The 72,089-nt window shown below is 37.7% G+C and overlaps 1 protein-coding gene and 1 long non-coding RNA gene across 7 annotated transcripts; one reads left to right on the top strand and one right to left on the bottom strand.

Annotated features, from left to right (window-relative positions):
* Window positions 1-27,665: 27,665 nt before the first annotated feature.
* Window positions 27,666-28,310, top strand: LOC142613517 (uncharacterized). Its single transcript, XR_012840285.1, has 2 exons — window positions 27,666-28,004; window positions 28,083-28,310. It is a non-coding gene; the product is annotated as an uncharacterized LOC142613517 (long non-coding RNA).
* Window positions 28,311-29,835: 1,525 nt separating this feature from the next.
* Window positions 29,836-66,259, bottom strand: LOC142613485 (uncharacterized). 6 transcript variants are annotated; one of them, XM_075785866.1, is made up of 7 exons: window positions 66,036-66,257; window positions 55,665-57,016; window positions 45,273-45,333; window positions 45,015-45,133; window positions 32,234-32,324; window positions 31,481-31,528; window positions 29,836-30,051 (listed from the first exon to the last, which is right to left on the bottom strand). In XM_075785866.1, the coding sequence occupies exons 2-7, from the start codon at window positions 56,867-56,869 to the stop codon at window positions 30,043-30,045; spliced, it is 1,533 nt and encodes a 510-aa protein (XP_075641981.1). In that variant the 5' UTR covers window positions 56,870-57,016; window positions 66,036-66,257; the 3' UTR covers window positions 29,836-30,042. The 6 variants fall into 6 exon arrangements, with proteins under 6 accessions (XP_075641981.1, XP_075641972.1, XP_075641965.1 ...); XM_075785857.1 differs by lacking the exon at window positions 29,836-30,051 and adding an exon at window positions 30,273-30,609 and having other exon boundaries at window positions 66,036-66,256; XM_075785850.1 differs by lacking the exon at window positions 29,836-30,051 and adding an exon at window positions 30,273-30,609 and having other exon boundaries at window positions 55,665-57,012; window positions 66,036-66,255.
* Window positions 66,260-72,089: the final 5,830 nt, after the last annotated feature.

The raw sequence follows: 72,089 nt of genomic DNA, 5'->3' as shown, positions 1-72,089 counted from the left end.
TTGTAGCAACTATGGCGAATCTCCTGTTACCAGTGGCCTAAGGAAACGACCCCACGATGTCTATCCCCCACTGGGCGAAGGGCCACAGGCTGCAGATCGGGTTTAGGTTCCCTCCCAGCTGATGGATATTCGGGGAGTGTTTTTGATACTAATCACACTGCTTCACATACTCGGCAACATCCCTTTGCATGTTTTGCCACAAGAACCCTGGTGTTATGGCTTGGTGTGCTAATGACCGTCTTCCCATATGACTTTCGCTTATTCCTCCATGCAACTCGGTTAACAGACCACCCATATCCCCAGGGTGTAGACATAACAAATATGGTCCCCTTAAATGACCATTTGGTACAACCTTTTATCGTTAGATAAACAAAACCGGGACAACGTCCTTCGTACCTTTTCTGCCTTCTTTGCTTTTCTCGGTAGAACACCATCTGTCATAAATGATACAATAGGATTAATCCAACTTGGGTCGGGCGTTGATACTTCAGTACACTTAGCTGACGCCCTATGCTCGGTTGATTCAGCACCTCTATCAAGATTATATGAAGAACATAATCGTCCATGGATGAAGCTAGAATGGCCAGAGAATTTGCATGACTGTTCTGTCCCCTTGAAATCTGGGACACCTTCACCTTATGAAAACTAGATAGTAGTGTGCCCACCAACTTCAAATACTTGGCCATCCGAGGATCTCTAGCCTCAAAACTTCCTTCCACCTAACTCACTATCAAGCATGAATCTAAAGAAATCTCTTCCACTCCTGCATCTAGCTTCTTTTCTACTTTAAGCCCTATAATCAGTGCCTCATACTTGGCTTCATTATTGGAAGCTCAGAAACCCAACCTTAGTGAATGCTTTAACTTTATGCCCTCGGGCGAATGAGTACCAGCCTATCCCAGCATCCCGAGCATTAGATGTCCCATCGACATACACTTGCCAAGGTCTGACTGAGACTTGACAAACCCTATTTTCATTACTTGCCAAAGGGGGTAAACTCTGCCAGAACATCTACCAAAACCTGCCCCTTAATAGTATTCCTTGGTTTATATCTCACATCAAATGACCCGAGCCTCATCCCCCATTTCGCTATCATTCCCATGAAATTAGACCTCCTCAATAGCAATCGTAAGCAGTGTTCGGTTAACAACTACACCATGTGAGCTTGAAAGTAATGGGGTAGTTTCCTTGTTGTGTGAACCAGGGCTAAAGCTAGCTTCTCCAACGGCAAGTATCGCATTCTCGAATCTACCAAGGTCAACTAATATAATACATCGACCTCTGATGTGAACCTCAATCGACACGCTTTGAGACCCAACAAAAATATTGGAATATTTAACCAGGAAAGCTAAAATTTAGATTTATGATAGAAACCCTGACCCAACGTTTATAATCGAAATGCAAACCAAAGGTATAAGTTGACCTTGACCCAATGATTATAAAGAATCACGAACCAAAGGTATAAAGTTTGAACGTCACAAGGAAGAATCCCTGATAAGTTCACAATTCTTGAAGAACCAAAAGAAGAGCAAAGCCTCACCTTTTCTGATTTTTATTCCATAATATAATAAAAAACGTTTACAGACTTCAGGGCCAATTTAAGGGCTCCATAAAACTTGACAGACAAGAAAATATATTCTAAAATAACTCCTAGTTGATACCTTACCATATCAGGAATTAAATTTGACCTAAAAAGCATTAAATGCACCTAAAAACAAGGAATTAAATCACCTAAACCTAAAATAACGTTTTTACATAAAAATACCAAAAATAATAAATTACAATAATCAAACAGTAAATTGTGTCCTAGATCAACCTCTGTACCCTATCATTAATTTTCAATAATACTGCACTTATCGTGTGATTGGACACTGCCAAATACATATACAGATCTTCCTCGGGCTTAGGGCTGGACAAGATGGGCAGGCTCATTAAATAACACTTCACATGGCCTACACCTGTCTGCCGATTTTGAGACAAAAAGATTTAGTGCTGCAATCATCTCGGTGAGTTTTAGTACGTCCTCAGGATTTTTCGGCGGAGTAAGCTGCTCTATCGCCCTGATTTGATTTGAGTTCACCTCAATGCCTTGATTTGTAATCATATACCTTAAGAACTTCCCAACACCTACTCCAAATGCACACTTATTGGCGTTGAGGCGTAGCTTGTGCCGCCTTAGGATCTCGAAGGTTTCATTTAAGTCCGTCATATGCCTTTCATCCCTCTTACTCTTGACCATCATGTCATTGATACAAACTTCGGCCATACTCCCAAACTTATCCCTAAACATTCTTGTCACCATCCATTGGTAGGTAACTTCTGCATTTTTTAGCCCAAAGGGCATTATAGTGTAATGACAGTTGCCCTCAAGGGTTATGAAAGATTGTCTTCTCCTGATCCTTGAGAGCCAGAGCAATTTGATAGTATTCCTAAAATGAATCTAAGAAACTCATCCTTAGGTGCCCACAAGTGGCATCAACCAACTGATCAATCTTCGGGACAGGGAAGGGGTCTTTGGGGCACGCTCGGTTTAAGTCGGTAAAATCTGCATAAACTCTCCACTTCCCGTTCTTCTTTTTCACTACCACTCTATTCGACAACCATTCTGGGAAGAACACTTCCTTAATAGCCCAGCCTGCCTTAACTTTTCTACTTTCTTCCTTCATGGCCTCTACATGTTGTTTAGTAGATCTCCTTGGCTTCTAATTTTTAGGAAGGAACAGGGGATCTACATCAACTTATAGGTGATGAAGGTTGGATCCACGTCGAGTATCTCATACGAACTCCACGCAAAAGGTCCAAATTATGTGCCAAGGATAACGGCAGGACAACGCAGTCCTTTAGCAGTAGGCTTTTTCTGACCTAGAAATATCTATCTTCGTACGAGAAGATTCTAATCTGGACCAACTCTTCAGCACTATTAGCCCCGGTATTCCCCTCAAGTTTCTGTGATTGCTATAATGATTCTGGTTCCATTTTCTCCTTCTGTTTGATCTTATGATTGATCAAGGCCACTAAGCACTGCCATGCAACTTGTTGATCCCCCCTGACCATGGCAATTCCATCTTCGGTGGGAAATTTGACCTTCATATGCAGAGTGGACAATACCGCTACCATGGCATGATCCAAGGCCAACCAAGAATTGCCGCATATGGATAAAAGGTGTTAACTACAATGAAGTTCACCATTACCTCCTTTCCTTCGGTCATAATAGGGAGGGAAATCTGCCTCTCGGGTACCACTACCATCCCATCGAATCCCACCAAAGGCGTGTCATACTTCATCAGATCTTCCGGTTTCAGACCCGTGCCCTTATAGGGATCAGGGTAGATTATCTCAGCCCTGCACCCTTGATCTATCAACACCCTTTTGACTTAAAAGCCACCAATCCTTAATGCCACAACGAGGGAATCATCATGTGGCTAGGATGATCCGTTGAAGTCATCAAAAGTGATCGGCTCTCTAGTCAGCCTCAGTCTCTTCTCTAGCCGATTTGCAGCCTCAAGGCCCTGTTAAGGGGTAGTGCATAGCCGATGGAGGTTGCATGGACAACTTCAATGATTCCCAGGGGCGAAGGAAGTGTAATCCCTCGGTTACTTGAGCTCTAGCCTACCATGCCACCTCCTTGCCCAACCACAAACTCTTTCAAATGTCGGCCTTCACTAGTTGCTGTAAATGATCCTTGAACACTCTACACTATTTGGTGGTGTAACCATTCAGGCTTTGATTCCTACTGGATGGGTCTCTCCCCATCTTACCTGGGCATCGAAAGTAAGGTTCATTTTTTATCCACTCCAAAATCTTATGAACTGGCTCCTTGAATGCTGCATTAACACCTCTTGCATAGACCTTGAACTCCGGTTGTTAGGATTGGTGCCCTTAAATCCTATTGTATGATGCTATGAATGATATTATGTATAACATTGTGTATGACTTAATGTTGTATTTAATAAAGTTGTTTTATTATTATCTAAAATAATGATAACATGAATATTAGGACATTATCATATAGTCAATGAGATGCATAGTATGTGATTTATGTGAAAAGTTACAGAAGATATAAATCACAAGTTCTTTGTAAACTCAGAATTTATAGTTCATAGTCGGTGATGAAATTGGGCATTTCATCTGCGAAGACTATAACATATCAATTAAGATGATTTGTCTTGATCATGGAAGTGGAGACTTCTAGTTGATATGTTGATATGTTTTAAGAGTTAAGACATATTGAACTAGACCGTTATGAGATTTATTATTCTCTTAATGACTGTCAAATGAATAATAAATCTCACGACTTCTATTTGCATGAACTCTTAATCCTGAAAGAATAATGGACCTGATCATGAGGTGTAGGTTGCTTTGATATATTAGGAGTGAGATCTAAAGTAACGATCAAAACCTCAGTATGTCGGACAACCACATTTAGTGTTGATGGAACATATATTCTCAAGATGGAATTTATACTCTCTTGATGGAGATATGAAATATTCCCTTGAGATAAATTTAATAGGTTCAGTTATTCAGAGAGTTAGGCCTAACCACTTTGGTAAGAAATTACTAAAGTATATATTTATGAAATTGGATTTCATAAATATATAATGAATAACTTTAAAGGATTAAACCGGGTACTCAAGGATAAGATGTAGTAATTTACAAAGTGGCAGTCTATATTTATGATTTTGTATTACTACGAATATTTTAGGAAGGGATTGCATGTAAAATAAAGTCTTGGGATATAATTTATTAATAAGGCCTAGAGTGCAATTATATTTATATAGTGGTATTAAATATAATTAATGGTAACTTTGGACTTGTCAAGAGTTGACGAAAAAGCCCAAGGCCCATTGGAGCTAGTGTCTTATTGGTCCATTTTGTTCCCACTCCAAGCCACACACTAAAGCCCAATTAGAAATGCCCAATAGGCCAGCCCAATTAGATAATCAGTTAGTTATAAAGGGAGAAACATACAAAATTATTATTAGTGAAAATAAGAAACGGTGTGTATGTGAGAGAGAGACACACTTTCATTCTCCCTTTGAAAACTGATTGAGAGACCACACATTTTGGGCGTAAAGTGGAATTTGAATGAAGATTAAAAGTGTTCCAAAGTGCTTCTAATCTTTGTTTTGAATTTCTCCACACCAAGGTACGCTATCTTGTTCTTAAATTCTAAAATTTACATAGTTCACGTTATCAATCATGAATGAAATAGATCCTTATTTGTTGCTTCCGCTGTGTGTTTTGTATGAGATACAAAACCAGATTTTTTGAACACCGATGCCCCAGCTTCCCTCCTAGGTCTTTTCTGAAAGCCCTTGATAACGCCTTAAAACGTATACTTTTTATATACTTATATGGACGTTATCTCCTTATTACTATGTTTAATTTGTATAATTAAGCCATGATTTGCATTAGTCCCTATTATTTATCTTTATATAATTTCTTGGATAAGATGTCATTAATTGTGTGTAATTTTCTACTTTCATAAATCATGTGAGAAAGATGAGTTTACAGGAATTTGTGAGAGAATGGTGGCCAAACTAGAATTAAAGTGAAGCTAAAGGAGGTGCAGTTGGAGTGCTTGGGTTTCGACCATGTTTGGAAGCTTCAAATAAGGAAAGAAATCAAAGAGGCAGAATTTGAAAATGAAAAATCAGATTTGAGCACTGATCAGTATTTTGGGCGTATCTTTCTCCTCAAAAATTCAATTAACACAAGGCTGGATCGGTTGAAACCGTGACTTAAATAGTTACAACTTTTCAGTTTTGAGTTTTCCAAAATTCTCAAGTTTTGAAGGCCAAACTTAACTCACAATTTACTACTGTAAACTTGAACGAAAATTAAAATAGTAAAAGTTTTATTTTCTTGGAACACTTGGACGCTAGGGTTTTGAAGGGAGGCTGGTGGAACAATTTTGACAGAGAAAAACTTGTATTTTCCTTTCTCTAATGGCAGCCTAAACTCTTTGCTAGGGCTAGGGGTATTGTTTCTTCTATACGGTATGAATATTCAATGTGATTCTTTCTAAGATTTTATCAACAACATATTTGATTATTCAATTAGATTTCTTTTGATGTATTAGTTCTTCCATGCTTTCAATAAGTTCAATCGTGTTTTTCTTATTGTTTAGATGAATTTCTAATAGTTTCAAATAGAAATCAGGTTTTAAACTGAATGGGTTTTTTTGAAAACTTTTCTAACCGCATTATTAATCTAGGCTATCATGCGTTCTTGAATTGTCACAGTTCAACCGAATCATAAGTATTTAATTGTATAAGAACAATCAATTATGAAATATATAATTTCTTAGATCACAAAGAATTTCATATCAATATAGGGAAACACCCCAATGCCCTGGTATTTACATTATTGATTTAAATCGGCTTTTATTTTTATTCTTGTTTAACAATCACCAAGCAAAAGTACTTTTCTTCTTCACCCAAATTGTTATTTAATTATATTGTCTTTGACTTTACCCTGCTCCTTGTGGTTTGACCTTGATACTCTGAGAATATATTGCTACAATCTCTTGCACTTGGGAGTGAGCAAGCAATTTTGGCGCTGTTGCAGGGGGATTCAGATCCTCTAGAGTTCCTAGGGTACTCTACTAAGTAGAGTTCATTAAATCCTAGCCACTCTTTAATGATTTAATGGTCTAGATTTTGCCATGTCAGCATTTCATTAACAATCATCTTAATTGTTTTGTTTACAACATTATTTTATTATTTCAAGAATATTATTAATGAAATGCTGACATGACAAAATCTAAACCATTAAATCATTAAAGAGTGGTTAGGATTTAATGAACTCTACTGGTAGAGTACCCTAAGAACTCTAGAGGATCTGAATCCGTTGCAGGGGAGTTGCTGCACATTTAGAGGCATTTTTTTTTTATTTTGGAACAAAGCATAGCTGGTGGAAATTCTTCTATTGGTAACTTCGTTCCATTTTTTTCCCTTATTTTTTTGTTTGTTTTTATTATTTATATTTATTTTATTTTATTGTGTATTCTTTGTTGCACGAGCATTTGGGTTAGAAATGAGAGAGGCAGATTAAAAAATTTTGAAACTTACTTTGGTAATCTTTTTGACACACCTTCACCTTTACCTTCACCTTCTTCATCAATCATGGGTGATGAAACACATAATAATCATGAGGAGAATATAAGAACTATGTATGAACTGTTGCATCCCACACAAAATTTTGTTCCTTCATGCATCATGTTTCCTCCTAATGCACAACATGTAGAACTGAAATAAGGTTTATTAGCAATACTTCCTGACTTTAGGGGACAAGAAAATGAAAATCCTTATGTCCATGTTAGAGCTTTTGAAGAGGTAATTAGTAGTTTCTATGCACAAAATGTTATTGAGACTACTAAGTTACGTTTCTTTCCTTTTTCTCTTAAGGACAAAGCATGAAGTTGGCTTTACACCTTGAAACCTGGGCCTATAGGTAGTTAGGGGGAGATGGCCTAAGAGTTTTTTAAGAAGCATTTTCCTCCTCACAAAGTCCAGCAAGTAAACAAAAGGATAGCTAGTTTTGTCCAAGGAGAAAATGAGACCTTATACCAAGCTTGGGAAAGGTACAAAGATCTTTTCAATTTCTGCCCAACTCATGGGTATGAAGATTGGAGGTTGGTTAGCTATTTTTATGAAGGACTTACACCTAGGGACCGACAGTTTGTTCAAATCTCATATGAAGGGGACTTTTTACAAAAAGAACTCGAAGATGCAACGGATTATCTTGATGAGATAGTTGAGAACTCTAACACACGAACTGGATATAGCCCTATAAACTCCACTGATAGGACTAGAACTAATACTACCACTTCTAGTGGAAGTTTTTTCAAGTTGAGGGAAGATGATAACATGAGTGAAAAAATCAGCATGTTAACTAAAGAAATTGAGGCACTTAAAATGAAAGGAAGCAAGAGTGTTAGTGCTACCTTTAGAAAGGACCCAATGGAGGTGTGTAAAATATATCATGAGATAAACCATGCTACAAATGAATGTGCATCACTTTCATCATTCTTAAATGTTCCAGAAGAACAAGTACATGCATTTAATCCAAATTGGCCAAATAATTCTTCATATTATATCAATTATAACCCAAATATGCAACCATGTGTATTTGAGTTATAAGAGTGACAATTTGTTGAATCCTCCTACTCCAAAGAATTTTAATTCACCACATGCATCATCATCATCTAGACCTTCCTTGGAGGATGCACTTAGTACTTTCATTCGAAGGCAAAGTGAGCAAAATCAAAAGTTTGAATCCATACTCACTAGGCTAGATGAAGAGGTAAGAGAGACCAAAAATCATATAACTAGGCTTACAAATTCATTGAGTGGGATAGAAAGAGGGAAGCTTCCTTCCCAAACTCAATCCAATCCCATCAATCAAAATCTAAAAATTGGCTCTAAGGATAAACATGAGGAAGTAAAAGCTATGACCATTTTGAGGAGTGGTAAAGAGATTGATAAAAGTTCTCCTCTAGTAACTAAGAAATCTAAGGAGACCCCAGTTGAAAAAAAGAAGGATGAAATTGAGTCACTTGGGCTTGATGACAATGAAAAATGCCTAATCCCTCCACCATTTCCACAAGCCTTAAAATTACCTAAGAAATTGGACACCACATCTGAGATATTAGAGCATTTGCATCAAGTCAAGATAAATTTGTCATTATTGTATGTTATCAAGCAAGTGCTTGCATATGCCAAGGTAATTAAGGACCTATGCACCATCAAGAGAAAGCATCATGTGAAGAAGACTGCATTCCTAACAGAACAGGTAAGTGCATTTATCCAACATAAGACCCCACCAAAGTATAAGAATCCAATTTGTCCTACGATCTCTTGTACTATTGGAGATTACATCATGGAGCATGCATTGCTATATCTTGGGGCAAGTGTTAATTTGATCCCTTTTAGTGTATATCAAAAACTTGGACTTGGTGAGTTAAAACCTACTTCAGTAACTTTAAAGTTGGTTAATTGCGCTATAAGGGAGCCGAGAGGGATTGTTGAGGATGTGCTGGTGAAAATTGAACAATTTTATTATCTTGTTGACTTTATTGTTCTAGATTACCAACCTGTTTTACATCCTAGTGTTCACACCCCTATTATTTTGGATAGACCTTTTCTTGCCACAACTATTACTTTAATTAATTGTAGGAATGGAAGAATGCAACTCACTTTTGGTTCCATGACTTTGGAGCTAAACATATTTCATGTAGCTAAACAACCACATGAGGATGATGATTGTGCTTATATGAACCTCATTGGGGTGGTGGTTCAAGAAGAGTTTAATAAGAATTTTTTTTCCTGATTCTCTTGAAACTCTTTTTAATAATTCTATTGGTTCTTATGATTTAGAATGTGATATTCATGTATCTGAAAATTTTTCTTCATTGGATTCCTCACAGGTTTTGGAAGAACAACAGATGATGGCAATTAATAAAGGATGGAAGCCTTGCTTTGAGGAGCTACTAGAAAATGAAAAAAAGCTCATGCATTCAAGTGAAGAGGCATTACAGCTAGAGCTTAAGTCGCTGCCCGATGGTCTTAAATATGCATATTTGGGCCCAAGCATGCTAAAACCTAGATGAGATGTCCTTTTCATTGTAAGGGAAGTGTTTAACCATGAAGTTGTAGTAGTTGAGTACCCTAGGGATGGTAGGATTTTAAAAGTAAATGGACAAAGGTTAAAACCATTCTTAGGGGGAGTTATACTAGAGGAGGAGACTATGTCACTAGAGATCCCTGCCTATTGGGATGCTACATGAACTCTGAAAGAGCCTTATGAAGTTGTACCATATTTGTTTTAATTTTTTTTTCTTTTTGTTTTTTTTTTCTTTTTCCTTTTGTTTTTGCCTTTTGTTTTTTGTTTAGTTATTATTTTTCTTTTGTGAGCTAACATTTACAGGTGTGAAAGAAATTTCAAAAAAAAATAATAATAATTTAAATGCTTAAGGTAACTTCTTACCTTTATACTTGAATTTATTTTGGCTTTGATATATTGAGGACAATGTAATATTTTAGTTGGGGGGAAAGGTCTACACATTTTGCTGCACCTTGCATGATTTCTTTTTCTTTCTTTTTGGTTGCAACTTTTCAATTCTAAAAAAAAAAACCTAGAATTTGAACGCAGAAGAGTTATAAGCTTTATTTTTATATCATGTGATGGAATGAATAATGCTGAGTTGGTTATACGATTTGCTATATTAAGACTATTTCATGAAGAGCACAATTGGAAACTTTTGAGCACAATATTTGGGTTAGCGAACGGTAGGATGTTGGATATACATGGATCATGAACAATCTAGACATAAGCTAAAACTCAACCCATATAGAGAGTTCTTGAGCCTTACTTTTCTTTGTGAGAGTATATCTTTGTTTGAACTCTTAAATTTCTCTCATATGCTTCAATTTTTGTAAAAGATCTCTATATTTTTTGGTTGACTACTGGAAACATTATGGGGAGATATACCATGATCCTACTTATTTTTGTCCTTAGGCATGCTGGTTTCTGTGAAATTTTAGGAGATGAGAGCCTAAGACCACCATTTTTTTGTCACCAGCTAAACAAATATTCAGCCTACCTTTACATTAACCATTGTCACCATCATTTAAGCCATGAGAAATACTTCTACAATACCACAAAACATTTTTATTTATGGGTATTCTCTTGGGGGTTCAAGTTTTGAGCTATGGAAGCATTTAGCACCATTGTCTCTCTTTTCTTCCAAAAAAATAAATCGAAAAGAAGAAGAAAGAAGAAAAAAAAGAGAAAAGAAAAAGAAAGAGAAGACATACATAATCAATCAATAAATCATTGGTGTTTTACACATCTTTCACGTATTTCAGAAGAGTTATATGGTTGAGTAAAAGTTATTTTGATTCAAGTTGGTTGTTACTAATATAAGTTAGGTTTGGCTTAAATTTTCTGCATTTGATTCATATTCCTCATATTTCAAACAGAGTAATTTGCCTTTACCTAGCCATAAGATTATACTACCACTAAGCTTAAAGTCTTACTTGATCCTAAAAGTGCATGGCTGGTATGTGTTTGGAATAAAAACTAGGGATGAGAATGGTATTAACCTCATGTTTCCAAGAATTCAACATCCTTTCCAAAAGATCTTTTCGGTTGTTTTAAAAGGCTGTTTTTCTATACACATGTGATATTCTTAAAACTTCTTCTTTCCTTTTTGTTCATATGTGATTTGAAGAAAGAGGGAGAAAAAAAAAAGTCATTACTTCTATGTGTGTTCTTTCAGAGTGTTGATGACTTAAGAGAGGTTTTGGAGTAGATGCTCTAATCTAGATTATTCTTGGTCTATGCATGTTTGGAAAAGCTGGTTTGATTGGATGGGCTATGCACACACACACACACACTCCAAAAGTGAAGCTAGTGTACTCTTTGATATGATGAATAGTATGTTAGGATTAGTGTCCTTAAATCCTATTGTATGATGCTATGTATGACTTAATGTTGTGTTTAATAAATTTGTTTTATTATTATCTAAAAATAATGGTAACATGAATATTGAGACATTATCATATAGTCCATGAGATGCATAGTATGTGATTTATGTGATTTAGTCACAGAAGATATAAATCACAAGTTCTTTGTAAACTTAGAATTTAGTTCGTAGTCGGTGATGAAATTGGGCATTTCATCTGCGAAGACTATAACATATCAACTAAGATGATTTGTCTTGATCATGGAAATAGAAATTTTTAGTTGGTATGTTGATATGTTTTAAGAGTAAAAACATATTGCACTGGACCGCTATGAGATTTATTATTCTCCTAACGACTGTCAAATGAATAATAAACTCACGACTTCTATTTGCATGAACTCTTAATCCTGAGAGAATAATGGACCTAATCATGAGGTGTAGGTTGCTTTGATATATCAAGAGTGAGATCTTAAGTAACGGTCAAAACCTAAGTATGTTGGACAATCACATTTAGTGTTGATAGAACATATATTCTCAAGATGGAATTCATAGTCTCTTAATGGAGATACAAAATATTCCCTTGAGATAAGTTTAATGGGTTTGGTTATTCAGAGAATTAGGTCTAACCACTTTAGTAAGGAGTTACTAAAGCATATATTTATGGAATTATATTTCATAAATATATGATGAATAACTTAAAGGATTAAACCAGGTACTCAAGGAATTAAGATGTAGTAATCTACAAAGTGGCAGTCTACTTTCATGACTTTGTATTACTACGAATATTTTATGAAGGGGTCGCATGTACAATAAAGTCTTAAGATATAATTTATAAATAAGGCTTAGAGTGCAACTATATTTTTATAGTGGTATTAAATATAGTTAATGGTAACTTTGGGTTTGTCAAGAGTTAACTAAAAAGCCCAAGGCCCATTGGAGCTAGTGTCTTATTGGTCCCTTTTGGTCCCACTCCAAGCCACACACTTAAGCCCAATTGGAAAGGCCCAAAAGGCCAACCCAATTAGATAATCAGTTAGATACAAAGGGAGAAACATACTGATTTTTGAAGAGTAAAAAAAAGATAGAACTATTGTGAAATGGTGTGTATGGAAGTGTTAGACACTTTGACATTCTCCCTTTGAAAACTGATTGAGAGACCACACATCTTGGGCGTTAGTGGAATTGGAGTGAAGATTGAAAGTGTTCCCAAGTGCTTCTGATCTTCGATTTTGAAATTCACCGCTCCAAGGTACACTCTCTTGTTTTCAAATTCTGAAACTTACATAGTACGTGTTAACATTTATGAATGAAGTAGATCCGTTATTTTTTTTCCGCTGCGTATGTTTTTTGTATGCGATACAAACATGTTATTTTCCATCATAGTATCCCAACTCAAAAATTGAAAATTCATTTGTATGATATAATGATAAAGCAAACTAACATTTGTTGTAGGAATTTTCAGGAAACCTTTGACTTTTGTGGGTAGAGTCACTGCAAACCCTCATGAGCGTAAACTCATCCACTAGGGGTGACTTAAGGGTTTAAAGACTTGCTGCACATGGGAAGTGCAGCTGTGTAGCCTACAAAAGTGGCTTGTATTTTAGTTTTAATTTTTCACTTTTAGTAGACATGGGTGCTTTGTGGATTGCTAGGGACTAGCAAGATTTAAGTTGGGGAGTGCGATAACGCCTTAAAACGTTTGCTTGTTATATATTTCTAAGGGTGTTATCTCCTTATTACTATGCTTAATTTGTATAATTAAGCCATGATTTGCATTAATCCCTATTATTTATCTTTACATAATTTCTTGGATAAGATGTCATTCATTGTGTGTAATTTTTTACTTTCAGGAAATCATGCGAGAAAGATGAGTTTATAGGAATTTGTGAGAGAATGGAGGTCAAACTAGAATTAAAGTGGATCTAAAGGACCATGCTTAAATGTCTAAAAGGAGGTGCAGCTGGAGTGCTTGGGTTTCTACCATGTTTGGAAGCTTCAAATAAGGAAAGAAATCAAAGAGGTAGAATCTAAAAAGGAAAAATCATATTTGAGCACTGATCAATAGTTTGGGCGTATCTCTCTCCTTAAAAATTCAATTGACACAAGAAGGGTTGGAACCGTGACTTAAATATCTACAACTTTCTAGTTTTGAGTTTTTCGAAATTCTCAAGTTTTGAAGGCCAAAATTAACTCACAATTTACTGTTGTAAACCAGGACAAAAATTAAAATAGTAAAAGTTTTATTTTCTTGGGACACTTGGACGCTAGGGTTTTGAAGGGAGGCTGGTAGAATTTTGGCGGAGAAAAACTTGTATTTTCCTTTCTCTAATTGCAGCCTAAACTCTTTGCTAGGGCTAAGGGTATTGTTTCTTCTATACGGTGTGAATATTCAATGTGATTCTTTCTAAGATTTTATCAACAACATATTTGATTGTTCAATTATATTTCTTTTGATGTATTAGTTCTTCCATGCTTTCAATAAGTTCAATCATGTTTTTCTTATTGTTTAGATGAATTTCTAATAGTTTCAAATAGAAATTATGTTTTAAATTGAATGGGTTTTTCTGAAAATTTTTCTAACCGCATTATTAATCTAGGTTATCATGTGTTCTTGAATTGTCTCAATTCAACAAAATCATAAGTATTTAATTGTATAAGAACAATCAATCATGAAATATATAATTTCTTTGATCACAAATAATTTCATATCGATATAGCGAAACACCCCAATGCCCTGGTATTTACATTATTGATTTAAATCAGCTTTTATTATTATTCTTGTTTATCAATCGCCAAGCAAAAGTACTTTTATTCTTTACCCAAATTTTTATTTAATTATATTGTCTTTGAATTTACCCTTTTTCTTGTGGTTCGACCTTGGTACTCTGAGAATATATTGTTATGATCTCCTGCACTTAAGAGTGAGCAAGCAGCCCCCGGTCCTCGAATCCCTACTATATTAAGAGGTGGAGGGAGCTTTTCCTTTGCTCTGTTGCCAATCATCTTCCAACCTTTTGTGTTCCTCAATCCTCCTCAGGAGCTGGTGCATGTTTTCGGGGGGTTGCTTAGTCAGTGAATCTCTCAATTCGAACTTCTGGGGGAGCCCTAGTCTGAACATGCTTGCTGCAACTGGCTCATTTGCCCTACCTATCTCATTGTATAGCTCCTAATACCGGTTGACATAAGACCAAAAGGTCTCCCTACTCCCTATCTTCATAGATAGCAAGACGCCAATGGGCTAGGGGACTTGACTAGAAGTGATAAAATAGGCCCCGAACGCCTGAATCAACTCTCCAAAGTTTTGTATGGATCCCCCTTCCTTAAACCATTTAACCATCTCATTGTCGTGGGCCTGAGACTGGATGGGAACACTTTGTACATCAACTTGTCATTTTGCGAGTATAAGAACATTAGCTGAATGTAATAACTGATGTGCTCTACTAGGTTGGTTTTTCCATCATAACAAATAAACGAGGGACGATTGAAATGCCTGGGCATCTCGGTACATTCTATCTCTTCAAAAAATGAAGATTGGGTGGCTCTCTGAAGTGCATGGCTCATGGCATCCAAAGCCGCACTAGGGTGCTCGTGCCTTTCCCTTTTCGGCATGTTAGAGCGACGCCTTATAGTCTCATTAGATCTGTCTCTTGATCGCCGTGAATGACTTCAGTGGGGTGACTTTCCAGCCGCCAATAAAGTCAAGATCACTAGGCGACTCCTCTCGGTCCCTTCTTCGAGGTCGGCCCCTTATTTCTAGCTCCAACTCCTTAAGTTGTTTTCGTAAGTTTTCTATTTCCTGGTCTTATTCACTACAATACGAACGCTCAGGAACATAGGAGACCGATCTTTCCCCATTGGAAGATCCCTCATCTGAATCCACCCCTGTCTCGTGCCCATCTTGCATGTGATCTTGATCCTTTTTTCATTCCCTTTCCAACCTCCATTGGCTTCTTGATGAGACCTTTGAACGATTTCCCCCATAGCCCACTAACCCCTCACCTGCATGTGGCCCTCCATCCTGGCGACAACAAACTAACCCTAGGTCTTCAGCTGAGTAGGATATTTCTCACAGAAGGTGCCAATTGTGGTGCCCGACCCAATATACTAAGTGAAATTTTAGGTTTGTCTCCTTTTGTATTTCATCCCCTCACCTTTGTCATTCTTGACAGTTTTTGACAAAGTCTTGAGCATCATTTTGTATTGTAGGCCAGTAATATCCCTGGTATAAAGCCATTTGCCATAGCTTTCTCCCACCCAGGTGTCCTACTGGCTCTCCTTCATGCAAGTATGAAAGAACGTCATTGACTTCTTTAGTGGGAATACATACCATCCACCTTCCTTGAAATCTTCTCTTGAATAACTTCCCATCCACTACCTTGAACCTTGTCACGTATTTTTTAAACTTTTTCTCTTTTTACCTGATCAACAAGTAGTACACCTTGTGAAAGGTACCTCAAGTACGGATCCTGCCAATCGTCTTCCAGCAATGCTCCATTAAGCGATTCTACTTGGTCTGGGGGGATGATGGAACAAGTCTGACAACTCCTTTGCTCTTCCTTAGCATCATTGGCCATTTCTGGTCAAAAGATCCCTAGCCTTTGTAGTCTCTATATAAGCTGACATCAAGGTCTACACCACAAATATCATAGTGCAACCTGTGCAACAGAGTCAGTCCTTCCTACCCCGAGGCACACTCCATCAGCAAACCCTCTACTCCTCTAAAAAATAAAACCCGATTGATCCTGAGGAAGTCTTTCATATTTACTGGTAATTTTGACCCAATGTACTTTCCTTAAGCCATTGCCTTAAACAAGGGTTCTCGTCAATCTTGAGGGAGATACAACTTATCTTGGACCAAACCAGGTTGTTGCTCCACTTGAAGTGTCATTTTCTCTTTCTTCAATACAGATTTGGCAACTAGGGTAGCCAACGAGTCAGCAAGCTTGTTTTCATTCCTGCTAACCACTTTGTATTCTATGAAAGTAAAGTGTTTCATAATCCTCTAACCTACAGCTTTATAAGCAGCCAAGCTTATAGATTCCTTCAACTTACTTTATCACCAACTACGAATCACCAAATATCTTCAACCTTTTTATGTCTAACCTTTTGGCAGCCTTCAGCCCCACCAACAAGGATTCATACTCTACTTCATTATTAGAGTAGGGAAAACGTAGCTTATAGGCAAACGTGTGTTCCTCCCCTGGTGACTTTAATACCACTTCTATCCTTCCCCCCTAAAATGTAGATGAGCCATCGAGATACATTAACCATTCTTGCTCCTCTGTCACTAAGACTTCCTGTTAGGGAGGAGAAAAATCACTTATCCCAGGGAAGTTAGCCAACAGATCAGCTACTGCCTGGCCTTTAATGATGGTTGGTCTTATGCATTCAATATCAAGGCACAACATCAACATGGCCCATTGTGCCATTCTCCCCGACAATTGAGGGTAAGTTACGAGGTACTTCACAATGCTCTTGGTCACCAACTGCACATGATGCCCTAAAAAGTAATGATTGAACTTTGACACAGCAAAGGCTAAAGACAAACATACCTTCTCAGCAGTTGAATATCTTAACTTTGGTCCCTTCATAAGCTTGCTAATATAATACACTGATTTTTCTACCCCTTCCTAATCCTAAACTAATAATGCTCCCAATGACTGCTTTGTGTTGGTTATGTACAACAAGAAGGGTTTACCAAGCAAAAGGCCACCATTATGTGAGTGTCCACCAATATAATCTAAATTTTCTTGAATGTTTTTTGGTATTGATCACACTATACAAAAGTCATTCCCTTCTTAGTCTACTCCATAAGAGGCTTCAAGATCTCAGCTAGACCTGGAATGAACCTTCTTAAATAAGAAACTTTTCCCACATAGCTTCTCAACTCCTTCAAAGTTGTAGGGGAACTGAAGGCAGTTATTACTTTGGCCTTTGTGGGGTCCAAATCAATCCCTCTATGATGAACAAATCAATCCCTCTATGATGAACAAGAAACCCCAAGAACTTTCCTAAAGATACCTCAAAGGCGCATTTGGAATTGTTCATCCTCAAGTTGTGTTCCCTGCATCTTTCAAAGACCTGCCTCAAATGCAGCAAATGCTCAAAGGGATTCTTTGCCTTCACCACAAGATCATCAACATAATCTTCTACCTGCTTATGAAGTATATCACCAAAGATCAAAGCCACAATCCTTTGGTAGGTAGCACCTGTATTCTTTAACCCAAAATGCATCACCTTATAAAAGTACTTCCTAAAAGGTGTCCATAAAGATCTAATTATACCCACTATAGCCATCCATAAAGGAAAAGCGTTCATTACCAGCTGCTACATCCACCAAAATATCAACATTGGGAAGTGGGAATTCATCCTTAGGACAAGCTTTATTGAGATCCCAAAAATCCACACAGATTCTTATATAACCACCTTTCTTCTTTACAGGAACTATGTTGGCTAACCAACTTGGACATTCAATCTCTTCAATGAAACTTGCCTTTAAAAGCTTATTCACTTCAGCCCTTTATCTTTTCCTCTGCATCTAAACAGTATTTTCTTGGTGGCTGCTTCACAGGCTTAGCATTAGGATCCACCTTTAACTTTTGCGTTACCAGTCTCGGACTCAAACCTGGTATTTATTGGTAACTCCAAGCAAAAACATCCTTCTATTCCCTCAACAAGGCTATCAACTTTCTTCTTTCTTCTTCAGACAAACTCTTGCTGATTTTCATTAATCGTTCGCCTTCTTCTCCATCATTCAGATCAATCTCAACAAGTTCTTCCTACACATTCTTGACTGCGTCATTCATGTACTCAGGAGCTTCTTTCATAGACTTCTCAACTACATGAACCTCTTCTAGTTGTTGCAACAGATTGAAGGAATCAGGCTCACCATCCTCTTCATCCTCTTTCTTTAACTATCAAAACTCGTATACCACCTTGCCATCAGGCCTGGTGATTCTTCTTACCTTGGAGGGCCTTTCTGGCTTTAGAACTTCTTCATCATCTTCTTCCTCTATTTGCAAAGCAATGGGATTAAAAGGAAGAATTTTGTTCTCACCCTTGGGCTCATACTCTTGACATAAAGCTGCCTCAGCAAAACGGAGCTATGCTCTATCAAAAGGCATCCTAGTGGCTTCAATAACCACTCACCTATTCCTTCAAACGGCCTTCACACATTGATGATATGTGGAAGCCATAGCTTTATATGCCTTCAGCCATGGACAACCTAAAATGATGTGATAAGATGTACTTCCCTCCATTACATGCAAGAGAGTGGGTGCTTGAATTAGCCCAACCTTAAGATCTAGAGACACATGCCCTAGGATACTTTGCTGTAAGGACCCTATCTCTACTACCTGTAGTGGCTCTGGGATGATTCTTTCTCTCGGAATACCCAAGGCATCAAATGTTGGGAGAAGCAGATTGTTGGTGGATGCGCTAGTGTCTACCAAGGCCCTTTTGATTCAAGATGCTCCCAAAAAGGCACTAAGATATAAAGGTCAGTCACCATCAACAACTCAGTTGGCTAGATCTTTACCAGAAAAGGTGACTGAATCCTTTGCTTCTTGGCATGCCACTTGCATCAAACTTCCTTCAACAACTACTACTTCATGATTCCTTTCCATCATCCTGATCAAAGCTTAGGCTGCCTCTTTCCTAGCTAATGGCCTAAGACCTATTCCTTCAAGAAAGGAATGTCTCTTATCTTCTTGCTAAATTTTCGTTACCATTTCTTCATCTAACAAAGGTGGAGGCGCTGAGCTACTACTAGCCATGTTCTCTGCTTCTTCTTTCATGAGATCCTCACGACCCATGAAGAAAGTCATCGCCACCTCTAGTCTACGCATCCTTGGGTCAGCCCTCTTCCCAACTTTGATAACCAAGTCTCCCTTGGCTACCTTATCATGGAAGGTGTTCCTCAAAGCATAGCAATCTATGGTATGGTGATCACATCTCCTATGGTACCTACAATAAAGTGGACTCCGCTTTTCTTCCTTTGTAGGTTCACGTTTGCATTCAAGCAACACCACTACACCATCTTTCAACCAAGCTTCTAGGATGCTATATAACTCCTCGGTGGACACAGTAAAAGGAGGGGGAATACCACCTCTCTCCCTTTTCTTATTCTTGACTACTTTCTTAGGCTCATCTATTACAGCAACTTCTACCTTCTTGTCTTCTCTCCTCCAAGGTTGTCCAGGAGTACTCACAACTTATGAAGTCAAACCCTTTGAAGGCTTCCTAACAAACATACTTGTTCTTCTCGAAGCCTCTGCGAGCCTTGTAAAGCTAGAAATCTACAAGTTTTCTAGATAAGGCCGATATTCATACAATATACCCGCAATATAAAGATCCACCAGTCTTTCCTCCTCCACAAGGTTATAGCACAACAAAGAAAGATCTCTGAACCTGCAAGTATACTCCAGCAACCCTTCAGAAACCCTTTTCTTTTCGTGTTGTAGATCTGACAACGTGAGCTTTTCTTCCAAAGTAAAGAACTTTTTCATGAATTGCGTTGCCAAGTCGTTCCAACTCAAAATTGACCATGGCGCAAGACTAGTGTACCAAGTAAAAGCACGGCCTTCTAACAACTTAGAGAACTCCCTGAACCTTAACTCATGGTCATGGGAGTGAGTTATTAGTGCATCTACATACCGCCTGATGTGCTCTCTAGCATTCCCTATCATGCCATCATACTTGGGAAAGATAGGAGGAGTGTAATTAACAAGATAAGGTTTTCCAGCTACCTCTTCAAGATAAGGAGGTCTGGTATCAACATAAACAGTACTCTCCAACTTCTTAGCTTCGAACAAAATAGCAGATATATCTTCCTTGGTCAAGTAAGGAGATCCCTAAAGACCTTGACCACCTTAGGGGGCTTGAGGTATAGATTTCTGCTGACACAAAAACCAAAACTTCACCCATATAGCAGCTTAAAAACACTGAAGGTCTTCAATGGCAGCCATGATATTTCGGTTCTTAGGATGACCAGCCTCGTTAGAGGACCTGTGCCTTCAGAGTGCATGGATATGTGATCTACACTTGGTTCTGACTAATTGTTTTCACCCACACCAGTTAGTATCCTCGTAAATTTCTTCCTTGGAGGCATGGAGAAAGTAACAACAAAACAGAGGTATACAACCAAACAAAAACACACTTAAAATGGAAATAACCAAAGATCCCCAACGAAGTTGCCAAAAATGTATGTGCAAGTTAGATTTGAGATTATATAAAGGAATAAAAATAATTTATCCAACAGTACATCTACATGAAAAAGCTTTTAAGTGACAAAGATGCTAGCTTTGACATGACACATGCTAGAGAAGAAGAAAATGATAGTAAGAACGTAAAAGGATATAAGATGTACGTGAAAAACCCTAAAAATGGATGAAAAACCGCGGTTTAAGCAAGAATGTAATGTTCTTACTCTGCTCAAATCTGTATTATGTGGGGAAAAGAGGTCATTCTTGTACAATAAAGGTATTCTTCCTTAAAAAGAGACCTTGTTTTCTACCTTCCTATCTTATCAACTTTCTACTCTCTTCTCCAAATATCTACTCGGGTTCTTACCCTAAAAATACAGCTTCATGTTCCTCTTATAGGTTGAGGAATATGGCTAAGTACAAAGACAGGTGTCAAGTCATCATTTCTCTATTTTGGACATTTTCACAACTATGATATTATCCACTAACTAAAGGATAGAAATTGCACCAACGTGGCACTAGGACCCATGGGTAGGTGACTTTGCCACTGCTTGGGAAACAAGTCCTGGACATTGAGAAGGACATCAAGAGTACTGTGAATGATACACGTGTCTCTGAGGTGGTCCAACATGCATTCAACTAATAAGGAGTGTCCTCATAGTTACTGACCTTAGAAAGTCACTATCTCCCTTTTTGTGAGTGCTTAAGTACCATGTCAGATGCATATCTTACTTCCTTCCCAAAGCAGTCACGCCTTTGGCACGGACCAAGAATAAGATCTTTTAGCCAACACTTCCTCTTCCTTTGCTCACAGTCATTCCATGTGTAAGGTCTAGATCCAACCACATATGCATTCTCTCATGCCTTAGTGGTGGAATGTACATACCATAGACACAAATGAGAAACATCAAACGCCACGAGAACAAAGAACAATATGACAAAACCAGGAAGCAACAGTAGAAAACACATGGAAAAAGAAAAGACAAAGAATAAAGAAGAAGACAACAATGTAATGGCTGGAGCATCACCAACTTATAACCTAGCCAATGCAAGGAAGGTGGGCCCATGGCAGAAATTTTACAAAGGGTATGGTTTGGTGGATGGGGGAAAAGAGCCTAGTTTCGGTATTCGATCAGGACCTCTTTTGGGAGATGCTTTGTTGAGAATGCATCTTAACCCAAAACGAGTAGTAGACCGGCTGGGACCACTTGATTCATGCTAGAGGGAAAGAATAGAAAGAGACCTAAGGTTTTACCATTTAGAGAGAGAGAGAGAGAGGGGGAAAGTTATACTTGGAAAAACGTGTAGAAGAGAGTTTGTCATGGAGTAAGTAGTGAAAGAGAGAGAAAGCCCTATCCACGATCAGGATGGAGTGGAGGTTGAACCCAAATGGTAATGGGCAATCCTGAAGAATGCCTACAACAAACAAAAATGATTGGTGAACAACAAGGGTAAAAATGAGAAATTACATGAGTTGGATTTGGCATATAAATAGGAACAGTACCCATAAGGGGAACAAGAATAGTGCCTAGGCAATCTGAATAGAAAATTGAAAGTGAAAGAAGAGAGAAAAGGGAAAGGTGAAATGAGACTTAGAAAAGAGAGAAGATTGATTACGACATAAATAGCATGCATCACTAAGAAAATCTGTTTCCTCCCTCACGTAACAAACCCATTCTTTGTAATCCCATTGGATAGAGTAAATATTTTGACCTATCCTCCAAAGTGAATAACTTTATGACCTAATAGGAAAATAAGGTTGTATAAGTTGGGGTTTGGGCTCTTTTTAGCCTACTTTATGCAAAGATTCCCTTTTATTTGTATATATTGCTTGTTTCCTTTTTGGAGTATCTTATATTGTGTACAAACTGGTTCTGAATAGATTCTGCAGAAAGAGAGTCAGACACCAAGCAACCCATTCCCTATTCTTTTTATTTGGAGAGTGTTCACTACTTCCTGTACCAAAATTTAGTTTTCAATAATCTATCTTTCTGGAATAAAGGCAGCTTGAAAGGTGAGATCAGTCTGTTAAGAACACTTTTCAATCTAGTGGTCAAAATTTTAGAAAATAACTTTATAAACAAAGTTACACAAACTAATAGGTCGGAATCGGTTAAAGTTATTAGCCCCACTAATTTTAAGAATGAGAACAATGGAAGTATGATTTAGTTCTTTAAGCATGTGTCCATGGATGAAAAAGACTTTGACAATGGCAATTACCTCAAGGCCTACCAACCGGCAACCACAACTCCCTTGATTTTTTATACTATATAATTTCTTGCCTCACTAACCACTCATCCAACTCTTGTTGCAAATTTTCTATAGGACAAATTCTTTTTAGATGGTTCATTCTTCTGAACTTCATCCAACTGAGTCTCTATACTATCAATTCTTACTTGCCACCATCCAAAAGTCTCTCGATTCCACTGTCTTAAGGCAATATTTGCTTGTTTAAGCTTCCTCATAAGCTTATAAATTCCTAAACCATTTGCTTGACACCCCTAAGCCTTTTCCAACACCCCAAAGCTTCTTTCATCTCTGATCTATGCTGCTTCAAATCTAAACAAGTAAGGACTGCTCTCTTAACCTCTACATTTAGACATAAAAGAAGTGGACTATGACCAAATGAGTTTGTAGGTAGGTGGCGGATCCTAGCTCAAGGTAATACTAGTCTCCATCTATTATTTGACACAGCTCTATCCAATCTGTTATTAATATTCCTCCACCCTTCTCTTCTATTACACCATGTCAACTCATTCCTAGAATAGCCCAAATCTATACCTCCCATCTCTTCCATAAAATTATTGAGTCCACCACTTTTAGTGGAAGTTTGGCAAAGATTATTTTTGCCAACTTATTTTGTTATTCAGCTTATTTTTGCTACTATTTATGGGTCCTGTTGCACTTTTTGGTATTATTCATAGGTCTAACTATACTATTTCAGCTCACTTTTACCGTTATTTACAGTACTTTTAACAAAAAGTTTTTAATCTCAGCAAAATAAGCGGATTTCAAACAGACCCTTATCCTCTAGGTACACCTTATACTGTTAAAATCCTCAATACAAAGCCAAATACCTTCAAAAAGATTCCATTAAAGCAGTAAGAAATTGCCAGGACAAAGTAGGTTGGGAATGGTAATGTGGCCCAACAGAAAGGTAAGCACACTTTGTACTTGGATCAATTTATTTATGCACTGTGTGTATGAAAGCTCTATAGGTCAGCAGCTAAATCGAGAGAAAACATCATTATTCTTCAGTAGAAATACACCACCGGAAAGAAAAGAAAGGATTCAGCAGTTGTTTGGGGTGGAAATCATTAAACAACATGAGAAGTACCTTAGGTTACCCTCACTGGTGGGAAGATCAAAGCGCAACACTTTCCAACAACTCAAAGAAAGGTTGGGAAACAAACTGGTGGGTTGGAAGGAAAAAATTTTATCCAATGCAAGTAAGAAAATACTCATTAAGGCTATAGCACAAGCTATTCTAGCACACACTATGAGTTGTTTTTTGCTACCAAAAAACTTATGTGATGAGATGACGAGCATGGTGAGAAACTTTTGGTGGGGTCAAAAGTTGGGAGAAAGGAAAATGGCATGGATGCAGTGGGATAAACTATGTGATACTAAAGGCTTGGGAGGCATGGGGTTTAGAGATTTTAGAGCGTTTAATCTTGCATTACTTGCAAAACAAGGCTGGAGGCTAGAACAAAGGAGTAACTCTCTCTTTTATAGAGTTTTTAAGAGTAAATACTTCCCTAATGTGGATTTTATACATGCTAAAAAAGGACATCACCCGTCTTTTGCTTGGAGGAGTATATGGGCTGCACAATCCTTAATCAAAGAGGGGGTTCGATGGCAAGTTGGCAATGGCAAGGATATTCACATTTGGAAGGATAGGTGGACTACCAACCCTTCTACTTTTTGTATTGTCTCACCAATGAAGTTCCTGCCTATTGATGCTAGAGTCAGTGCGCTCCTTGATGAAGAAGAAGGAGTTTGGAAAACAAGCTTAGTCCAAGAGATTTTCATGGAACATGAAGCTGATTCCATCCTCAGTATTCCGTTAAGTTCAACTCTACCAGTAGATAAAGTAGTGTGGACAGCTGCAGTTAACGGAAAAGTCAGCATAAAAAGCGCTTACCATTTAGCTAAAGAGGGAGTAAGGAAAAATGGGGGGGAGAGCTCAGATACCTCGGTAATGCAAAGGTTTTGGAGAAAGATTTGGAAGGCAGAAGTCCCAAACAAGGTCAGATGCTTTGGGTGGAGAGCTTGTCTAAATATCCTCCCAACAAAATTGAATTTATTTCATAGGAAAGTAATTGATGATCCTTCTTGTGAGGCATGTGGATTAGGACCTGAAAGCGTATTACATGTACTGGGTCAGTGCCCTAAGGCTAGAGAAGTGTAGGCTCATGGTAACCTGCAACATATAGTCGAGGGTAGTGGGGATTTTGCAGACATTATGTGGCATATTGGGATGGATCCAAATACTGAGTCAAAATTGCTGGATATTACTTTGATGGTGGCATGGGGAATATGGAAGTATAGAAATGAGGTGAGGCATGGAAAGAGAAGACAATCAACTGCTGCTTTGTATGAAACAGCCATTCGGCAAAGAGAGGAATATCTTGCAATACAGGATGCTTCAGCCACAAACAATGAAGTGCTAGTAGATCAAAGAATCCGGACTCCTCCAAAGAATTGGTATAAGGTTAACACTGATGGAGTTGTGTTTCGGGGCAAGAAGTGGTCAGGTGTGGGTGTGATTATCAAAGACGAGTGGGGAAGAGTCATTGCTGCAATGAGCAAAAGACTGCAAGTACCCTTAGAAGCCGTGGCAATTGAAGCAACGACTATGGAGAATGTTGTCACCTTTGTGCGAGATATTGGCATACAGAAAGTGATGTTTGAAAGTGATTCTTTGCTGATATGTTCTGCTATCCAAGGGAAAACAGAGGCGCCAGTGGCCATTTAATATCAGGCACGAAGGAGCATCTCCAATATTTTCACCAAGCTGAAGTCTGCCACATGCGAAGAGAAGGAAATAAGGTAGCGCATGTTTATTACATGGATGGAGGAAACCCCATCCAGTATTAACTCTGCAGTATTTTCGGATGTATTCCAGTTTTTTTAGCATTGAAATGCAATAATATCATGGTTTTCTTATAAAAAAAAAAATTATTTATGCAGTAATCAATCATTTATTTTCCTATACTATCTTCAGATTAACCCCTTCTTTTCAGAACAATGCCAAGCCAAGCTTCTACACATGAAAATCTCAATCTTTTCTTCATAAATAAATTTTTTTTTTAAATTATTCTATTACTATATCCTACCTTTATCTCTGATAACAGTATACAATCAGGCCTGTATTCTCTATTGAAATCCCGTAGGGCAATGCCCTGACTAATGCCTCTTGAAAGTTCCGCACCATGGCTAGAATTGAACTAAATTCAGGCCTCTCCAATAGAAATAGAAAAATCTTTCTACAATCTTTGAACAAAAAAAACACCAACAATAAAAAAATAAAAATAAAAATAAAAATAAATTGTAAAAAGGCGGTGAAGTCTACTATGGAAAATACTAAGAATATAGCAACTTACCAAGTTAGTTTCTACCAACCTATGCTACTAGATAGACAGATAGATAGATAGAATCAGTCGCGTGGCTTCCCTTCAACTCCTAAATTTCCCTTTATAGGAACAAACTCCGAACAAAACATATATTTTTAATTTCTTTTTAGTTTACATATGAATGATTTGTGCATCAAAGTACATGAGGTTGGTCTGTTCCAAATTCCAATTAGTTTTTTTTTTTTTTTGTCCTTTTATTTTTTTTTTATAATGTTACGAAAAACAAAATAAAGAATTGCTGAAAATTATTTCTCCAAATTATAAAGATATAGTAGATCCGCTCTTTGGCACTTTCTTAGTTTGTTCGAAATTTCTAGGACGTGTGAAAAGAAAGTCAGGAGAGATTTCTTAATTTCTACAACTAGAATTTCAAAAGCAAAATTAAAATAACTGTTGGGTCAATAAGGGGCTGTCTAGTTTAAAGAAAAAAGTGGTGTTTTCTGTATTTATTTTCAGTTTTTTGTAGGACCCACCGCAATTTGGTTTGGTTTGCAAATTTGTACTCAATTTTCATTTTCAGTATCCAAAAAAAGTATATTTAAATACAGAAAATTAAAACAATTTTTGAGCATTTTTATTTTTAGTGAAAATGGATAGATGGCATTTTTGTTAAAAACCCAACTTTGTGGGGTCCATTAACAATGAATTGGCTATTAAAAACACATTCTCTCTTTCTATCCTCAGCCTATGTTCTCTCTCTCTCTCTCTCTCTCTCTCTCTCTCTCTTTTTGTAGCAGATCGGCTATGGAAGGGGAGGATCAGCACCACCACCAATACCCTCACAGCTAAGGTTTTGAAACCCAGACCGTTAAATGAACCGTAAAAGGGAGAGGTTCAAGGTTTTTAAGGTTAGACCGAAGTCGAACCGAGGTCGAACCGTGATGACGTCATAATTAATTTAATAATTATTTAAAATATAAATAAATATATAAAATTAGTAAAAATTGAAAATTTATCTAAAAATAAAGGTAAATAATTATATACATACATATATATATATATATATATAAATTTTTTGTTAGAACTCTTAAGTCATGATAAAGCTCATTTGAGTACTCAATATTATTTTTTTTTTATGAGACCCAATAAAATGGTAAAGAGATAAATTAATGTGTGCCCATGGCTAAGCCCATTTGACAATCCAAACAAATTTTTTTTTTTTTTTTTATGCCGAAGCCCATTTGAATAGTCCACCATTTATGAATTAAAAAAAAAACTATAGGATAAATACGAAAGCTAGCCTAGAACTAAAAGTGGTTGACAGTTGTTTGTTTGACTTGTTTCAAAAAAAGAGAAGTGGTTGACAGCACATCTTGGTGGTTGACAGTAAAAGCACAGCAGTAAAGCAACAAACAAAAAAGGACTTCATTTACAAAAAACAGAAGAAGAGTTCCGGGGGACTTCATTTACCAAAAAAAAAAAAAAGACTCTAGAAAGAAAAATGAAGAAACAGCTAGCATGTCAAAAACACAAAGAGGGAGACTGGGAGTGCGAGCGAAACAAAGAAGAAGAATAGGGAGATGGCAGTGCGATCTCAAGTCTGATAGCATCTCACTGACTGTGGTTGAAGCTTCAGCCTTCAACAATGGTTGTAAGTACTCTGAATGGAGCTGTGTGATGTACTCTGAAGGGAGCAGAATTTAAAGCTTGTTTTTCTATGTTGTTGTTGTTGTTTTTTTTTTTTTTTTTTTTTAAGTTCAAATTCAAAGGAAAGTAGGGAACCGTGAGAAGCGGTCTGATCACGATTCTTAGAACCGTGCGATTGGACCGCAGTTCTAACGGTTCCCTGCTTTTTTGGCATAGGCCGGTTCTTAAGACTAAAAAAACCGTGTTTGTGAGAGGTTCACAGTTAACCTGGTCGAACCGTACGTTCCAGCCCGGGTTTAAAAACCTTGCTCACAACTACTCGCCTAGATTAACTTGGCACCCCTTGGTCTCTCTTTGATCTCACACTTTCTTGAGCAAAAATGTGAAATCTAATCAGATCCATGGTCTCTCTCTCTCTCTCTCTCTCCCTTTTTTCTATTTGATGTTGGGATTTTATGAAATTTGTTTGAATTAATAGGTTTTTGGTGGTGATCTAGATTAGGTTTTGGAGTTGTAGTTGGGTTTCAATGATCTGGAGTTGTTTGGTTCCATTGGTTTGTGTTGAACAATGGGTGTGGTGTTTCTTCTATTTTTTATCCATTGGGGTTAGAAACTTAGAATAAAGTTAGAGGAGGACTATGCAAAAACTAGAGTAAAAAATGGTGCCAAACAAAAAAGTGAGTTGGAAACAAAAAATTAGTACAAGATTTGAGTACAAAAAATTAGTACAAAAAATGAAAATAGAAAACGAATACATACCCAACAAAAACCAATCAGGGCATAAGCTTGTCCCTCAAGAAAGAAAGAACCCACCTTTTGAGCCATTGGGTTGATAAGCTTTTAAGCTTGTCCTTCAAGAATCCAATCCACAAAACTCTGGCCTATAACGCTTTCTTCAACAATTTGAATTTCCTCTCCGAATTCATCCATCTTTCTTTAAGCAATTAAGCATCCATCACAGAATTTGAAATTTCTGAGTCTTGTTGTTGCGTGTCTCAACCACAACCACAACCACAACCATGCATTCCTTGAACCCATTACCAAAAGTCTCAAATTGGAAGAACCAAGGCATACCCATGATGATGAGATTGTTTTTAAAAGATGAAGTTTCAAGAGGACCCATTATTTGTTATGTAATAAAAAGCTTATTTTAGATTTGGACTTGTACACTTTGGGTGATGCGAGAGATATATTGCTCAAAATGATCTTCGAAAGAAGACCAATATTTAATTGATTGCTACCCATCAATATCATCAACTACTTCTGATTCAATTAATATGAGTAGCCTTTCTGTGTTCCATTCCATCCCTATATGTTGGTCAAACTCAGGCCTTTTGTTACCATGTTTCTCAAAGCAGCCAGTCACATGTTTGAGATGTACATCAACACTAAAGGCCCGTTTGGATTGCTGGATTGCGGGAAAAGTGAGAGGAAGTAGAGGAGAGTATAGTAGAGTTAGCTGAAAATAAACTAATTTTGGTCCTATTTTACTCTATTCTACTTCCCCCTCCTTCATCATCAATCCAAACAGACCATACGGCATGCCTTGAGGTTTGCTCATTTGCTAGATCTCGAAGGCCACTACTTTCATTCTAGAATTATCACCAAGGATGATACACCTTCTTTTTGTCTTGATACAAAGAGCCTTTCTGGGGCTTGACCATGTTGTTCTCATTGTTGATGATAATAGTGTGGTTTGGCCATACCATCAAAGACAACTATTTTTTGGATTGGCATACTCCACAATACATACTTCTATGAGACCCACACATTGTTATTGTAATGTTCATGTAGCAAAAACACCATATACCACCTTCAAGTGGTAGACGATGAATTCATAGGTTCTCTTTACGGGTGGAGAAGTTGCATTCACCAATTAAAAAAACAGGACCCAACGAGGTTTCCAAATTTATCAACCAGGTTCAGCATATTAAATGAGAACTGGAATCATTGGATAAATAATGGTTGCATACATTAGACATAATGTAACATTCATCGCTATAACTTGATCCTCCTAGTCCCATGTAATTTACAAATTTCCAGAACATAATCCAAGAGAGATGCCAAAGGCCTCTTGGCTCCAGCTCCCCTTCAATGGGTCGACAGAGCTCAATTTCGACCCACAAGCTCCCACTTTGGGGTGAACTTACGTTTCCTATAGCCAAAAAAAGATCCAAAAGAGCTGAAAATCATATGTTCATAGCCATTTGTGCATTACGCGTTTAACACTAGTGAGATCCCAAAGTATGTTCCATCTCATTTGTTTTTCACTATTCTATCAAATGGAATGATTTATTCTAAGTTTAGCCATTACAAAAGGTAGTTTGACTAAAAACCAGCCTTGAGAAAATTAAAAGAGGGAGGGGGACGGGAGGATTTGGAATCAGCTAAATCAACAATGAATAGTAAAAGCCAATGAAGATAGCAGCAGGAGGTACAACAGCCAGGCGCTCAACATATTATACTTGGATTCGTCTGTCTAACAATTACAATGCCAGACAACTGTGATGTAAAATATCTATGGGATTTTTATAACCTGAATGTACAAGGTACAGAGATGGCAAAATGTATGGACACTTGACAAAATCATCAAGCAGTTTTCACCATATTATGGACTCTATATGTATGATGCATCAACTGTATGTTTTTGCATATCAACATTACAATCTGTGCGATCTGATTTTCGCCGTTTAGCAGCTAACTGGGGCCTCAGCTACATAAATTACAAAATGTTAAGAACCCAACAATAATCACAAACAAACAGCATTAAATAAGAGAAAAAACACACTGAACTCCAATGAAACATGCACACAAACACTGAAAGCTTAAAATAGATTTCCAAAAAATATGAACAAACACAAAAGATTTGAATCCTAAAGCAGATAGAAGTTCATGAATTAGTGATAAACGCGCAACTCATACCTAAAAGTTACCTTTAAAACTTGGCAAAAATGAAGTTAAATGTCATTTTTAAGGTTGTCTTTAAAGCTATCAATAACACTGTCCATGGCTCTCCCCACAAGCACCACAAAAATAGATAATAATTAAAACCTTCAAGCTTGAACCATGGACTTCAGTGTCACATGACTGATTCATTGTTTGCTAAGGATGTCATAGACCTTGGTGCTGGCCATACTGGGATTGAAAGTGAGAACTGTTTTGGGTTATTTCTTATGTTGTTTTATAATATATATATATATATATATATATATATATATATATATATATGGAGAGAGAGAGAGAGAGAGAGAGAGGGAGAGAGAAATCTTTTAAGGCAATCATAAAGCATTGTCTTGGTTCAACAAAGTTAGCATCTACTTTTCTGTTCCTCACACAAATGAAATGTTATTTAGTAAAAGATGTTGCTTCCCAACCACTTTGTTAGAACTAGTTGTTTGATGTTATTAGGACAATTAGTAAATGTCAACTAGTCAATGGACTCTGAAAGATGTAACTAGGGGTGTATATAATCAAAAAGAGAGTCAAGGATTAGGAAAAAATTAGCTGCAAGTAATCTAATGTACAGTCATTTTCCTTGGACCAATAAAATGAACATCAGTAATTAAAAGGGTGCTAAGACTTACCATCTGAATATACTTTAATTGCTTTAGAACCTGATCCGTTTCTAGCTCCTGAAGCAAATAAAATAAAACAAGATTTGATTAAAATAAAAATGGTGCAGAACTAACACAAAGAAGAGAATTTAAAAACAAAATGAAGTCATAATGACTGAAGAGAGCAATAGCCCATTATTTACAACAAAAATACATTTTGATCTATTACTTTGTAACCAATCTGTCAGAAACATGAACCCACAATCAAGGCTATTTGGTAACATCATGAGATAAATAATGTTTGACACCTAGTACCACATTCACTTTTAGTCTGTAACATCTATGAAAAGTCCATGCATACTTTATGACATCCATAAAAAGCACCTCCAGTGATCAGTCCATTTGGTTTTTCATGAGCAAAATCACCAGAACAGAATGATAGATTATAACTTCATCCAATGTCTGACAATTTATGTTATATTTTCAACAAGTTCCTCAATGCTTCAAGGTAGAAAAGCATGTCACATGGTTGTCATTACTCAAATTATGTAATATTCACCCCGCACATTTACTGTATCTTAGGACACTACAGTTTCCACCCAACATTCTAATGTTACAACCTTTGGACTATGAATTTCCAAGTCAAATGAGACTATCTAACAACTTTGAGTAGACTGCAATTCCTACAATAATTCTTCCCCACAAAAAGTGTTTATGATACACAGCAAAAAATCCAAACAATTGACAAGACTTGAGAAATCAGATCAATGAAGGTTATTTCACCTGAGGCACAGCACAATCAGCATGAGTTGGATCCCAAAGGAAAGAGTGAAAGCATTCCCAGTCATCAGTTTGGACTTCAGAAAGAGGAGCCCTGCAACATTAAAAACTTTAACATGCTAATCATCTTGAACATAACCAAGAAAGAATTTCTGTTTATATGAGAAAGATCTGGGAAAAATGGATGAAAAAGAAGAGAGACAGAGAGGAAGTACAAAAAGCCATGCAGGCTATAAAATTTATTCTATATTGTTGCTTAACAATAAACGAATGGATATATAAACTTACTAAGATACTTAATAGTGTCTGATAATTACAACCATTAGTAAAGTTCAATGAAAATGATTTACCCAAGTGGAATTGATTACAAGAACTGGCTTTCCACTTGCATCTTAGCCTGGCTTAATCATCTTTAATGTTTAATTACCAATTTAAGCAACCATGTAAAATATTCCTGATGGCTTTTTTGGATGTACAAAATAGTCTGGCTTAATCATCTTTATGTTTAATTACCAAATTAAGCAATCATCTAAAATATTCCTCATGGCTTTTTTGGATGTAAAAATTTTTACTGACAGTGACAACATGGCTAATTCCATCTTAAATGTCCATGTAACAGAATTATTGAAATGCGTGGCAGAAATTCATATTAGTAACATTTATTAAAAAAAATAGTAGTTCAAAATTTCATTTATTAAACCCAATTCCTAACTCACACAAATAAAATATGGGAAAGGTTTTGCTGCATACTTGTATGCAGCAAGGTTATGTGGCAGCAAAAAGAAAGGGACAAGTGTCTAAGGGACCACTTGGTCATGTGCATTGCACATGACCCTTGGACACTTGTCCCTTTCTTTTTGCTGCCATATAACCCTATATGCAGCAATTGCTGCATACTTGTATGTAGCAAAACTTTTCCCATAAACTATTTGCTTCAATATTCCAACATCCACATTGAGATTTATCAAAATTAGCTGACCTTCCTTGGTTTCACATAGCATACACTTCAGTCAAATCTGTCACTGACATAGATGGAGGCAGCTACCAGCACAATCAAAGCTACTCAAAATAACTAGGCTACTTCATCTCATTCAACAGACATATAACCATTCTGAGTGAAACCCAAAACATGCACAAGCAATCATGAAAGGGTTAGTTCCTCAATGCAACCTGAAGTCTGCCAACACCGCCAGCTGCCACTCCAACCAGCTCTCTCTCTCTCTCTCTCTCTCTCTCTGACATGCACACTCACCCACTGATATGGGGAGCAACAAAGACAGTGACCGCTCACACTGAAAAAACCCTCTTTACTCTTCACTGGTATTGCTATGCTACATATCAGTACAACGGTCAATCTCTAACATAGACATGTTCTCAACGTGGTTCAAAAGCCCAAAATTCATTGGCATTCATAAGCCTAACTGTTCACTCAACTTTCCACAGAACACCCAGCAATCTTAAGCCTCATTTCCATTGCCCAGACCCTCACTTAAAATAAAGATGATACCTAAAAACCTCAAAGCATGCGTGTTACATCACCAACACCGCCAGCTGCCACTCCAACCAGCTCTCTCTCTCAGACATGCACACTCACCCACTGATATGGGGAGCAACAAAGACAGAAGACCTCTCACACTGTACAAACCCTCTTTACTCTTCACTGCTATTGCTACTGCCACACATCAGTACAATGGTCAATCTCTAACATAAACATGTTCTCAAAGTGGTTCAAAAGCCCAAAATTCATTGGCATTCATAAGCCTAACTGTTCACTCAAAACTTTCCACTGAACACCTGGCAAGATTAAGCCTCATTTCCATTGCCCAGACCCTCACTTAACATAAAGATGATACCTAAAAACCTCCAAGCATGCGTGTTACATCACCCCACCTTCACATGCCACCACCAAACCTCAATCCAAAAATCTTCTCACAGAATGCAAAGAACAAAAGCAATATGCTGCTACAGTCCCGCCGCCCCCGCCCCCCCCCCCCCCCCCCCCCCCCCCCCCGAGCTCCAAAATCCATTGTTTATGGTTTCATACAAACTACTTCTCTCACCACCAATCCACCGTACAACTTCACCAACACCACTTATCTCATTGACAGCAACCACTGAAGCATTCAGAATAGGAAGACCATATGCATTTTTTCTAGGGTCAGCCACTAAAGTAAGACACCTCCACCTATAACTTATAAGGGGGGAAGTGCCAGCTGAGCTAGAGCTCATTAGCGTCCTTTGCAGGGTTCTTACTTGAAAATCTGCATTGGATAAGGTTAACGTCAACACATCATCGGTCTCCTTTGCACATGACCAAACCATTTTTTTTTTTTTGATAAATAACGTAAGAATATTATTAATAATAATAAAGAAAATGCCAAGACGAGTACATTGAGGATGTACTATGGGTACAAAAATCAAGAAACAAAAGAACAACGGTCAAGAAAAATAGAAAAGGAAGAACAAGAAAAATGAGAAAAAACCACACTTCATTCAAAGAGTGTGCGTAAGAAAAAAGACTTAATCTCCAACAAAGATCGTTCACAGCCCTCAAAACTTCTAGCATTCCTTTCTCGCCAAATGCACCAAATCAAGCAGTGAGGTACTAATCTCCAAACATCAATGTGACGATGTCGCGCAAACTTTCCTTGCCAAGCCTCAAACACCTCAATAACAGTACGAGGCATAACCCACTGAATGCCAAACAAACAGAAAACCAAAGACCACAACTCCCAAGCTATGTGCAATGAAGTAGAAGATGATCCACCGACTCCCCACACCTCTTACACATAGAGCACCAGTCAAGAACTATCACTCGTCTTTTACGAAGGTTGTCTGTTGTTAAGATCTTACCTAAGGAAGCAACCCAAGAAAAGAAGGCTACCCTTGGAGGCGCCTTCGATTGCCATATCATTTTCCATGGAAAGGAAACAAGATTATGAGGGTAGAAGGAACTGTAATAACTTCTAACCTCAAATCTTGTATTCCTTGCAGACTTCCAACAAACCTTATCTGGACCAAACCCTCTCACTGACGAGGAATAGACTAGCCCCATAAACCGGTCAAAGGCTTCCTCTTCCCAATCTTGTGGTGGACGACGAAATTGCACATTCCAGTGAAACCTCCCAGCAGACCAACCCATAACTTCAACCACTGAGGAGTCCTTGGACCTACTAAGACAATATAGCTCCGGAAAGGCCTCTTGGAGAGTACAATCCCCACACCACACATGCTTCCAAAATTTTACTCTAGTACCATCCCCCACATCATAAACAAGAAGTTTAGAGAAGTTCAACCAACCACTTCTAATATATCTCCACAAGCTGACCCCATAAGGACTTGTCACCTTCTTCGTACACCAACCACCCCACATGTTTCCATATTTTGCCTCTATAACCCTCCTCCATAAAGCATCAGTCTCGGTACCATACCTCCACAACCATTTACCTAATAAGGCAGAATTAAAATTACTCAAGCCGTGCTTATACCCAACCCCCCATCTGCAAAGGCCTACAAACCTTGGCCCCGATGAACTAAATGAAATTTAGGTTCACCACCAATCCCATCCCACAAAAAATCTCTCTGTAACTTCTCCATACGCTTAGCCACCTTACCCGGTAAAGGAAGAAGGGAAAGGAAGTATGTAGGTAAGGACGAGAGTGAGCTTTTAATGAATGTCACCTTACCTCCTTTAGATAAATACATTCTCTTCCAACCTGCTAATCTCCTCTCCATTCTCTCAAGAATAGGGTTCCAAACAGATAAGTCCTTGAATTTTGCACCTAAAGGAAGGCCCAAATATTTCAAGGGCGAGAGAAATCGTCCACACCCCAACAAACCCACCAAAGCCTCCAAATTTGGTACCCCTCCAACAGGTACCAACTCAGATTTCCCTAAATTAATACGAAGCCCTGACACCTCCTCAAATCTAGCAAGAATCGCCCTCAAATTAGCAATCTGAGAAGGTTCAACATCACAAAAAATCAACGTGTCATCTGCAAATAAAAGGTGAGATACCATTACTGAAGAACCAGTCATACTGCCCACAAAAAAGCCTGAGAATTGCCCAGTGGATACAGCCACATCCAACATACGACTCAATGTCTCCATCACAATATCAAACAACAATGGAGATAAGGGATCCCCTTGCCGAAGCCCCCTAGAACTTCCAAAGAAATCAGATGGGCTACCATTGATCAGAATGGAAAACTTCACAGTTGAAATGCAATACCTTATCCATTTTCTCCATTTTTCTGAGAAACCACAACGCCGCAGCATATACATTAAAAAATCCCAACTCACATGATCATACGCCTTCTCCACATCCAACTTACATAGCACCCAGGAACTCACGGCTTCAATCTACTATCAATACATTCGAAGCAATCAAGACGGAATCCAAAAATCACATGCGCCCTTCACAAAAGCATTTTGCGAATCCGAAATAAGTCCATGCGCCACCCTACGAAGCCGATTAGCCAACACCTTAGAAATAATCTTATACATCCCACCAACTAAGCTAATAGGCCGATAATCCTTGACCTCCACAGCATCCACTTTCTTAAGAATAAGGGCTAGGAATGAAGCATTAAGACTCTTCTCAAACACCGCACAGTATGGAAGTTGTGGAATACAGCCATAATTTCATTTTTCAAAACACCCCAACAAGACTGGAAGAATGCCATGGAAAAGCCATCCGGGCCAGGTGCCTTATCACCATTAAAGTCATGGATCACCTGAAACACCTCTTCTTCCTCAAAAGGCCTATCTAACCAACTTGCATCTTCCACCGAGATGCTAAAAAAATCCACATCATCTAAGACAGGTCTGTGAGCCACCTCCTCAAAATAAAGCTGCCTATAAAATTGAGAGATACGGTTTGCTATCGCAATAGGGTCCGATGACAACACCCCATCCACCATAAGCCTATCAATAGAATTAACCCTCCTGTGAGAATTAGCTATACGATGGAAAAACTTAGTATTCCTGTCTCCTTCCCTAACACAAAGAACTCTGGATTTCTGCCTCCAACAAATCTCTTCCAACAGGATAGCTTTCTCTAACTCATCACGAATTCTTCCCATTTCCACCCTTTCCTCTGCTGATAATCCCTGACTCTCCTCCCTTTTCTCTAGCACACTAAGGTCCTTCCACAATTTTCTAATCCGGACATCAACATGACCAAACACCTCCACATTCCATCTTTTCAGATCATTTTTAAGAAGCTTTAATTTATTGGCCAGAATATAACTCGGTGCACCATGAACCTGGTAGGAATCCCACCATGACCGAACCCTATCCACAAAACCTTCATCCTTCAGCCACATATTCTCAAATCTAAATGGCATACTCCCTCTCTGAAAAAATCCACCCTCAAGGACAATTGGAAAATGATCTGAGCACAATTTAGATAGCCGTCTTTGAGAAATTGTTAGGAACTTATCCTCCCAATCCGCAGAAAACAAAAATCTGTCCAACCTAGCCTTCGAAACAACTTCTCTAGAATTAGACCAAGTGAAAGTACCTCCTTGCAATGGCAGATCAATGAGACCCTGTTCTGAGATAAAATTGGAGAACTCCCTCATAGCAGTAGTGAAAGAAGTAGACCCCAATCGTTCAGAAGGGAACCTAACCACATTAAAGTCACCACCCACACACCATGGGACACTCCACCAGGTATTCAAGCCACAAAGTTCCTCCCATAATAATCTCCTATCTCGGTGTAAATTAGGACCATAAACACCCATAAACGCCCATACAAACTGATCTGACACACTTGTAAACTTACAGGAAATCGAAAATCTCCCCACTGCCTCCTCCAATTTATTCACTACCCGAGTGTCCCACATCACTAATACCCCACCAGAAGCACCACAAGAGCCTAAGTATGACCAATCAACATGTTGGCCACCCCACAAGCTACGAATCACTGCTCTATTAATCAATCCCATTTTGGTTTCTTGAAGACAAACCACATCTGGCCCCCATTTCCTAATCAAGTTTCTAACCCTGAACCTTTTATCCTGCTCATTCAACCCTCTAACGTTCCAAGAAATAATCTTCACATTCATTGATAAGACACAACCGCCCGCTCAAAACTTGCACTCCCTGCTTTATTTGTATCATACTCGACATTCAAAGATGACAGCAAATTTTTCAGCTCACCTTTCTCGAGGACTTAACCAACTTCATCTCGATCACCCACCACAAGTTTCTATCTATCTTTCTTTACGGCCTCTATGGCTAATAAGGTCACTCGCTCCTCAAAACCTTCTAGTGAAGTGCCCACAGATTTCTTGAAAGCCCTTATCCTATTTTTTACCCATTGTGAAAGTTGACAATTATCTGCATTCTCCTTACACCCAATCTCCTTCATAGGACTAGACTCCAACTCCAACGGACCTTCAGTAGCCAAAGGTACCACAACTAATGGCTCATCACCTCCCTCAGAAGACCTCAACCTTTCATCAGACTCCCAAGGCTCACTTACTAACTCGGGAACCACAGACAAGGAGTTTACTAGCCCCTCACTCTCATCTGCCCAAGTAACCCTCTGCCCTTCATTAGTACAAGGAACACTGCCTGGTACACACTCACCCTCTAAACTTGAGCAGACTGACAAACAATCTGGAGAACGATACAGTGACAATGGGAGCACTAATTGTCGGCCATCACGCATTTGTAAAATCCAGTCTTTGGAGTTACCCCAAGTCTTATCCAAATCTCCAACCAATTCCCTTATATTTGGGCCAGGTAGATGAACTCCCTCAGAGTTAGAATAATCCAATCCTTCCAAACCCACAAAGTCCTCAACCCCATCCTCCGATGCCACTGAAGACGACACAGGCACCAACTCCGACACTATCGGGTCATCAAGAGTCATTGCTTGTTCCGATATTGTGTCCGCTGACACCACCGGCCCCAACCTCGACCCAAACGGAGCACCGATCAGCAAAACCTGTTCTTGGGATACTTGGGCCACCACCACCGGTTCTGTCGGCTCAATGGGTGGCTGGACTAGACGAACCGAGCTGAGCTGACCACCCTCAAGTTCAGCCTCCGTCACTGCGAAGTCCATCGGAGCTGTCGGCAATGTCGAAGGTTGCTCCGAGGTGATGGGTGTGACCATCGGAGCTGTCGGCGATGTCACCGGGTGCTCCGATGTGATGGATGAGATCGCCGATACCTTCGACGGCATCGCTGGTTGCTCCGATGTGGTGGGTCTAACCATTGGGCACCGAAACTCCTTCGTGGCAATAAGTTTATTACCACCTAGACTTGGCAACGTGACCCCTTCCTGGAAAGAAGACTCCAGACTCGTAGATCCACTAAGTGAGCTTTCTCCAGCCTCAAAATTAGTTAGGCTTAGCAATTCCAGGCCCAACATGAGTTCTTCATTACCCAACGAGACTTGGGCCTTTGGCTTGGATGGACCCAGACCCACTGCCTTAGTAGAATCAGTATTTCGTGGAACCCATTTGCCAGCTTGTTGCCCTCCCTTAACAACATCCCATAATACCCGCCTCTTTCCAAATTCATTCACACTCACAGTCAGCCCTCTCCCCAGCCAACGTCCCTTCCTATTATCACGCAACTTTTCAAACTCAACCAATTTTGAATTCAAATTGAGTTTCAAAGGAATATTACAATTATTTCCTTCCAAGATTTTCTCATCAAATTTATTCTTGCCATTAATATCACCTGCTCCACCCTCCCCACCACCCACGGCTGCCTGATGAGAACTACCAGTCTGCGTTTCAAAAGCTACAACCTGTGTATGAGACTTTTCACTAGGAAACTCCACAATATTCTTCACAAAATCAGTCTTAACCTTATCTTTGTTAAGGGGCTGCTGAACATGCTTCAACGTTGCCTGCACTGGAGCTTTGACAGCTTCCACATAAGACCTGGGAGGATGATGTTTGGGGATCTGCTTAGACCTATACGATACAAACTGCAATCCACCCAGCGCATATTGAGCAGGTTCCAACATCCTTCGTAATTCAACCCCAAAAATTCTCCATCCGTGTTGCAATTTACCGGCAGGAATAATGATAGTACGCCGCCGCCCACCAACCTTAACCTCTCATAAGCGTGCGATCGCCCAAAGAATTGGACCCCCGTTGCAAGGTGTACGCCGTAGCACCTTCCCTGAGCGTGAAAAATTGCTTAGAACTAACCCCAATCACAAAGTGTTCCAGATTCCTCACTAACCAAAGGGCTGCACTCTTGCCCAAAAACACCGATTGCATGTAGAATTTTCCCCGTTCAAAGATCTTAAGGGAAAAAAAATTCCCTCCTTCCTCCACCACCAACTGAAATAACTTAGATTCAATAAAGAAACTTCGGAATCCCCCCATATTGATCCTAGTACATAAAAAACTAAAACAGGATTTCTGGCTAATTCGAGGTAGCCGGGCCTCCTCTCACTATTTGAGATTTAAATAAATTCAATAGCTTCCTAATTCATTATAGAACTAAGAATATCTCCTTTAAAAATGAAAAGAAAAAGGAAGAAAACATGCAACAGGTAGTTAAAATGGTAAACGGCAAAACCCCAAGCAACAAATCTACGGTCCAAACAACCCAAAGAATTTAATGTGGATACTAGAGGTTGGCAATTACTTGTAAAAATTGGAAGCCAAAGGGACCGACAGACCCCACATGACCAAACCATTTTAAATGAATCAGATCTTTTCATCAACAGGAGTCACAATTTTAGATAAATAAATAAATCTAAATAGATGAAGACAGAAGATTGAGAAAAAGAAAGATATTGCTCTTTTTCTTCCACCGCCGGGGGGGGCGGGGGGGGCGGAGGAATAGGAGGAGAGAGAGAGAGAGCTAAGAGAAACTCACCCAGATTTTTATTTAAAAAATAAAAATAAAAATAAAAAAACCCAGAAATGCACAAACAGATAGGATCATAAAAAATTCCTTGTTTGATTTAAATAGAAATGTCATGTGTAGAATACCATACCATAAGAAAGTGTCCATAGCAAATCAATGATCCATATCAATTCTTGTAAGATAGAACACTTAAAAAAGGGTAAGAATTGGCTGCAAACAAGGTTGCAGCACTCACTGCATATTGCTAAATGTGTCAAGATATTAGAAAGACAACTGTCCTGGACCAATTTAAAGAAAACTTCTGTTAAGTTCTTAACCTTAATGTTTCTCTTACACACTCTCTCTCTCTATCACAAGCACAGAAAAAATAAAAATAAAATTACAAATCCTTCTCTCTCTCTCTCTCCCTCTTCAAAACCCCACCAACACTCTCTCTCTCTCTCTTTCTCTCTCTCTCTCTCCTTCCTCCTCTGTTCTTTTCACTTCTCAGATACCCAGCCACAAAACCAAATCAAAATACAAATCCCTCAATCTTCTTAGGTTCTAATTGCAGTTATGAAAGGATTTTTTGATCACACATACTCTGTGACACCTAGATGGCATGAGAAAGAAAATCCCCTTTCGACAGATTTTGGAAATACTTTTCTTTAATCTAAAGGAATATTTTGCTTTATGATTTTGACTGAAATCCAAAAACTGTGTCTTTTGGATTGTTCAATCTAATAGTTTTGATTCTATGTAAAGCAAAATACACCAAATCCATATAATATGTACAAAACCACAAAAAAGATTTCATTTTTTAAAGATACCCAGAAATTCCTTATCTCTAAATTATATGTATACTAAGGGTTGAAGCTTTATTTCATCCTGCACTTTTATGATGCTGTGTTAATTTGGTGTTTGATGAAACAAATACATGGAAAAACACCACGTGCTTCAGATGATTTACCAATTGTGGGTACCTGATTGACTTGTCGTTTTCATCGAATAGCAAGAATGAAAGTAAACAGAAAGAGCTCGATGGATACACAGATATCCTCATCATCATCCTACAATTATAAGTACATAACCTCAAGGGATTTGTATTTTGATTAGGTTTGGTGGCTGGGTATCTGAGAAGTGAGAAGAATGGAGGAGGAAGAAGAGAGAAAGAGAGAAAAGGATTGTATTTTTTTTTTCCGTGCGTGAGAGAGAGAGAGTGTGAGAGAAACATTAAGGTTAAGAACTTAACAGAAGTTTTCTTTTAATTGGTCCGGGACAGGTGTGTTTCTAATATTTTGTCACATATAGCAACATGCAACAAGTGCTGCAACCTTGTTTGCAGCAAATCTTTGCCCTAAATTTAATGACATTTTTCAAAAATATATATATAGAAGTGCATCAAAATTTGTACTTTCCAAAAGACACAGAGCATACTTGCACGCTTCATAATATGTCTCACTTCAGAAAAGATATTCAACCCTGGAGCTTCGCTTTTTGAGCTTTAAGAGTGCCTAGGCATGCTATTAGCAACACCAAAGCAAAGTCAATATACCATATGGAAATCCTCATATTACTGGCATTTCAAGTTGGACAAATAATCATTCTCTTGACAGTGATTTCTATCTAGAGATATAGGCCACCAGATTCAGTGGAGTTGCATAAGTATGATTTTTGCCTGATCTAAGCCAGAAGATTATGGGCACCTCCAAATAACTGTACCTCGAGGCCCACTTATCGTCATAATTATACCATAATCCATCATAGTGCCTTTCTTTCATATCTGTTGGTATCAATCTATGGATTGGTTGCCTGGTTTTTTCATAGTTATCAACAGAAAGGGATGGAGCCGGTTAGGCTCCATCCCATCAACTCCCTCTGCAGCGCATAATCTCTTTCTTTTCCTAGCATTGGGCTAACCCAGGGGCACTCAACAAGGTATTCGGCTCAAACACTATTACAATTAGATGAATTCTCTCCCTTACCTCCAAAGTGGATCTTTTTAATTTTTAACTTTTAATAAATAACTGTAAGCAAGTGTAGTACATCTGCACATGTGACATGGCAGGCCCAAGAAGGGTTTTTGATTGTCTTATTTTGCAACATACAAAGATTAAGAATGAGGAAACTACTGTGAATTAGGGGGCATATTCTCTTTTATGCTTAGGAACACCTTTTACATGTGCAGGATATATTTCCTTATACACCTACATCATGTCTGTCCAACATGGGTATCTTAGTCACTAAAGGGTGCCTAGGTGGGACGGGTGTGATAGGTTGAGATGGTGATTGCATGGGAATGGAAAGTTTGACGTCTGTTCTTATTACAAGGCTATCTGTGGTACTATGCTATTCCATTCCCTTGGAAGCGTATATGGCGTGTCAAGGTCCCATAAAGGGTGTCCTTTGTTTGGAAAGCAGCTTGGGGTAAGATTCTTACTTATGACAACCTTATCAAGAGGGTGTGAAAGGTTGAGATGGTGATTGTAGGGGAGTGGAAAGTTTGACGTCAGTTCTTATTACAAGGCTATCAGTGGTACTATGATATTCCATTCCCTTGGAAGCATATATGGTGTGTCAAGGCCCCAAAAAGGGTGTCCTTTGTTTGGACAGCAGCTTGGGGTAAGATTCTTACTTTTGACAACCTTATCAAGAGGGTGTGAAAGGTTGAGATGGTGATTGTAGGGGAGTGGAAAGTTTAACGTCTGTTCTTATTACAAGGCTATCTGTGGTACTATGCTATTTCATTCCCTATGAAGAGAATATGGTGTGTCAAGGGCCCAAAATAGGTGTCCTTTGTTTGGACAGAAGCTTGGGGTAAGATTCTTATTTATGACAACCTTATCAAGAGGGGCTTTTCTTTAGTTGGCTGGTGTTGTATGTGTTGTGGGAAATGGTGGACTGTTGTTGCTCCATTGTGATGTTGCATATGTCTTGTGGAGTGTAATTTTTAAGATGTTTGGGACTCATTGGGTGTTGCCATCAACAGTAGCATATTTGTTTTGGGTAAGGAATTGATTTGGAAGCACTCTTTGGATGGTTGGAATCTTACTCCATTATGTTTGATGTGGATAGCTTGTAAGGAACATCATAGCCGCACTTTTGAGGATAGTCACTGAAATCCTTGCTGCTGAACCTTGCTTGATTGGTCTTACGCATGGGGTTTTACTCATTGTACTTATATTGTTGTGTTTCAAGACTCACTTGATTTTTCTGTATGATTCTTAGTAATTTTTAAAGATATATTGTGTGTTTATCATCGCAAACACGAATTAATTTTCTCCTTTAATATATATTTTTACTTATCAAAAAAAGAAAGTATTGTGTGCTTAGTTAACAGAAAAAGCAAGTATTATGTGCCAGACATATCAGAAATAAAGCATCAAACTTCCTGCTTACCACACAAACTGTATGTAAGGTCATTTCATATATTCCTCAATAATCCTCAAGGGAGTTGAATCATTTCACATGTACGTTTATATATCAAATTAACTATTTGTTTAATAAGTGATGTACTGATAGATTTGAAGTAGTTGTCCAAAAGGTCCTGCCTTGGTGAGGTTCCACATCATCAAAAAAACTGAGATTTGAAGTAGTCATGCATTACTCCCCATGCCCAAAATAAAAAAACTTGAGATTTTTCCAATTTTAAAAAAGAAAAGTTACACAGAAGGTGTTATTCATGAGTAACTTCTTGAACTAACTTGTGAGCATTATAGACCAATTTCATGGGCAAAACAGAGACAAAATCTCACATTCATCCGTGTTTGTGTTCAAATCCATAAAACTAATTTTGATACTATTTAATTATTGGTAGATTTCCCTACAAAAACCTTCGAACTAAAAGATAATGTATTAAAATCACAAATTCCAGACGCTCATCAAATACTATTAACACAAAAAAAATGACACTATCAATGGAGTCACTCTGAAAGAAGTTTGTTATTTGGTTTACCTGCGCCACTTTCCACATATAGTTCCATTGACACCTTCTCCTATGCCGTCTATAACTTCTCGACACTGAAGCCAATTACCTATGGAGTTAAGTGTATAAGGCTTGCAGAAGTTCCACAACTACAAAAGGGGAAAAAGCCCAAGTAAAAATAACAATAATAATAATAATAATAAGGGGGAAAAAAAGGAAATACGTTTCACTTCATTTGAGAACCAGAAGGAAATACTATATATATGGTAACTGAGCAATTGACTTTACATGAGAAGTAACACACTCCGAAGGATCCAATTCCACTGGTTCGCTGATGGCATTGACGTCACTGCATCACATCAAAATTACAAGAAGATATGAATAAAAAAGAAAAAGAAATAGAAATACAGATCAACAAGACAAAGACAGATGACAACAGTTTCTTCCCTGTTTATACTTTCAAATATTTTAAATTGAGCGTGAGGAAAAGGAAAAAAAATTTATTTAGATCCAATTTTTGAACGGAATTGAGGGAAGGCATCCTCAACCAAGCAAAAAAAATTGCAAATGCTATACAACAAAGAGAAACAGAAAACTAAAAAGCACTGCTGAACCCCAGCAGAAGTTACTCCCCTTCTATTAGCTACTCAGGTTTACTAGTTCATCCACCTCAGCATTGACCACTACTTAAATTACCCAAGCTTGAATAATATGTTCTCCTAAAATCAAAGCCATTTTGTTAGTCAAGAGCAAACCCAACAGTCATTATCTACAAAGAATTGGTCAAAACTTAAAACCCAGTTTTAGTCACCTCCTCAATTCCCCAATTAATAGCAAGGATATTACACTTTTCCCAATCTGCTTCAGATTGTCCAGGTAGGGCATATACATTACAAGCTTGAATGAATTGGAGAAGCTCCCAATTAAAGCAAAGCTCTCATTGCATATAAGGGAGAAGGAAAGAAGTAAAAAAGGTTACACTCAATTTCCAAAAGAGGAAAAACCAGAAAACGTCAGATCCATTTTGCTAAGAATTTTACTCAATTTCAGAATATGGTAGAGATGGACACTTTTTGAGAAAGGTGATAGAGACGAAATATGGTAGCAGTTGGGGATGGTGTTTAGATATTAATCAATCAGACATGGTGTGAATTTATGGAAGAGCATAAGAAGAGGTTGGGAACCTGGGGTACATTAACATTTTGTAGGTAAATTGGATTTTAAGTGGGGTGAGGATATCTGGATCAAGTTTTAGCATCACTTGTGGTGTAGAGAGCAAGTCATAAAGTAGCCTCTTCTGGAACTATATCAAATAGCTCAACATAAAGAGGCTTCTTGGAAAATCATACGCGTTGCTCTAATGGTAATTACCTTGGGATATCAATTTCATTAGAGATGTGTAAAATCGGGTTGGAATCCATTCTCTCTTTTATAAATGCTCACTACTCTGCAAATGTGGGGACGATTCCACCAAAGAGCCAAGTGTTTGAGGTTAAAACTTTTTACAAAGCTTACTCTTTTCAAGTAATTTTGGGTAATGCCCAAGGACATTTTAAAGCTTCTTGCTAGCTTTCCAGGAAAGTTTAGGAAACATAGAAATGGGAAGATTTGGAATATGGTCCCTCATTGTCTGATGTGGGATATCTGGAGGGAGAGGAATGCGCGGATCTTTGAATGCTGAGAGGTTGATTCAAGACTTGAAGATGTCTTTTTTCCAGACACTGTCTTGGTAGACAACTGCTTTGGGGGACTCTCTGTTTTATTCTTTGTCTGATTTTCTTAATAGATGTAGTCTTTATAATTCTTAGTTCTTTTGTTCTCATGCACCCTCAGTACACTTCCTGTGTGCTCTGGCCTCTTGTATATTTTTCTTTCAATGGAGTTTATTAATTATCAAAAAAAAAAAACTCAAACAAAATTTCTTTTTTCCCACGGAAGCGCATTTATAAAGCCTCAGGTTCCAGTGCAAGTGCAATTTTTGTATGGACTTAGTATTTGGGAAAATTCTAACAATGGATTTGAGGAAACACAATATTGCTACGTTGACTAGTGTTGTATGTGTAGGAAGAATTGGAAAATTACCAATCATTTGCATCTACAAAAGTGGGGACAAGTCATCAACAATCTGACCGTTTAAGGTTAAAAAATTTTTTACAAACCTTTAACCTCAAACAGAAAACCTTTTCCCTCAGAAAAAATTTGGAAGCCTGAGGTTCCAGTGCAAGTGGGATTTTTTGTATGAATTGAGCATTAGGGAAAGTTCTAACAATGGAGAATTTAAGGAAACACAATATTGCTATGTTGACTGGTGTTCTATGTGTAGGAAGAGTTGAAAAACTACTGATCATTTGCATCTTCAATGTGATGTTGCCAGAGAGATGTGAGTTATGGTCTAGTCGGGGTCCAGTGGGTCCTGCCTAGATGTGTTGTTGATATATTGGCTTATTTTTTTGGTAAGTTTGGTTGGAATTTGGATATAGAGATTCCGAAAGCCATTCCTCTTTTGTCTTAAGTGGTATACATGGAAAAAAGAAATGATCAAAACTTTGAAGGATGTGAGAGACCACTGTTGGAGCTAAAGCTTTTGTTTTTAAGATCATTATCTGCATGAATAGCTGCCACCACCACAAAGTTTTCATTTACGAACTTTTTTTTTTTTTTTTTTGGATAGGTAACGAAAAATTTTATTAAGAAAAAAATAGCCAACCTGATTACATTATGGATTGACTGAGGGGCACAAATCAAGAAACAAAATTATAATGATCAAGTAAAACATAAAGGGAAAAACAAGAAAAATGCGACAGAGCCACACTCCATACAAAGAGAGAATGTAAGAAAAATGACTTAATCTCTAGCAAGGACTGCTCACATCACTCAAAGAATCTAGCATTTCTTTCACTCCAAATACACCACATCAAGCAATGCAGCACAAGTCTCCAAAAATCTATATTGCGATGCCTCCCAAATTTACCTTGCCAAGACTCAAACAACTCAATTACCTTATGTGGCATAACCCAATGAAGCCCAAACAAACAAAACACCAAAGACCACAACTCAAATGCTATAGGGCAATGAAGCAGAAGATGATCCATTGACTCTCCACACCTCTTACACATGTAACACCAATCAAGAACAATAATACGCCTTTTACGAAAGTTATCAATTGTAAGAATTTTACCTAAAGAAGCTGACCATGAAAAGAAGCAACCCTTGGGCCTACCTTCAATTGCCACACCAACCTCCAAGGGAAAGAAAGAGTAGAAGGGTAGGAAGAGAGACAAAAACCTTTAACCTCAAAACCTCTACTCCTTGCTGGCTTCCAACAAACCTTATCAACGCCAACCCCTTGCACTTTCGAAGAGTAAACAATGCCCATAAACAGATCAAAAGAGTCTTCCTCCCAATCCTGTGGTGAATGACGAAAATGAAAATTCTAATGAATCCTCCCACCAGACCAATACATAACCTTTGCCACTAAAGAGTCCCTTGCCCTACCAAGACAATAAAGTTTTGGAAAAGCCTCTTTGAGGGTACAATCCCCACACCACACATGCTTCCAAAACTTCACTCTAGTACCATCACCCACATCATACTATAGTAGTTTAGAGTGGTTTAGAGAAGTTCAACCAGCCACTTCTAATAAGCCTCCAAAGGCTAACAGCATATGCACTTGTCACCTTTTTTGTGCACCAATCACCCCAAACATTCCCATATTTCACCTCTATAACCCTCCTCCATAACACATTAGTCTCTAAACCATACCTCCACAACCACTTGCCCAACAAGGCAGAGTTAAAACTCCCCAATCATCTAATACCTAGCCCCCCCAACCTACACTAGCTTACAAACCTTAGCCCATTTCACCAAGTGTAATTTAGAATCACCACTAATACCACTCCAAAGAAAATCTCTCTATAATTTCTCCATGCAATTGGCAACATTCCCAGGTAGAGGAAGGATGGAAAGGATATAAGTAGGTAAGGAGGAGAGGGTTCTTTTAATAAGAGTAACCTTACCCCCCTTAGATAAATAAAGCCTCTTCTAAACTACTAGTCTTCGTTCCATCTTCTCTAATATAGGATTCCAGATTAACAACTTCTTGAATTTAGCGCCCAAAGGAAGTCCCAAATATTTCAAAGGAAGGGAAGAATGCCTACAACCATACCAACACATCCAGATTATGTACCTCTCCAATTGGTACCAACTCTAATTTCTCCAAATTAATCCTTACCCCTGAAACCTCCTTAAATCTAGTCAGAATCTCCATTAAAGTAACTAATTGATTAAGGTAAGCATCACAAAATATAAGAGTGTCATCAGAAAATAAAAGATAAGACACCATCATCGAAGTACTAGGTGTAAAACTTACAGAAAAGCCCGAAAACTATCTAGCAACTGCAGTCACATCCAACATACGGCTTAAAGCCTCCATAACAACATCAAAGAGCAATGGAGATAGAGGATCCCCTTGCCTAATCCCCCTAGAGCTTCCAAAAAAATCTGAAGGACTCCCATTAATCAAAATGAAAAATTTAACAATAGACATGCAACACATAATCCATTTTCACCATTTTTCTAAAACCCACAATGCTACAACATCTACATTAGAAAACCTCAATTCACATGATCGTACGCCTTCTCCACATTAAAATTACACAACACCCTTGGAATCCCTATCTTCAATCTACTATCAATACATTCAAAAGCAATTAACACAGAATCCAAAATTTGTCTACCTTTCACAAATGAAATATGTTAAATTGAAATAAGCCCATGTGCCACCCTTCGAAACTGATTAGCCAACACCTTCGAAATAATCTTGTAAATCCCACCAACAAAACTGATTAGCCGAAAATCCTTGATCTCCACAACATCTACTTTTTTATGAATAAGGGAAAGAAATGCAGTATTAAGACTCTTCTTGAACACAACTTGAGTATGAAAGTTCTAAAAAACTTTCATAATCTCTTTCTTCAAAACACTCCAAACACTTCGACAAAACTGGTAAAAAGCCATGGAAAAGCCATCCAGGCCAGGAGTCTTATCACCATTAAATACATTAATCACCCCATACACCTCTTCCTCATCAAACGGCCTATATAACCAAAGAGCATCTTCCTCATAAATTCTAGAGAATTCCACGTCATCAAGGACAGGTCTATCAACCACATTTTCATAATAGAGTTGCCTATAGAAGCGAGAAATACACTCTACTATGTCCTCTGGATCTGAAGAAAGTTCTCCATCCACCGTAAGCCTATCTATGGAGTCAAATCTCCAATGAGAATTGGCTATACAATGGAAGAATTTAGTATTCCTATCTCCTCTAATATAAAGAACTCTAGATTTTTGCCTCCAACAAATTTCTTCCAAAAGTTTTTTCTAGCTCACCCCAGATTCTTTCCAAATCGTACTTCTCCTCCTCCATTAGACCACGACTTTCCTCGATAGTCTCATATTCACTAAGATCCTTCCACAACTGTTTTCCTTGTTCTTCTACAATTTCAATTTAATTGACTGATGTGGGTGTAAAACTTATATACCAAATGTGTATTGGGCTATGCCCCTTTTGCACTCTTTTAATGGAACGTTTTACTTATCAAAAGAAATAAGGAAAGGAAGGGGGGGGGGGGGGGGGGGAACTCAACAAGAAACTCTACCTCCAACAATATGTACTTTCTACTATTGGTAGCAGACCATACTAAACTTTATCCACCACCATATCCTTAAACCGAAGATTAAACCGCCGCCAAAAAGGAGGCTTGTGTAAGTCAAATACCATAACAATTGAAAAGCCACTTTCTTTCTTCTACTTTTTAATAGTAAAATAATTCAATATAAAAGAGGTAAGCTCAAAATGAGAGCTTCCTCAAAGACTTACAAGTTACAAACGAACACTCATATGATCCAAAAATTAACCATGGAACTACATGACCCCCCCCCCCCCCAAAAAATTGTAGTCCAATGTTCAAACAAGGATTAAAAATAAAATAAAAAAACGATTTTTAATTTCCTACATAAATTGCTCCTCAAGTTCTCTCTATATATAATCCAAACACCCGGCTTCATTGCCAGCCAAATGCTCCTCTCCACACAAACAAGTCTATCACCTCTTTTGCATCACCCAAATTAGTCCAAAAGTTATGAGTGCAAAAGACCATAGCTCCTGAGCCATCTGACAATGCAGTAACAGGTGTTCTACTGTCACAACTGCACTGCACGTTAATGACCACCAGCTTCCTTTTGATAAGGTTATTTCATGGTTAGTATGGAGTAACAGGCTACCATCCATACAAAGAAAGCCACCTTAAGTGGTACCTTAGTACCTCAAACAAGGGAACATAGTTGTAGTAGGCAAATGTATCAAGCATGCGTAATAGGATTGAAAAGTGAACTTCCTTTTCCCATCAGGATTCTAGAATAAACAATCTTCAATTTCTTTTGATATCTGTCTGGAGTAAACTAAATCTATAAAGTCATTCACACCTAGCTCCCAATCATGAAAGCCCCTAAGGAATTTAAGATCCCAGACACAAGTTATTGTGAATTTTCCAAATGTTATCAGAGAATTCACTAAAAGCATACTTCTAAGTTGTAATCACATTACCTTCAATGACTGATCTCCACACCAAACATCATGCTACAACCTGATTCTATCACCATTCCCAACCCAAAAGGAGACACAAGCAGAGAATCTATCCAAAATTGAGGAAACACAATATTGCTCTGTTGACTTGTGTTGTATGTGTAAGAAGAATCAGATAACTACTGATCATTTGCTTTTTCATTGTGCTGTTGCTGGGTCAATGTTGGTTATGGTTTTTTGTCTTTTCGGGGTTCAGCAGGCCTGCCTAGATGTGCCTTTGATATATTTGCATATTGGAAACGACATTTTGATCAGCATCAGAATATAAAGATTTAGAACGAAATTACATTATGTCTTATGTGGTGTATGTGGAAAAAGAAACGCTCAAAGCTCTGAAGGATATGAGAAACTACTAGTGGAGCGGAAGATTGTTGTACTTTTCATTGACTGAAGTGGGTGTAAAACTTGTATACTGGTTGTGTTCTTAGGTTTCCCCTTTTGCACTCTTTTAATGAAACTTTTTTTTTTTTTGATAAGTAATATAAATATTATTAGGAAATTTCTAGGGCTCCCCAAGATTGGGAAATGGAACACTTCTACACCTTTGTAGATGTTATCAATTCTATGCCTGTTAATGGTGAAGGTCAGGACAAACTATATTGGAAACCACTAATATTTTAAAGTAAGTGAGTTCTATCTCTCCCTTTCCTCTACTCCTGTAACTTCTTTCCCTTGGAGATTTGTGTGGCGTTCAAAGATCCCTCCTAGGGTTGCTTTCTTCTCTTGGACTGCCACTTTAGGTAAGATTTGACTCTTGAGAACTTATGGTATAAGGGTGTTCCAGTAATTGATTGGTACTCTATGTGTAAAAGATTGGGGAATCGGTGAATCATCTTCTTCTTCAATGTCCTATTGCCTATGAGTTATGGTCTATGGTGTGGACCCTTTTTGGTCTCCTTTGGGTTATGCCGCATAATTATTGATTTATTTTCAAGTTGGCAAGGTTCCTTTGGCGGGCATCAGAGCATTGATTTATGGAGGGCTGTCCCTCATTGTGTCCTATGGTGAATTTGGCGAGAACAGAACTCAAGATGTTTTGAAGGGAAGGAACGGTCTATTTTGGATCTTAAATCTCTCCTTTTTCATACCTTGCTAGAGTGGAGTTCATCTTTTAATCTTTCCTTGTTCTAATTTTTAAGAAATACTTGATCTTTGTATTAAGTGTTTGATGTACTGTTTTTCATGTACACCCCCAGTGTACCTGGTTTTTCTCTTTTAATACAATTCCATTATTTATCAAAAAAATAAAAAGGGGTCACCCAAGTATATAGGAAGTATACAACTAGGGACCAAAACAATCAAAAACGCAAATTACAAGCATCCATCACATCAAAAACCAAAGAAATAGAAAGACTTCTATGATAGACATCCATTCCAATGGTGTTTTAAAGAAGAAAAGCTTTAATTGTGTTTTAGAGTCTTCAAAACACCGGTTATTTCTCTCACACCAAATGCACCACATCAAACAATGAGGAAGGACAGCCAGCCAAATAACTCCATTACGATGCCATCCAAACTTACCGTGCCAACATGCCAAAGTCTTTGCCATTACCTAGTAGATACCAAACAAGGTGAACACCATAGACCATAGCTCGAAAGCAATAGGATAATGTAATAAAAGATGATCTACCGATATATAACATCAATCTTGAATCCACACTTTCCTCAAATATATATTATCAATAGTCAAAATAGTCCCCAAATACTCCACATACACATCAAACAGTGAAAGACCAGGTTCCAAATCACCCCATTTCGATGCTTACTAAACTTGCCCAGCCATCTAGCTAGAAGCTCCACTACATCCTTGGGCATAACCCAAATTACCCCGAAAAGCGTAAACACTATCCTCTAAAATTCTCTGGCTATTAGGCAATGCAAGAGTAAATGATTAGTATTCTCCCCTGCCCTGTTACACATACAGCACCAGTCAATAACAACACAAGTCAACGGTTCCTCAAATTGTCATTGGTCAAAATTCTACCCAACTTTGAAGGCACTTTGGAATTCCACAGAGTCTTCAAAGGGAACGACAATTGGGAAGGGGATTGCAAAACTTTATAAGAAGATCTAACATAAAAAATCCCCTGAGAACAGGTTTACACCACAGCCCATCCACCTGTTCCCCTTTCAATACTCCAGAATACAATAAATCCAAGGAGGCAACTGACTCTAACTCTCAGTCTTGAACCAATCGAATGAAGGTTATATTCCAATTGCAGCTATCTCCTAAGAAAGAAATTTGCTCTGCCACTGATGCTTCCCTTCCGTATATCAAGCAATGCCATACAACTCAATGAAAATTTCCTTTAAAGGAGGTCCTCCACCTTAAAGTTAATGTTGCGATGAAAAGAATCCCACCACTTCCTTATGCTCTTCAAAGACAAATCCCATAAGGCCCTTGTACCCTATTTGAACACCAACCAACCCCCCCCCCCCCCACACACACATACTTCCATACTTATTGTCAATAACCCTTCTCTACAGCGCCTCCCTCTCCAAAGAATATTGCCACAACCATTTCCCCAACAACGCTTGATTAAAGAGAACCAAGTTTTGAAAGCCTAATTCCCCATTTTGAAATGGCTCACACACATTCCTCCACCTCACCAAGTGAAACTTGAATTCATCTCCCAACCCTTCCAATAGAAAATCTTTTTTGTAAATTCTCCATACATCTAGCCACACTCAAAGGGACAGGGAAAAAAGCTAAATAGTAAGTGGGCAAGTTAGACAACATGCTTTTAATTAGCATGATATCCCCCCCCCCCCCCTGGTTAGACAAATACATTCTCTTCCAGCCAGCCAAACACCTTTCCATATTTTCCCACACAGCCTTCACTTTAAAGGTGGAACCTTAGGGAAGACTTCTTTCTTCCGGACTTGATGGAACCAAAAGATTAATTCAAAACTTGAAGACTTCTTTCTTCCAAACTTTGTTTGGGTGGACAAATGAGTTGGGTGTTCTCTCTTTCAGTTCTTTGTCTGATTTGCTCGATAGATGTAGTTTTTTTACTTCTTAAATTCTTAATTTGGTTTGTCCCTTGCTTCCCTTAGTACACGTCTTGTGTGCTTTAGTTTTTCTTGTACTTGTTTTTCTAACAATGAATTTTATTACTTATCAAAAAAAAAAAAAAAAGTCCCCAAAGCTGCAGTCCAAACAAAGAACGCAACTTTGGAACTATTTGCTTACCAAAAAGCAAGAGGAGGGATGTTGAGGGGAAGGGGGGGAGCTCAACATAAAACTCTTACCTCCAAGGATAAGTACTTTCTACTATAGGTAGTAAACCATACTCAACTTTATCCGCAACCATAACCTAAGACTAAAAGACTAAATGGTGGCCAAAAAGGAGGAGGTTGGTGTAAGTCAAATATCATGGCAATTGAAAAGGCACTTTGTTAGGCACTTTCCTACCCAAAATACTCTTCCATGGGAATTGGGTTCTCTACTAGCACCTCATAAACATTCATGATAAGAGTGGAGACTGAACTTACCATTACCATTAAAACCCATCTCATACAATAAGTTGCCCCAACAAAAGGAAATTGTGAATACAACAAATCCATTAGAGAGTCCAACAACTCCAATTCCCAATCATGAAAATCACAAATGAATCTCAAATTCCAAGTACAAGGCCCCTCCTCCCCTTTAGAACTCAACAAAGTGAACACAGATGCATCCTTGCTCTCAGGATAAATTTTATCCTCAACAGCTCCCTCACAAAAATTGTTCTTTTGTAACCTATATAACCTATCAATATTCTTTTTTTTTTTTTGATAAGTTATATAACCTATCAATATTCTGTAACATATTCATCATACATCAAATCAGGATTCATCTTGCCTTATTCTACTGTTGAAATCGTCTAACAGAAATGAAAAGTATATGATAGAGTATGAGCACAGCATAAATGGAATATCATGAAATAAAAGATTCCATAACGAAATGGAATATATGCTCAACGAAGTAAACTTTTTCTACAAAGCTATTTGCTTCAAAAAGTTGAGATCTGAAGATTAGTGAAAGAACATACTCAATTATTGCACCTGACCAGTCAGGAACTTCTGCTTGAAAACCTTTACCAGCCCGGACACCTGTCTTGTATGGTTCAGTGTCTCTTAACATCAACATAATTGGATTTGATTCACCTTTAGCTGATGCATGTCTACACCTGCCCATTTCACTAGCAATGCTTGGTGATTTTCTGGTATCTATTTCCTTTAGAATCTTACGCTTCTTTTTCAAACAAGAATAACAAAACCATTCATCAGTCGGTATTTTCTTCATATGCGGATTGAAGCAAGACACATGAAATGCCTCTTCACAAAGATCACAGATAAGCATGTTCAGTGTAGATTCTAAATGGCCACAAATCTTGCATGACCGGGAACAGCTGCCTCCACTACTAGTACCAGCATCTTCAGCAGAATCACAAGACTTCGTAGGCAAAACTCTTCCAACCAGCCCCTGGCTTCTGAGTATAGAAATGCATCTATCATTTTCTGAAAGTTGTCCCCCCTTGACCTCCGTAACCATTACACTTGATGAGGAGCATTCACCAGTGTCATCCACTTCAGTTGTCATGGAAGCTGAAACAAGTTCCAAATTTGATTTTGATGATGAGCAACTGTCATTCACACTGTCAACCTCTAAAATCTTTTGCATGGTATGTTTGAGTGCTGCATCAGAAACATGCCCTTCACCAACTGAACAGCCATTGATAGATTCTGACTTTAAAACATGGGACTCTTTATTGCATAAAAGAGGCACCATGAGGAGTGATCCAACAGTCCGACTTTCAGGCTCAACTTGAGAACCCACATGTTGCTCCTTGGCTGCCATGGAAGGTGCATCAGAACTTATGACCGAAAGGCAATCAGCACTTCTCTTTGTGTTTGCTGCAGCCTGAGGTGAAAGCATGTCGATTGAATTTCCACGTAGCTTCCTTCGCCTATATACAAAATTTGGTGCATAACTTTCAGACATTGTACTAACAGTTGATGGCTGCGCATAACTTCTTGGAAAATTTAAGGAACTTGGACTATCAGCATTCTCTTTTTCCTCTATCACTGATTCAGCTTTTCGGCACTGACCATGAGGGCATTTATCACAATTCGAACACATCTGCCAAGTTTCAGTGCCAGGCATCCAACCACATAAGATATCTTCTTTCCCACAATCACATACAAAAAAACGAGCAGCTTCAATTGAGCTGGCAAGAGAACTCTCCATCAACATTTCACCTAAGACAATTTTCTGGTATATGTTTCTTTTCCAACTCCCAAATGAAAACAATGATATGTGTGTTCTATATTTCAAAAATGAAAATTACATCTAACATAGGAAGCAGCCACAAAATATCCTCCATTTATCGCATCAATCTTCCTGGCCATTATTCCAAAAAATAAAATAAAAGCAAGAAAAGGAAAAAAGAATATGAGCGCAAAAAATTGTGGCCTCCTCGTAAATTATTTGTTTAAATCATACAAATTACATAAGAAATAAAAACTTCAATATATTGTGCTCCATCCCAATTTGTTTCTCTCTACTTTCCTTTATGGGATGTCCCATGATCAATTTCCACTTTCCAAAATTGATATGCAAATTTATACAACCTCTCTAACTACTTTTTACTATCTGAGTAGAATAGAATAAAACACCAAACAAACGGGTAATTTGGGAAAGTATAGCTTTTATTTATTAACATTTGAAAGCAATAAACATGTCCCCTAAAACAGTTGGGCTAACAAAGATAGACAAACACAATGGGATAGAGGAAATATATCTCAGACAATCTAAATTAGCACAGTTCAATTAGATGCCCATCTCACACCAAACAACTCAAAATTTTTTGATCTTGTAACAAGTAGATCCCAATTAATATCAACGAATGTTATTTAACGTTTACACCAAAATATTTTCCTAAATAAAATATTTTATCCATTATAATCAATACTCATTACTTGCCCAATCTTTATGTCTTGATTAACAAATCAGATAAAACTCATGCTCTAATTCTAGACACCTCACACCCATATTAAGAACTGCAACGATAGTGTCATTGGAACCATTGACAAGTAGAGGACAACTAGAAAAGAAGAATTAGACACAAAATTAATATGACCATAAGCAAATTCTCCAATGTATTTGTCAAGATTATGCCTTGGGCTGTAATCAAGCCAAGCTAAGCTGAGTATTGAATGTTTGAACTTGGCTTGAAAAGATTAACAATGTGGTCAAGATTAGCTAGAACTTGCTTATGATATTCAAACTTGAGTTTGTTAAAAATTCAACTAGCTTGAACTTGGCTTGCTTCGTTAGTCAATGATGCAGGAGTGGGAAGACAGATTTATTATATTTTATTTGATTTTATGTATCAAGGGAAATTTTGCAATTTCTTAATATTTTGGAATGGGCTATGCTAATAGTCCTTAGGTCTTACTTTAGCTTTATTTTAGTTTATTTATTTAGTTGGGTTTAGTAATAAAAGCCCAAGAGTCCAAGTCTTGTTAAGTTTTTGAAGATGCGTAATTCTACTAGGAATACGTATTAGACTTAAACTTAAAGGGTTGTAATGCTTTCTATTGAAGATGAAGAAGATAAATAAAATATTTTCAAGGTGATTGATGATGGGGTGCCTAAGCGACTTGCAAACTCAGGGACACGAGGTCTTAGGGAGCTTAAGGGGCTTATTTCTAATGTTAATTATGATGGTGTCTCTTCTAGGAGTAGGAGCAGAGCTTCTTCAACTGCTGTGGGGGTTGTTGGTAGTTTTAAATGACTCTACGACTACATTCTTGGAATGTAAGGGGGCTTAACAATCCCCGGAAGAGAGAGATTTGTAAGAATCTTCTAAAAAAGTGGAAGTGTGATATTGTATGTTTTTAAGAAACGAAAGTATCTTCTATCGACGTTGCTTTAGTTCGGAGTTTATGGGGTAGTCGTTTCATTGATTGGGCTGTTCTAAATGCTATTCAAACTTCGGGAGGGGTCTTGTTGATTTGGGATAAGACGGTTTTTGAAAAGATGGATGTAATTGTTGGATAGTTTTCTGTCAATGTCTTATTGAGAGGAGTGGTGGATGACTTTGTTTGGGCTTGTACAAGTGTGTATGGCCCCAATGACAATGGACAGCGGTCTATTTTGTAGGAGTTATCACAGGTGCATACCACATGGCCCATGGCATGGTGATTAGTAGGTGATTTCAATATTATCAGATACCCAAGTGAAAGGCTTGCTTGTGAGTCTTTTAGCCTTGCTATGTTTGTATTCTCAAATTTTATAGAGAGTAATTCTATAGTTAATTTACCATTAGAGGGGGCTTCCTTCACTTGGTTTAGAGATTCTGGTCTTCCCTCTGTGTCAAGAATTGACAGGGCTTTGGTTTCTCTAGATTGGGAGGAACATTTTGAGAATATATCCTAACGGGTGCTTCCTCGTGTTATTTTAGATCACTGCCCACTTTTGTTCGACGAGGTCGAAGTGCCTTTAAATTAGAAAATATGCGGTTGAAAGTTGAGGGTTTTGTTGATAGAGTTCAACAATGGTGGAATGGGTACAGTTTTGCTTGCTCTACAAGTTTTATTTTGGCACAAAAATTGAAGGCTCTGAAAGCAAATTTAAAAAAGTGGAACAAGGAGGAGTTTGGTGGTTTGGCTTTTAGAAAGAAGAATTTGCTAACTGAACTAATGGGTTTAGATGCTAGAGAGGAGTTAGTGTGAATAGATGAGGATCAGATTCGTCATATTCAACTCAAAGCAAACATAGAACAGTTGGCTTCTCTTGAGGAGAGTTCCTGAAGACAAAAGTCTCATGCCTTGTACGTGAAGGAGGGAAATAATAATACTCGTTTCTTTCATAGATTAGCAAACTCACATAGAAATGCTAGTCAAATTAAGAGGGTTAAGGTGGATGGTGTTCTTTATGAGGATGAGACTGATGTGCGCTCTCAGCTAGTTCTCTTCTATCAGGGGTTGTATGAGGAAACTGAGGTGGGGCGCCCTACTATAGATGGGTTAGATTTTGCATGTATTGAAGAGGATGAAAGGTTGCGTTAGAGAAGGAGTTCACGAAGGAGGAAGTCATCTAGGTCTTGAGGGAGATGGAGGGTGATAAAGCCCTGGTCCTGATGGTTTCACCATAGCTTTTTTTCACAAATGTTGGAGTGTTGTGAAAAAGGATGTCATGAATTTTTTTTTTTTTTCATCGACACTATGTTTGAATGTCTATGAATGCTTTGTTTCTCATTTTAATTCCTAAGAAGTGTAATGCTATTAACATTAAGGATTTTCGCCCTATTAGTTTGGTGGGTAGTGTGTACAAGTTGCTATCCAAGGTGTTGGCTAACAGGTTGAGGGCGGTTTTGGATAATCTCATCTCTGAGACTCAAAATTCATTTATTGGCGGAAGGCAGATTCTAGATTCAATGCTCATTGCAAATGAATGCCTAGATAATAGGTTAAAGAGCCGGTTACCAGGCGTGGTTTGCAAGCTTGATATTGAAAAGGCATACGACCATGTGAACTGGGAGGCCTTGTTTTATCTATTGGGCCGGATGGGAATTAGGTTGAAATGGAAAGGGTGGATTAAGGCTTGTGTTACTTTTGTCCATTTTCCAATCCTAGTAAATAGATCCCCTTAAGGTTTTTTGAAAACCTCTCATGGGTTGAGACAAGGTGACCCATTATCCCCACTTTTGTTTCTCTTGATAATGGAAGTTTTAAGCAGACTTTTAAGGAAGACAGAGGAGAGTAATCTTATTTGGGGTTTTCATGTGGGAGCAGTGAATTCTGTCGATGTGCATATTTCCCATTTGTTGTTTGCTGATGACACTATCTTATTTTGTGATGCTTCTAGGGAACAGATCCATAAGGTTGGCATTGTCTTGTTTTCAGGTTTTTACAAGTTTGAAGGTCATTGTTGGGAAAAGTGAGATTGTCCCTATTGGGGAGGTGAATTATCTAGATGCACTGGCTAATATTCTTCATTGTAGAGTGGGCAATTTGCCTATGATATATTTGGGGATGCCGTTGGGAACTTCTTTTAAGACAGCTTCAATTTGGAATCCTATTTTGGAGAAGATGGAGAAGAAACTATCAGGGTGGAAGCGTCTCTATTTATCTAATGGTGGTAGGCTCACATTACTAAACAGTACTCTCTCAAGTCTTCCAACGTACTCTCTATTTATCTCTTTTTACTATTCCTAAAGCTATGGCTGTTAGATTGAAAAATATTCAGAGGAATTTTCTTTGGGGGTCTTCCGGGGGGGGGGGGAGTTTCAAATACCCTTTGGTGGCTTGGGAAAAGGTGTGTTTACCTATCGAATTGGGTGGTTTGGGGATAAGAAGGGTGGTGTCGTTTAATCAAGCTTTATTAGGAAATGGTTGTAGAGGTAATGTCATGAAGTTACCCATCTTTGGCAAAGAGTTATTTTCACAAAATATGGTGAGAGTCAAGGGGGATGGAATACTAAAGTTCGCAGGAAGACTCATGGATGTGACCTTTGGAGAAGCATTCATGAAGGGTGGGAGAGCTTCTCTAAGAATTTGTTTTTTGTAGTGGGTGAAGGCACTCGTATCTGCTTCTAGCATGATAGGTGGATTGGTGATAATACCCTAAAAAATCTCTATCCTGAGCTTTGCGTGTTTAGCTGCCAAGGATGCTTGTATTTCTGAGGTTTTGTGGATTCCGGAAGGGGGTACTATTAGAGTGTGGGATTTAAGGTTTTATAAAGCTTTTGAAGACTAGGAGCTAGTTGCATCTTATTCTCTACTTCAGTTTATCCAAACTTGTATTCCTCGGGGTGATAGGAGAGATACTCTTTGTTGACGGCCCAAAGGTGATGATAAGTTTGACACCCAGTCTTACTATCATGCAATTCGAGGTACTCTGAATTCTTTGTTTCCTTGGAAGGGTATTTGGAAAGTTCCTAAGCATGTGGCTTTCTTTTTGTGGATAGCTGCTCATGATCGAATTCTCACTTTAGATAACCTCATGCTTAGGGGTCATCCTTTGACATCGATGTTGTATGTGTTGTAGTGATGGGGAGTCGGTGGACCACCTTCTTCTTCGTTGTCCTATTACACATACCTTATGGACTTTTATGCTTTAGGCTTTTGGTATTCATTGGGTTATGCCAGGATCGGTGGCGGGATTGTTATTTTGTTGGCATTAGCGGCTTGGCAAGCATAATTCGAACATTTGGAATTTGGTTTCAAGGTGCTTAATGTGGATTGTTTGGTTGGAACGAAATCGTCACTCCTTTGAAGAAACTGAGAAGACGTTGGATGAGATAAAAGTTTTATACCAACGTAGTATTTTTAAGTGGTCTCGTTGTTGGGGTTTTACTGATTATTGTTCTCTCTCTGAGTTTATGTCTTCTCTTAGATTAGTTTCCTGATTACCCTCTTTTTTTGCTGTTTGTTTTATCTTTTCTTGTTGTTCATCGTCATGAACAACTTGTAGTCTTCCTTATTTTTTACATTAATAATAGTTTCTCTAATTACCTATCAAAAAAAAAAAAAAATTAAGAGCTATGAAGCTTTCTTTTATGGTTTGTGTGATGCAAACTTCTTCAAGGTGTGATGCTTAGGAAGTCTAGGTGTGATACCTAGAAAGCTATCTTTTTCTTTAATTTTACTATTCTCGGTTACTGTTTACATCACTATTCACGCAACCCAAATTCTAATTGTTTTCCTTTGTTTCATCCCAAACCCTGCTAATCCTTGTCCCCTTTGAAAGCCCTACAATCCCTATTATTTTCCACCCTTTTCCCCACCAAAACCTAACCATAAACCCTCAAAACCTAAGTGCTACCAGATCTGCCAAGAAATTCTAAATCAGATTTTGTTGTTCCTCCTTGTCCTACGTTATTCAAGAGATCAAACTAAGCACTAGCTCAAGCTCAATCCTATAAACAAACTTTGTTCATGTAGAAAAATTCTGCTACAAAAAGAAATTCAAATTAATATAATAAAAGTCTAAATAAATAACTGTCTAAAGAGTATAAAATGCAAAAGTAATAGTTTCTACATAAAAAACTATAAATTAGTTGAGCTGAGCCACATGCTTAGATATTTTAAAGGTTTTACTAAATCCCATAACTAACCATATTAAAGAGCTTAAGGCTTCATTTAGGAGTTTATAAGCAAACGGAATAGAATGATCATAAGAGAATGGAATGGAATGATCATGAGAATGGAATGGAATATATTTAAGCAAGGGAAAGGAATGGAAAAGAATGGAATGGGACGAAATTAAGTGACCTTGATTAGATGTTTTAAAATAAATGAATGAAAATGAATGGAATGTAAGTAATCTTGTTTGGGAGTAATATAGAGGAAATGAAATGAATTCATTTTATGACAATATTACTATTAGACCTTTATTTTTAAAAAAATGATTCAATATATAGGGCTATTTTGGGAGTTTTAGTAAAAAATTCATTAAATATAATTTCATTCCCTCCCAATTTCGAGGGAATGAAAATTTAAGGTTTTAAGGGAATTGAGGGGAATAAGTGTTCCCTCCTACCCATTTTATTCCCTCCCACTTAAACTCTCAAACAAGGGAATAGACTTTCAATTCCCTCCATTAAAACTCCCAAACAAGGGAAATGAAGAATATTCTAAAATTATTATTTTCCATTCAATTCCATTCCCTCCTTCCAAACAAGAGCTAAGTCGAGCCTGGGCATGACTTGTTTAAATTCAATAGAATGTCTCCTAACAAACCCATTTATTTCCTAATCACTGCCCTTTTACCTTTTATCTTTAACTATAGCAAATTTCAAATTTCATAATATAAAATACCCACCCACCCCCCCCCCCCCAAAAAAAACTAATAATAATAATAATGGGGTCACTCCTAAATATTACTTTAAAAGAGATTAAAACCCTCATTTTACACTCTTTTTGTGGTTAAAATGGGTAAAATTTACATTACATGATAAATTTTCATCATTTCAACTTATTTTCTGTAAATGGTTGATTAATTTAGTTGTGTTCAGCTGTTTTCTATTCCCCGAATTTGTAAAAATGAATAAATAGACAAAAGGAAAGATAAAAATCTCGAAAAAAAAATTGTGAACACATTTTCAAGAATCATTCACACAATTTTTATTAGAAACAACTTTAAAAAAAAGTAATATTTATTTTTCTTTCCTGTTAAGGAGAAACAAAATTGCTAAAAACAGTGTGTTCCCAATTTTATTTTATTTTTTGGCTTGGTCAATTTAGCCCAAAGGGCTTTTTTATTTTGAAAAGTAAATATCTCGTTGATTAAATGTTTAAGGGCATTACCCAAGTATACAACGCGTATACAAAAGGTTCATCAACATACAACTATGAAACATCTCAGGCAAATTGGCAAAAGAGAATATATTGGAAAAATTCATCCAGTCAAATAAACTAAATAAAAACTACATATCGTATACAGATTTCAAAATTCTAGCATTTCTCTCTCTCCAAATGCACCACATGAAACAATGCGGGATCACGTCCCAAATTGCTACATCACTGCATCTACCAAAATTGCCTTGCCAAGCTGCTAAACGCTACACAACCCCCTTTGGCATACCCCATTGAACCACAAAACGATAAAACACCATGCTCCAAAGCTTTCAAGTTTTTCATATATGATACATATTAGCCCATGTCCACCGTGCAACCTAGGATTCATAAGATGTATCTAGATGTGTATGATGGGTATTGGTATACGGTCACAAAATAATCTCCTGAAAATTTTTTGTGCTTCTTTAATATTAGGAAATATGGCTCATTACCTATCCCAAAAATGAGGCCACAAATGATGACCATCAAATATGGTTCTAAGCTTACAAGTCCATCTTCTTACCCCTAAATCTACCCTTTTGGACCTTTTTTCGCAAATCATTCAATTAGGACCGGCATCAGTTAAACAATGGCTTTGAGGAGTTTTAATCAAGCTCTATTAACTACTAGGGAAGTGGTTATGGCATTTTGGGATAGATGCAACACATCTATGGAGACAAGTGATTGATATGAAATATGGGGAGGACTCATCCAAAAAAAAATGAAATATGGGGGAGGAATGTGGCGGCTGAACTTCAAGCTCAGTGAGAGCACCTCATGGGTTTTGGAGTATTTGCGTAGGATGGGACACCTTTCAGTAAAATTTGTCTTTTGAGTTGGGAGACGGCACTTGTTTAAGGTTCATCCACGATGTTTGGTGTAGAAATCATTCTCTAAAAGAGTTGTACCCTGGCTTGTATGCTTGTTTGCTTGATCAAAATGCATCAATCCATTCAATCATGGAGATTCAGGTAGGTGGGAAGGCCAAATCTGGAATTTACAGAGGTTTTCATGATTGGGAGTTGGAGTCAGTAGGTTCTTTCTAAGACCTTCTAGGAGGGAGGGTGTGACAATATGTAATGGATATTGAAAGAGAGCAGAGCATTCAGTGTTCGCCCTTGTTATGAGGCTCTCCATGCTGCATCAAATAACTCTTTCCCATGGAAGAGTGTTTGTGTGTTAATGCTCCCAAGAGGGTCTCTTTTTGTAATTCAGCTAACCATTTTTCAAAAAACTCACATCTAATTATCTATTTTATACGCCATTTCATTAAAATATCAATATTTATTGATTTTTTTAATCATTTCTCTCTCTTCACACCCAACAATCACCATCCACTTTCTTCCTTCACCCTCGAGAAATGCATAGAAATAATAAAATAAAAAATCATTTTGCATAAGCTATAATGACTTGTATATTTTCACAAGCACTATAGCAAACTTCTATTTTGCATAACTAGTTCAAAATTTGATATGGGTGATTTTTGGGCTTCATTTGCTATATTTTGGGCTTTATGATATTTTACATGAGTTGGTGCGAATGCTCTTATCAGTTGGGTGGTGTTCTCTATGATTTATGGAGTTAGTGTTTAGAACTTTTGGGATTCCTTGGGAAGGGTGATTGATCTTTTGTTTGAATGGAGGAATTGGTTTGGGAGACACTCTTCGGCGATCTGGAACACCATTCATTCCGCTATGTTTGATTATGGAAAGAGAGAATTTCTACAAACAAATCAACTGGAGCACTCTATTATTTGATTGGTCTCAGAGTATACAAAATCACTTCTTCTTTGTGCATAATTTTTTTGTAATTCTTTTACGTTACAGAGTGCTCATCATCAGGATGAGCATGACATAATCTATTTCATTAAACAATTTTTTTTTTTAAAAGGCATATTTTTTAATTAATCTATTGTCAAGATTACAGCCAATTAAGGCCCAAGAAAGCACGTACACGGCAATTTGCCTATCGTGCCCGTGTCGTAAGGGTACGCCTTGGGCACGGCTGCACGCGTATCCTTCCAGGCCGGGACACGGCGAGAAGAGGAAAAAAAATTAAAAATTAAAAATCCTAACCTGAAACGCTGCTTTTTGAGAGTATCCCTTGCACCCAAAATCAGTTTCCTCTCTCTCGATCTCTCTCCTTCTCTCAGGATCACTCTCTAACGCCGACTTCCTTTGCCTCTTCTTCTTCTTCTTCTTCTTCTTTGGGAGAGCTGTCGGGTATCTTCTTCCCTCTTCCGTTTTTTCTTCTTCCTTTTCTAAATATGCGCTTACTTGTTTAATATTTTACAGTTTTCCCCTTTTGCCCCACTCGGGAATTGGCATGGCAATGGGTGTTTTAATTTTATTTTTTATTTTTTGAGCATGTACCTGTGTTTATGTTAATATTTTTTTTTTTTTTCTTTTTAAGGAAACTAGAAACTTTCATTACTTAAAAAAAGAAATTACATTATGATAAAGAGCTTGTTCTAAGAAACAAAGATTCTCTTCCATCTAAACTAAAAAATCAACAATGTTACAAGCATGTTTAACTAAAAGGTGAGCAGGTTTATTCTCTTACATCTCACATGAGAAAACCTAATATTAGGAACTTATCTTTAAGATAGGCTCGATTGAGATTTCTGAAGTCCACGCAACACCGTATCTGTCCATTTTTCTTCTTCATGGGTACAATATTGGATAACCACCTTGGATATCGAACTTTCTTTAGACGAGGCCCGTTCATCATAAAACATGGTTTCGACTAAATGGGTTTCTACTTGCTCAAAGGGGGATGGGTTTACTACAATCCATCTGTTTCACTCCTTGGCCTGCTTGCTCGAAGGGGGATGGGTTTCTATTATCCATTTTTCTAATGGTATGTCCAATTCTTTTGGTGTGCATGGTATGGGCAGAGGCTCTCATACTCCCTCCCTTCTGACTTCTTCCTCTTCTTGTTAGTGGATACTATCTTGGCTTGCGGGGTGGACTTTCGCTCCTTGAGCATATCAAAACTGGGCCTGACTGATAAGGCCGTCTTTCAGGCCTTCTATAATAATTGAGCAAATTGGGAAATCTCCAAGTTTTCAAGGACAGCCCGATATTCCAAAATCATGTTCCCCATACACATCTCCACCAGCTTCCTTTCTTTGTAGTGGTCATAGCAGTTAAGAGCTGTGTCTTTGAACCTCTTGATGTATTCCATGAGGTCCACTCCGCTCCTTTGCTTTGTTCCTTGCAAGGTTGCAAGTGTCACAGTTTTTTCCCCATGAAAGTATTTGCCACAAAAAACCTTCACCATGTCATCCCACATTGGGATGGACCTTGGCTTCAAGCCAATATACCAAGTGTAGGCCCCGGTCACATAGGGATTTTGAAAACTCCCATAGGCACAGATCCTTATCTACTACGTAAGGGCCCAAAGAGCCTATGAACTTGCTCACGTGTTCAATGGCACTCCCTATTTTTGCCATCATACTGTGCGAAAGTTCACGGCTCATATCTATCAAGATATGGCTTGCTGAGTATCCTTAGGGGATATGGTGGTCTTCTTGAATAAAATCTCTCTTTTGGCGCCTTGGCCTTCTCTTACTCTTGTAATGCTGCTATGTCAGCCATCGTGACAAAGTGCTATTCCGTATTCTGTGGGCCACTGCCCACAAAAGTCTCTTCCTTTTTTGTCACACGTTCAGGATCATGTTAACTCCCTTTCTTTTTAGCCTTATCCACCTTTAGTTGGTGGATCTCTTCCATTAGCTATTGTTGGGAATGCTGCACTAACTGCAACACCTTGATAAAGAAGTTAGTGTTGTCACCGAGATTACTTTGCTATTGTCGTAACTCAGCTCCCACTCCATTGGCACCCTTTGCTTGGTTGGGTTGGTGCAGAGTGGCTAGCCATGATTCCGCCTGCAATGGTACTACACTCATGAGTTAGGCTCACCCAATGTTGAGACAACTCGATGAGAACACCGCGGGCTAAGTGTGAGGTGGGGTCGTAACTGAACAACAATTACAGCAAAAATATACTATAGCTGAATATCATAATAATGCGATAAAATAAAGTCATAGCAAACAACTAATGTCGCAAATAAAATAAATAGAGTTACAGCAAATTAACTGATACAACAAATAGAAAAAGAAAAGAAATACTACAACAAGACATAACACTATACCAAAACCAATGACATTAGTACTGTCAACACAAACTAAAAGGGACTATCGCAAGATATCCAGTAGTGCAATAAGGATAGCCTTGTTTTCCCCAATCTTGGGCCAGGCTGTTTAGCAAGAACTAATCCAAAAATGGACCCACTCCCTAACATGGGTAACCTCAATGCAAGTTCCTGCTATAGAAATTACTTGTTCTGGAAAGAAGACCTGAATGGTTTTGGGTTCCAGTTTATAGGTCAAAGAGAATGGGAATGTCAAAGGGAGAGAAAAGTAGATCTATTGATGCATGCCTCTATTTCTGCCATAAATTACCACTTAGCTTTCTTACTCTTCCTATGTTTTTCTTTCTTTCTCTGTATATCCCTCTGTATTTGTGTCTATTCATGGCAACCGCTCTTCTTTTTATACTGCTTGAAATTATGGGATTTCCTCCTTTTGTCCCTAAGGTTGTACCAACTATTTTTGGTTTCTTGTGGGCATCTCTCCAAGATTGTCCACTAACCTGTTGGTTGCCCGGCCACTACCTTTGCTCAGAGTGTGCTTGCCACACCACTCTCCATTATCAAATAAAATCTCTTGTTTTGTTTCACCTCACTACCTTGCCTTCCCCAAATGAATAAGGGTTGAAGGCTCTCTACACCTACTCCTCCAACATACATCAAGTGGTCCAAGTCTATATTTACCTCTTTTGGGAGAAATGTCATCTCAGTAAAGCATTTTTCCGAAAGGAGCCTCAGCAAGAACCCTAAAATAGACCTCTTTTCTCCCTACCACCAAACCTCACCCCTTGAATCCCTTGACCAAGGGCCCACCTCCCATGTATTGGCTAGGTACACGTAGGTGGTGCCCTGAGCCTTGTGCAAGTGTCACTACCATCTACATTTGCCTTCTTTCATTCTTATGTCATTTCTATAGCTACTACATCATATTCTTCTACTATGTGTATTAGGTAATGTTTGTCTTCTATGGCGTGAGGGATGTGTGGGCGTTTGGGCTTGCATTACCTTCTTTCATTCCTCTATAGACTAGGCATTGTCCAGACAAAAGTCTCTGCCCATACAGCCTATTTGGTTTCTACTTCTACCATTCCTCTTTCTTTCCATGGGCCTGTTGACCATGTTGGCCCATTGGACTTGTTACCTTTTTCCTTGGGCTTTCTCGGCCCTTTTACTTTATCGTTACCTCATGGGCCTTCTGGCTATCATTCCTACCATGTTGGCCCATTAGGCTTCCTTGGGTCATTTACTTTGTCTTTACCTCTTATTCCTCCCATGAGCTTGCTAGCTTGCTAGCTGTCATTCCTACCATGTTGGGCCATTGGGCTTGCTACCCCTTTTCTTAGGTTTCCTTGGCCCATTTACTTTATCTTTACATCTTATTCCTTCCATGGCTCTGCTGGCTGTTATTTCTACCATGTTGGCCCATTGGATTTAATAACTTGCTTTTATCATTCATATTTCTCTTTCCTTCCACCTCCCTTATTGTTAGGCTTCTTCTATTATTGGGCTTTTAATCAAAAGTGGGCATCAACACCATGATAATTATATGATTTTGTTGTTTGTGGACCGTGTAAACATTAAGGATCAATTTAATTTAAATGGAAAGCAACAATTTCTCCAACTCCACCAAGGTTTTTTTTGTCTAATGTTTTCCCCATAATTTCTAGCATCATAATTTAATTGAGACTTTTTTAATAATTACAATATGGTTATTTCACAAGATATGTATGTCTTTTTTTGTCTTATATTGATTTTAATTTCTTTTAAATAATTGTAGCAATGAACAGAGTGAAAATATTTAACATTAGCTAACTATCCATTAGTGATTAGTCTATATTATATTATATACTCTATATAAAAACAGAAGCCTTTTCCTACAAGTAAGGAGATGTTGCCATGTAGGAAAAAATTTCCTCTAAAAAACTTACACGTATCCAGTTTAAAAGGTTTGAAAGATCGATCATTACGTGGATTGAAAGCCCATTACACCGTATAAGGGAAAAATAAAATAAAAACCCAAAATGTGGTTTAGAGAGAGATACGTTGCAGAAAGACAAGGAGAACCGAAGAAAGAGAACAATAGAGAGAGAGAGAGAGAGAGAGATTCGGTCTGTCATAGATGGTGGAGAGTGAAAAATCTAAGAAGACAGTTAGGCATTTGCCACCATCAGACCACCGTACCCTCCACTGGTATAGTTTCTGTTTTTTGGTAATGAAGGTCAGCATACTCCTTTCCTCTTCAAAAACTATTTTTGTAGTTTGAAAGATATAACTCCTCACCATTGCTTTTCCTATTCGAATTAGAATCTTAAATCTTCAATATATTTATGTTTTTGAATTCAAAATTGGCAATTCCCCTTACTTAATTTTCTAGGGTTCTTCTTTTTCCCCTTTTTTTTAAAATAATAGATGGGTTGATTCTTTTTTTTTTGGATGCTTTGGTCTCAAATTATGCCTATATATATATATATATTGTGGTAACATAGGGATTTTGCCCTTTATTTATTGTGGTTAAAAGTCAAAATTCACCTTGGATTATTTAAAATCTGAATGTATTAGACGAACAACTTAATTTTTAATACACAATTTGTTTTATAAAATTACTGATTGATCTTTTGTTTTATTCTAAAATTCTTAATGCATGGAGGTGGAAGGGAAATAAGGAGCATGGTCTTACAGGTTATTATGATATACCATTTTATGGTAGACATTGTATATGTTCGTATTTTAATAGAGAGAGTTTATTACGTTATATTGTATTATGTTAGACACCGTTTAGCTAAACACAAAAGGATTCATTGAGAAAAAAAAAAGATCAATGGAGAGAAAGAGAGAGAAATTTGTGGGCAGGCACTTCTGTTGCTCTCCATATACCAAAAAAATGGCCTCCCTCGACTGTCATATAGATGGAACTGCTACAGGTAAAGTTTTTTTTATTTATTAATTTTTAAACTATGCCATAACTTGATTGTTATATTTAGTGGTTTGGTTGGACAGGTTTGGATTTATGTATTTGAGTTAGATTTGGATTTGGCTACGGTAATTGGGTTGAAATTGTTTTTTATTTAGCGTATTTGTTTTAGATTGATTTTGGTAATTTTTTGAAGGGAGTATTTTTGAATTCCTGTCTTCTAAAATCTGAATTCTAATTTGTGATTTCTTTTATTGATTTTTTTTTTTTTGTAATGAGCATTTTTAAATTCATGTCTTTGTTTTTTTTGTTAAATTCCTTATTCAAAATCTTGGTTTCTCTATTTGTGTTTGCCTTTTGTTGGAGCCTCCAAAATTTGTGGAATTATAAGGGTGTGGACATCAGTTATTTTTATTGGCATAGACCTATTAATGTTCCTTAGTTTTTTTTTTTTGATACCTCATTAGTTCTTTCTTTGTTTTAGAGTTATAATTGAATTTCAACTTATGGTGTCTACTGTTTATGTGTTATTAGACAACAAACTTTATGTTTGTGTTATTAATATTTCAATCTACGCAGAGAGCAAAGAGTAGGGAGGTGATGAGATATGAGAAAATGAGAAGTGTTACCAATTCAAACCATATTATAATGTTTGCTTTAACTTCTTTGGTGGTATCTCTTTCATCTTTCTTTGCTATAATTTAAAAAACTTACTTACCCTGTCATTTTATTGCAATAAAGATTTACTAAGTTCCATGTCAAGTATGACACTTGGGTATTTTGCAATAAGATTTGTTGGATAAAACTGACAGTTTAGGATGGCTTGATTTTCATTCTGTTTATCTCTTACTTTGTATTAAATTTTGTCCATTGATGTATTTAGTGTTAGGATTAGTGCCCTTAAATCCTATTGTATAATACTATATATGATATTATGTATGACATTATGTATGATATGATGTATGACTTAATATTGTGATTAATAAAATTGTTTTATTTTTATATAAAATAATAGTAACATGAATATTTAGACATTATCATATAGTTCATGAGATGCATAGTATG

The sequence above is a fragment of the Castanea sativa genome, chromosome 1, assembly GCF_040712315.1.
Source record: "Castanea sativa cultivar Marrone di Chiusa Pesio chromosome 1, ASM4071231v1".
NCBI lineage: Eukaryota > Viridiplantae > Streptophyta > Magnoliopsida > Fagales > Fagaceae > Castanea > Castanea sativa.
The sequence above is the reverse complement of the archived record's forward strand: the minus strand, read 5'-3'. Positions and strand labels throughout refer to the sequence as shown.

What these genes read in the sequence shown, in the direction of transcription:
- LOC142613485 (XM_075785857.1), bottom strand. Translation starts at nt 56,869, where the DNA reads ATGTTGATGGAGAGTTCTCTTGCCAGCTCAATTGAAGCTGCTCGTTTT. An exon ending in ATATGTGGAAAGTGGCGCAG is followed by an intron (nt 32,325 to 45,014) that starts GTAAACCAAATA and finishes TTAATGTTGCAG; the next exon opens with GGCTCCTCTTTCTGAAGTCC. An exon ending in AATTAAAGTATATTCAGATG is followed by an intron (nt 30,610 to 31,480) that starts GTAAGTCTTAGC and finishes TAATTTATGTAG; the next exon opens with CTGAGGCCCCAGTTAGCTGC.